The 72,089-nt window shown below is 39.6% G+C and overlaps 1 protein-coding gene across 1 annotated transcript; it reads left to right on the top strand.

Annotated features, from left to right (window-relative positions):
* Window positions 1–36,178: 36,178 nt before the first annotated feature.
* On the top strand, window positions 36,179–56,501 carry LOC135110725 (ionotropic receptor 93a-like). Its single transcript, XM_064023352.1, has 10 exons — window positions 36,179–36,300; window positions 38,440–38,730; window positions 47,044–47,202; window positions 47,563–47,722; window positions 48,606–48,820; window positions 48,995–49,115; window positions 50,048–50,166; window positions 52,989–53,052; window positions 55,817–55,928; window positions 56,471–56,501. Exons 2-10 carry the CDS (start codon window positions 38,563–38,565, stop codon window positions 56,499–56,501), a joined length of 1,149 nt encoding a protein of 382 aa, XP_063879422.1. The 5' UTR covers window positions 36,179–36,300; window positions 38,440–38,562.
* Window positions 56,502–72,089: the final 15,588 nt, after the last annotated feature.

The following is a 72,089-nucleotide window of genomic DNA, read 5'->3' on the forward strand; positions in this document are numbered from 1 at the left end:
TAGTGACTGTGCTGAAAATTATCCAGTTGGAGATGCCAAAGAGAAAGTTGTGGAGGAACTGCAGCTCAGAGCAAAGTGGAATCAGAATGTATTCGTGAAATGGGTAAAGTCCTCCAACGATACATCTACTGCCACTTTTGTGATAAGTCATGAGATAGGAAAATGTGGAAAACCTTTTACAGATTTTGAATATATAAAAGACTGTTTCATCAGTGCAGCAATGCATCTGTTTAGAGAATTAAAAAAACAAGGATGAAATAATTAAGAAAATTAAGAATATGCCATTGTCTGCTAAAATGATGACGGAGAGATCATTGAAACTTGCACAAGACATCACCAATCTGCAAATTGTGGACATCAATTCAGCCTGTGGCTTTTCAATTGCTTGTGATGAGTCATGTGATGTTGACGACATTGCGCAAGTTGCTCTTCTTGGCAGGTATGTCAACTCTGAAGGCACACAAAAAGAACTCATTGACTTGTTGCCTCTCACTGATCAAACTAGAAGTGAGAATATATTTTCAACAATTATAACCTGCTTTAAGGAAAAGGAATTCAGACCAACCACATTATTCATGTTGCAACTGATGGTGCACCGAGTATGGCAGGTATACGTAAGGGGTTTGTTTCTCTCTTAAAACGAGAGCTGAATCGTGTAATAATATAATTTCACTGCATCGTTCACCAAGAGGCATTGTATGCACTATCTTGCCCATCAGAGTTCACTGAAGTAATGGTCTTAGTCGTGAACATTATTAGGAAAATAATGGCAAAAGGCTGAAACCACCGACAGTTTCATGATTTTGGAAGAAATCGATTCCCAGTATTCAGACCTCCCCTTACATAAAATCCATTGCCTTTCAAGGGGTCGGGTGCTTGCACGTTTTGCAGCATTCCTTGATGAAGTGAATAAATTTCTGGAGGAGAAAGGCCACCATGACTATGTATACTTACAAATCCTGAATGGCTACAGAAGTTTCACTTCTTGGTGGATATCACTTCACATTTAAATGAGCTCAATAGGAAACTACAAGGAAAGGGAAACACTGCTCTGATGCTTTTGGAAGAAGTCCTTTCTTTTGAGCGAAAACTATCTTTGTTTGTTAGAGATTTTGAGAGAGGATTTCTAGTTCACTTTCCTTCATTAAAGTAATTTGGAGAAGGAACAGACTTTGAGCTTGATATTGATATCGTAAAAAATGCACTAATGAAAACGAAAAAAAAATCCTTTAAAGGACGTTTTCAAGAATTCAGAAAAGGCCACGTTGTCATTTGTGATCAACCCCTTTGATGCAGATACAGACTCACTCAATTTTGCAGCTTTTACTGGAGTGAATCAAGCAGAACTGGAACTGGAATTAGCTGATTTTGCAAGGAAAAGACTTATAGAGTAAAAAAATTCAGAGGCCTGGTCTCCGATATTAAAAAAAAAACCTGGAGAAACAACATGCTACACTGGCATTTCAACACAAATGGACTGAATTGTCTGGACTACAAATACGAGATCAGATTGTGTATTAAGTGTGGAATTCCTTATCAGACGCATGAAAAGATATATGCCTTTGGCATTCTACCTCTTTTTGGATCTAATTGTGTGAACAAGTGTTTTCTAGCATGAACTTTATATATATAAAAAAAAAAAAAAAAAACTACGCAGCCGATTGAATGATACAAGCCTGCAGTCCTGCCTGAAACTCAAAACGGCAACATATTTGCCAAACATTGAGCATCTCTCCAAAGAAACACAGGACCAGAAATCACATTAATTAAGACTTAATTCTCTCTCTCTCTCTCTCTCTCTCTCTCTCTCTCTCTCTCTCTCTCTCTCTCTCTCTCTCTCTCTCTCTCTCTCTCTCTCTCTCTCTCTCTCTCTCTCTCTCTCCCCGATTTAAAATCATCATGGTGACCAAATACTGATATAGTAATTACACTTATCATGTTTGAAAAGAATATACCTTATTTGTTCATTTGCTGCCATCATAGAATTATAAAGTTAAACGAGTGTCTTCGTACTTAATTATTATAAGTTTATTTTATGACAGCTGCTATTTCTATTGATATAATCATTAATAATAATGATTATAGTAATAGTAATAATGATAATATTAATAATAATAATAATAATAATAATAATAATAATAAATATAATAATAATAATAATAATAATAATAATAATAATAATATTATTATTATTATTATTATTATTATTATTAATATTATTGTTGTTGTTGTTGTTGTTGTTGTTGTTGTTGTTGTTGTTGTTGTTGTTGTTTGTTATTGTTGTTGTTATTGCTGTTGTTGTTGTTGTTGTTGTTGTTGTTGTTGTTGTTGTTGTTGTTATTATTATTATTATTGTTATAATAATAATAATAATAATAATAATTATTATTATTATTATTATTATTATTATTATTATTATCATTATTATTATTATTATTATTATTATTATTATTATTATTATTGTTATTATTATTATTATTATTATTATTATTATTATTATTATTATTATTATCATCATTACTATTGTTAATTTTATTATTATTGTTATTATTATTATTATTATTATTATTATTATTATTATTATTATTATTATTATTATTATTATTACTATTATTATTATTATTATTACTGTTATTATATTAACTACTACTACTACTACTATTTAGTAACTACAACTTCTACTATTACTACTACTACTACTACTACTACTTTTACTACTACTACGGTACAATTTGTATGATTATTTTGTCTATGGTTATATTACTTAACTTTCGTATGGAGGAAATTTATTAGGTTTCGTAATCTACATTCGTAGTAGATTTTACGCTGTGGCTCCAGCAGCACTGGGTTCCTGTCAAGACTGAAGAAAGTGGCTTTTCTCTAATTCTGGGTTGCCGACCTCTGGCCTAGCCGAACACTTGACACGGACTGTAGAACCTTTAACATAACTTACTTGAAGTAGTGGCAGCAACATAGGTGTCCTCAGTGAAGTGCCTGTGACACCCTTATCTGGCTGCTGCTGGACACCTCTTATCTCTCTTAACAGGAGCTATCCACCACTTCCTCAACTCAGCATCACTATGAAATTTTCTGCAAGTACCTCTACTTGAACAAAATTAAAATTCAAAATCAGTATGGCAACTCCTACACCAACCTCGGAGTTTCCCATCTGGGGAGGGGACCACAAATGTCCTAATGTCCTAAGGTCGGACTGTTCTTCTGGTATCAACCCTGAATGACTTGACATCCCTCAACTTTTTCTTCATTAAATTCTGCAACATCCGCGGTCTTAGATCTGATTTTCAATTTACGAAACCTCATCTTCTTTTCCTCACTGAAACACATTGATGGCATGCTGATAGCTACAAATAGAGGAGGCAGACAGTAGACACCTACCGAAATGATAATTACTCCCAGTGAGGTTTTAAGCACTGGATCAGGGGGTACAGTGAACTTATCATTAAACCCAGCTGTGATCTTACAGGAAGTTTTCCTTTTCTACAAAAGGAGGTAGTCACAGCCTGTCTTTACAGACAACTCTCTCCCTTCACACAAAAATACATGCATGTAATTACACACACACCCTTCACTTAAAATTCAAAATCAGTATGGCAACTCCTACACCAACCTCGGAGTTCCCCATCTGGAGAGGGGACCACAAATGTCCTAAGGTCGTACTGCTCTTCTGGTATCGACCCTGAATGACTTGACACCCCTCAACTTTTTTTTCATTAAATTCTGCAACATTCGTGGTCTTAGATCTGATTTTCAATTTACGAAACCTCATCTTCGTTTCCTCACTGAAACACAGGTGTCTGAGGCAACTGACATTAATCCCTTTTCTGTTCCTTCCTACTTTATTATCATTTTCGATCCAAATGTTGCGTCTATGTGCGCAACGACTTAACCTGTTCTCGTGCCCACGCTCTAGAATCTTCCGAGTTTTCTACCATCTGGCTACGACTGCAGTCACTCTCCAACTAAATTTATACGTGTTGTATACCTCTCACTTAGCTCCTCAGACGATAAGAAACTCTTTGCCTACTTAACTTCCAATGTGGAACACATTCTGACCCTCTTCCCTTTTGAAGAGATCTCCATTCTTGGAGACTTTAATGTTCACCACGAGCTTTGGCTTTCCTCTCCCTTCACTGACCATCTTGGTGAATTAGCCATTAACTTTCCTATTCTCCACGACCTAGAGCAACTGGTGCAACACCCTACTCGTATTCCTGACTGTCCCAACATTTTTAGCCTTTTCTTAACCTCTAATTCTTCTGCTTATGCTGTTACTTTATCTTCTCCCAATCTCATATCTGTATCTTGTCCTATCACTCCAATCCCTCCTGAGGATCTCCCTCAGCGGAGGTGCCTCTGCTAATTGAGGGGACTTGAGAAGGCATTAGATTGGAATTACTACTGCTTCCGTGTCAGAGGCATGTTTCTGTGTGTTTATCGCATAACAAAGGAGATAATGTCTGGCATGGAGACGTACATTCCTCACTCTTTCTCTTTTTCTTATTCCAACTCTTAACTTCGTCTGTCAGTATCTACTTTTCCTTCTTGCTGGAAGTTTGTTTACATTCAATTTGTTCCTAAAAGGGGTGACCGTTTTAGTTCCTCAAATTACCGTTCTATTGCGTTAATTTCCTGTCCATCTAAAGTTTCTGAATCTATCCCAAACAGGAAGATTCTTAAACATCTACCACTTCACAACATTCTATCTGATCGCCAGTATGTTTTCCATCAATGCCGCTCTACTGGTGATCTGGCTTTCCTAACTGAGTCTTGGTCATCATCTTTTAGAGATTTTAGTGAAACTTATGGTGTTGCTTTAGACATATGAAAAGCTTTTGATAGAGTCTGGCACAAAGCTTTGATTTCCAAACTACCCTCCTACAACTTCTATCCTTCTCTCTGTAATTTCATCTTGAGAGAAGTTCTTTTCTGACCATTCTACTCCTGCTGTGATAGATGGTCACTGTTCTCCTAAATTTATTAACAGTGATGTTGCTCAGGGTTCTGTCTTGTCCCCCACTCTCTTCCTATCATTCATCAATAATCTCCTAAACCAAACCTCTTGGCCTATCCACTCCTACGCTGATGATACCACCCTGCGCTTTTCCACGACTTTTCTTCGATGTCCAACCCTTCCGGAAGTAAACAGTTCACGCAGGGAAGCCCTAAAACACCTGATTTTTTTTATCTATATAAAATTTCTGATTGGGGCAGAGCAAACTTAGCATTGTTCAGTGCCTTAAAAACTTGATTCCTCCATTTAATAACTTGACACAACGTTCCAGACTACTATCCCCTCTTCTTCAATGACCCTCAACTCTCCCCATCTACAATGAATATCGTCGGTCTGTCCTTTACTTATAATCTAAACTGGAAACTTCACGTCTCATCTCTAGCTAAAACAGCTTCTTTGAAGATAGCCGTTCTGATTTATATCTCCAGTTTTTTTCTCCTCCCCTCCCCTAATTCTGTACAGGGGTCTTATCTGCCCATCTATGGGGTATGCTTCACATGTATGGAGAGGAAAGGGTTTCGCTCATACCACTATTTTAGACAGGGTGGAATCAGAAGCTTTTCATCTTATCAACTCTTTTGATTTACTGTCTTCAGCCTCTTTTTCATCGCCGCAGTGTTACATCTCTTACTATCTTGTACCGCTATTTTTCATGCTAACTTGTCTTCTAATCCTGCTAACTGCATGTCTCCCCACTTCTCACGGCCTCACTGCACAAAACTTTTTTCCTTCTCTCACTCCCATTATGTCCACCTCTCTAATGCAAGAATTAACCAGTATTCTCAATCATTCATCCCTTTATCTGGTAAACTCTGAAACTCCTTACCTGCTTCTATATTTCCTCCTACCTATGACCTGAACTCTGAAATTTCAAGAGGGAGGATTCAAGACACTTATCCTTTAATTTTCCATTATTCTTTTGACATCTTTTTTTTTTTTATGTAGGAAGGACACTGGACAAGGGCAACAAAAATCTAATAAAAAAAATGCCCACTGAAATGCCAGTTCCATAAAAGGGTCAAAGCAGTGGTCAAAAATTGATGGATAAGTGTCTTGAAACCTCCCTCTTGAAGGAATTCAAGTCATAGGAAGGTGGAAATACATAAGCAGGCAGGGAGTTCCAGAGTTTACCAGAGAGAGGGATGAATGATTGAGAATACTGGTTAACTCTTGCGTTAGAGAGGTGGACAGAATAGGGGGGAGAGAAAGAAGAATGTCTTCTGCAGCGAGGCCGCGGAAGGAGGGGATGCATGCAGTAAGCAAGATCAGAAGAGCAGTTAGCATGAAAATAGCGGTAGAAGACAGCTAGATATGCAACATTGCGATGGTGAGAGAGAGGCTGAAGATAGTCAGTTAGAGGAGAGGAGTTGATGAGACGAAAAGCTTTTGATTCCACCCTGTCTAGAAGAGCAGTATGAGTGGAAACCCCCCAGACATGTGAAGCATACTCCATACATGGACGGATAAGGCCCTTCTACAGAGTTAGCAGCTGGGGGGGTGAGAAAAACTGGCGGAGACGTCTCAGAACACCTAACTTCATAAAAGCTGTTTTAGCTAGAGATGAGATGTAAAGTTTCCAGTTCAGATTATAAGTAAAGGACAGACCGAGGATGTTCAGTGTAGAAGAGGGGGACAGTTGAGTGTCATTGAAGAAGAGGAGATAGTTGTCTGGAAGGTTGTGTCGAGTTGATAGATGGAGGAATTGAGTTTTTGAGACATTGAACAATACCAAGTTAGCTCTGCCCCAATCAGATATTTTGGAAAGATCAGAAGTCAGGCGTTCTGTGGCTTCCCTGCGTGATATGTTTACCTCCTGAAGGGCTGGACGTCTATGAAAAGACGTGGAAAAGTGCAGGGTGGTATCATCACCGTAGGAGTGGATATCATTAATGAATCATTAATGGATTAATGGATTAATAGATTAATGGATCATTAATGAATAATAAAAAGAGAGTGGGTGACAGGACAGAACCCTGAGGAACACCACTGTTAATAGATTTAGGAGAAGAACATTGACCGTCTACCACAGCAGCAATAGAACGGTCAGAAAGGAAACTTGAGATGAAGTTACAGAGAGAAGGATAGAAACCGTAGGACGGTAGTTTGGAAATCAAAGCTTTGTGCCAGACTCTATCAAAAGCTTTTGATATGTCCAAGGCAACAGCAAAAGTTTCACCAAAATCTCTAAAAGAGGATGACCAAGATTCAGTAAGGAAAGCCAGATCACCAGTAGAGCGGCCTTGACGGAAACCATACTGGCGATCATATAGAAGGTTGTGAAGTGATAGATGTTTAAGAATCTTCCTGATGAGGATAGATTCAAAAACTTTAGATAGGCAGGAAATTAAAGCAATAGGACGGTAGTTTGAGGGATTAGAACGGTCACCCTTTTTAGGAACAGGTTGAAGTTAGGCAAACTTCCAGCAAGAAGGAAAGGTAGATGTTGACAGACAGAGCTGTAAGAGTTTGACTAGGCAAGGTGCAAGCACGGAGGCACAGTTTCGGAGAACAATAGGAGGGACCCCATCATGTCCATAAGCCTTCCGAGGGTCTAGGCCAGCGAGGGCATGGAAAACATCATTGCAAAGAATTTTAATAGGTGGCATGAAGTAGTCAGGAGAGGGAGGAACAGGCCCAGAATCGTCCAAGGTAGCGTTTTTAGCAAAAATTTGAGCAAAAAGTTCAGCTTTAGAAATAGATGTGATAGCAGTGGTGTCATCTGGTTGAAATAGAGAAGGGAAAGAAGAAGAAGCAAAGTTATTGGAGATATTTTTGGCTAGATGCCAGAAATCACGAGGGGAGTTAGATCTTGAAAGGTTTTGACATTTTCTGTTAATGAAGGAGTTTTTGGCTAGTTGGAGAACAGACTTGGCATGGTTCCGGGCAGAAATATAAAGTGCATGAGCTTCTGGTGATGGAAGGCTTAAGTACCTTTTGTGGGCCACCTCTCTATCATGTATAGCACGAGAACAAGCTGTGTTAAACCAAGGTTTAGAAGGTTTAGGACGAGAAAAAGAGTGAGGAATGTATGCCTCCATGCCAGACACTATCACCCCTGTTATGCGCTCAGCACACAAAGACGGGTCCCTGACACGGAAGCAATAGTCATTCCAAGGAAAATCAGCAAAATACCTCCTCAGATCCCCCCAACTAGCAGAGACAAAACGCCAGAGGCACCTTCGCTTAGGGGGATCCTGCGGAGGGATTGGAGTGATAGGACAAGATAAAGATATGAGATTCTGATCGGAGGAGCCCAACGGAGAAGAAAGGGTGACAGCATAAGCAGAAGGATTAGAGGTCAGGAAAAGGTCAAGAATGTTGGGCGTATCTCCAAGACGGTCAGGAATACGAGTAGGGTGTTGCACCAATTGCTCTAGGTCATGGAGGATAGCAAAATTGTAGGCTAGTTCACCAGGATGGTCTGTGAAGGGAGAGGAAAGCCAAGGCTGGTGGTGAACATTGAAGTCTCCAAGAATGGAGATCTCTTAAAAAGGGCAGAAGGTCAGAATGTGCTCCACTTTGGAAGTTAAGTAGTCAAAGAATTTCTTATAGTCAGAGGAGTTAGGTGAGAGGTATACAGCACAGATAAATTTAGTATAAGAGTGATTCTGTAGTCGTAGCCAGATGGTGGAAAACTCGGAAGATTCAAGAGCGTGGGCACGAGAGCAGGTTAAGTCATTGCGCACATAAACGCAGCATCCAGCTTTGGATCGAAAATGACGATAGAGAAAGTAGGAGGGAACAGAAAAGGGGCTACTGTGAGTTGCCTCAGACACCTGAGTTTCAGTGAGGAAAAGAAGATGAGGTTTAGAAGAGGAGAGGTGGTGTTCTACAGATTGAAAATTAGATCTTAGACCGCGAATGTTGCAGAAGTTAATGAAGAAAAAGTTGAGGGGGGGCGGTATCAAGACACTTAGGGTCGTCGACAGAAAGGCAGTCCGACCTGAGGACATTTATGGTCCCCTCCCCAGATGGGGACTCCGAGGCTGGTGTAGGAGTCGCCATGATGATTTTTAAATTTTTGAGTGAAGGGTGTGTGTGTTATTAGGTGCTTGTAGTTTTGTGTGTAGGAAGAGAGTTGTCTTTAGAGGGCAGGCTGTGACTGTCCCCTTGTGTTGTGAGACACAAAGGGAAACGTTCAGTGAGGTCACAGCTTGGTTGAATGATAAGTTCACAGCACCCCCTGAACAGTGCTTTAGACATCACTGGGAGTAATTATCGTTTCGGCAGGTGTCTACTGCCTCCTCCCACATTTTGGGAATGGCACCTCAGTGAGATTTATTTATTTATTTTTTTCCGTATTTCTTTTTTTTTTTGTTTCGTTTGGTCAATGACCCTCTCACATACAAAAAAAAAAAAATCCTAGTGGTCTGAGAGAAGTTTGTTTTAGTATGAACGGCCGTGATCACTTTCGTTTTCAGTGTGAGTTGAGAGAATCGCTGCATAAAATTAATAAATCGATTTATCTCGATATCACTGACTATGGTAGTCCCATCGTATTACTTGTATTTTTGAGTCTGCAAATTAAATAATTTATAGGCTTATACTTTGTTTATTTTATACAAGTCGATGTCGACTATGTACTTTACTATTTTCACTCCAAATTATCAATGCAAAATAAGGACATATTTATGTAGAAATTCTCGAAAGTGTATTGATGAGTGCTAAATGCATTTGGATGCAAATGGAAATCACAGTAACAAGAATTTAGAATGCATGACTGTAGGGAGAGGCTCAGCTGAGACATCTCATGGCTTACCTTACCGAATTCCCTATTTTTGATTCTCTTCCCTCCCGGCAATCGGCGGACAGCAAGTGACGCACTTCTCCACGCTTTGTTTATTTCCTACCCTTCCGTTACATTCATGGAAACACGCGTTACTGTGGCCATCATGCCTAGAGAATTTTTGCCATGGAAGACGATGAACAAAAGCATGGAGGAAGGCTGGTCTCCCTCGATTCGTGAAGACAGCGATGAGATACTGACTACTCCCCACTGCCGCTAAAATGGTGACACAGAGTGATGGAAAACGAGCAATCACTAGTGAAGGAAAGGTGACCGGAATGCGGGGATGCAAAAATGAAGGATGACAGTTGGGCATCAAATGAATTTTATATTCCAATGTGTCTCTTCCCTGCCGAAAGACAAAGTATTATACCGAGTCTATAGCAGCAATATAAATAAACGTGGCACAGTGGACACGACAGGTTAACGTTTCCAATTACCTAATTTTCTATAACTTTGTAACAAATGTATTTGTCTTGTTTTTAAATAGATGTGTACACTCAGTCCATGAAGTCCTGTTAACAATTTTCTCATAATAAAATATTATCATTATAATTATAGTGTACTGTAATTTTTCATTATTGATGAAGTGCAAACACACACACACACACACACACACACACACATACACACACACACACACACACACACACACACACACACATTGGACTCTGGGCATCCCACTCCCCTCTGTCGCTCCATCCGCATCACCTTTCCTCCTATAAAATTTTGAACTAACTGATAAGTAAATCCGTGTGAAGGGAGCAAAGGACACGCACCGACAAAATTGGCAGCAGAACTTCTACCACCATCACAAGTGCCATCACCACTACCACTAACACCACTACAAACACCACCACATAAATTATAACTCGTGCTATGTTTAAAATAATAATAATAATAATAATAATGATAATAATAATAATAATAATAATAATAATTGTACAGTGCCAGTATGCTCCATCTTCCCCTAGTTTTCCCCTAGTTTTCATCACTGCACACTTTTCTGTCCAAAGGCCAGCTGTGCCTTCATCTGTAAATCACGCAGACCCTCCTCTTGTTCGGATACATTTTCTGCAACACCACAAGCCTCTCCCAACTCCACCCCTCTCGCTGTAAATCAGCCAGATTCTGTCAAGTCTCATGTCAACTTTCATGAGCGTGTGGACATGAGTAACTGTGCCCGCGTGCATCACTTCCTTAGGCGCTCTGACCCTGAGTATTCTAGTGAAGAAGCTGATGATGCTGTATCCAGAATTCCAATAATGATTAGTCATAATATAAAACCAAAGTAAAAATATAGGAATTAAAAAAGTAAAAGATAGAATAATATATAAAACATAAAATACATAAAAAAAAACTTCGGCGAAAGTTATAAAATATTTAGTAGCGGGGTGGCAGACTGCATGTTATTTAACAATGTTTTTTTTGTTTCTAATATGAATGCACTCAATGTACGCAAATCTATGTTATTACAGGAATCTATATTCTTAAAATGTTTTATACAACAACTCAAAAAATATATCGTCAAATCAATGTTCTTAAAAAAAAAAAAAACATTCAAAATTATTTTATTTTATTTTATTATCTTATTTTATTTTATATATTAATTTATTTTTTCTTTTCAAATGCAAAGAACAAGTCCGAACACCCTTACGCTCGTCGATCGTGTGTGTATGTGTGTGTGTGTGTATATATATATATATATATATATATATATAAATATATATATATATATATATATATATATATATATATATATATATATATATATATATATATATATATATATATATATATATATATATATATATATATATATATATATATATATATATATATATATATATATATATATTGGAGGTGGTTATAGGCTGAAAAGGATCACAGAAAATGATGATGATAATCAAATTTCGTCTTAATCTAATATAAGTAGTATTTAAGATTTGAGAGAGAGAGAGAGAGAGAGAGAGAGAGAGAGAGAGAGAGAGAGAGAGAGAGAGAGAGAGAGAGAGAGAGAGAGAGAGAGATAATATATATATATATATATATATATATATATATATATATATATATATATATATATATATATATATATATATATATATATATATATATATATATATATATATATATATATATATATATATATATATATATATATATATATATATATATATATATATATATATATATATATATATATATATATATATATCTCTCTCTCTCTATCTCTCTCTCTCTCTCTCTCTCTCTCTCTCTCTCTCTCTCTCTCTCTCTCTCTCTCTCAAATCTTAAATACTACTTATATTAGATTAAGACGAAATTTGATTATCATCATCATTTTCTGTGATCCTTTTCAGCCTATAACCACCTCCAATATATATATATATATATATATATATATATATATATATATATATATATATATATATATATATATATATATATATATATATATATATATATATATATATATATATATATATATATATATATATATATATATATATATATATATATATATATATATATATATATATATATATATATATATATATATATATATATATATATATATATATATATATATATATATATATATATATATATATATATATATATATATATATATATATATATATATATATATATATATATATATATATATATATATATATATATATATATATATATATATATATATATATATATATATATATATATATATATATATATATATATATATATATATATATATATATATATATATATATATATATATATATATATATATATATATATATATATATATATATATATATATATATATATATATATATATATATATATATATATATATATATTATCTCTCTCTCTCTCTCTCTCTCTCTCTCTCTCTCTCTCTCTCTCTCTCTCTCTCTCTCTCTCTCCCTCTCAAATCTTAAATACTACTTATATTAGATTAAGACGAAATTTGATTATCATCATCATTTTCTGTGATCCTTTTCAACCTATAACCATCTCCAATTTTTCTTCTTGTATGTTCGAATGTCCAACCAGGTGGCTTTTACTTATTTACGCATTCTTATAGGTCATTCCCCATGTTATTGCAAATTATCTATTTATCTTATTTATTTATTTTATTTATTTATTTTTTTTTTTTTCAGAATGACGGCCATAGCAATACTTGATGGATTTGCATGTAAGGACCTTTTGACCACTGATCGACTACGGACAACAGTAGAATGAAGTCAATGGATTTATTAGCCTAGGATATCTTGAAGCTGTAGTTATAATTTTTTATGCCCCGTCCATTTGGCTGCTACCTCCTTTGATTGTTATAATAAATAGCTAATTCTAATTATTTCTATATACCAGTGAAACAAAGAGATTATTAATGAAGCTTCTCTGAAATAACTGGAGCCTTATGGGATGTTCTATAATTCAACCCATCTGGTCCATCCCAATCTCCCACAAAGACCGTGACGCTGAAATTATATATAATCCAGCTAACTGCGCACTATAATACCCTGTCATTCGTCTAGTGATGCCTCTTGCCTCAGCCTTTATATTAGTTCACGGCTTCCGACAAGACCTTTCCGATGTTCTCATTCCCATTTTTTCTCTATTTGACGATGGACGTTATAAGAGCAACTGAGGATAAAAGATCGAGGGTTACTTTCTTACTGTTCTTCTTGTCCACATCGTTTATTGGTAAGACTTCGGTAATTATGACTATTGATCGAGGATATAACGTATATAGCAGGAGATAATGGCATCTGACGAAAGCTAATATTTCATCTCATGTTGTCTTTGGCAGGAGGCGCGATGTCTCTGGAGGAGGATATGTCTCATTTTGTGCTTGACGTTGCCTCTAAGCTAGAACTGAGACACCTGATATACTTTCTCCCGAGTAATCAAGGTATAGTGGACTATATATTTCTCGCCATTATCGTGATTCTGTAAAATGTACATAGATGAATTTGCAGTCTTAACCAAATTATATGCTGGTATGATTCTTTGATTATATATATATATATATATATATATATATATATATATATATATATATATATATATATATATATATATATATATATATATATATATATATATATATATATATATATATATATATATATATATATATATATATATATATATATATATATATATATATATATATATATATATATATATATATATATATATATATATATAGTTGGCTAGTGTAGACATGGCGCATTGTGTTGCTGAGTCGTCTGGCACTTGTGCCAGAAATAGGAAGCGTAGGTCGAGGGTGTGTTTGCCGGGGGCTGGGATAGGGAATGTAGCAGATAGGCTAGACACGTGCTTGGAAAGTGATGGGACCAAGCCCATTTTTTTTCTCACCGCGGGAGGGAATGACCTTGCTAAGGCCAGGAGTGAGGAGCTGTTCAGGAAACTTAGGCAGTCTTTGGATAAGATTAGGGACACGGGAGAGATCCCTGTGGTATGTAGTGGCTGTCCAGAGCTACTAGAGTGAATTACAGGCTCGCAAATCATTGTAAGAATAATGGATGGATGGACATTCATGGACAACTGGGACCTCTTTTATGGTAAGCATATCTTGTATGCCAGGGATGGAGCACACTTATCACGCCAGGGTGTTAGTGTTTTGGTTGGAACACTCGAGCGGGAGGTAACTGCACTCCAGCGCTTTTTTCGTTAGTTTTGAGGGAGGAAGGGCTTGTGAGGACGAAATGAAGGACAAAATAGTTAAATCTAGAAAGCTAACTAGCTCAGCGAAGGCGAGAAATAGATTAAGTGTTTACTACACGAATTGTAGGAGTATTTTGAATAAAATAGACTTGCTTATAATAATAATAATAATAATAATAATATCAGATTTATTTATCAAGAGGCAGCAGACAATACAGTGATAGTCGCTGAAGAGGTCTTGATTTACATGGTATACGATAAACATCATTGGCAGCAGCTTCACCGCTTTTACAGTGTGGATATGATTGAACTGCATACGATATACTTTTTTTTTTTTTCTTTTTTTGGCAGAAGCTGCACCATTTACATAGCTTCACTACTTTTATAGTGTGGACATGAATGAACTGCATACGATATACATTTTTGGCAAGAGCATCGCCACAGAATAACAAACACCTACTGGGGGATCGAACATGGGACCCACCGCCTCCCAGTCAGGAGCGCTACCCGTTTCTTTAACAGAAATTTGTTTAGATATGTTAGGAAAAATATTTAAACCAGAGGTTAAGATAGTTGCTTATACTCTATTCTATAAAGACAAAGAAAACAGGTTGAGAAGGAGGCGTCGCACTGTACGTTAGGGACACAATACAATGTTGTATTAACAGTAGAATTAAAATAAACAGCAAAACAGAGTCGATATGGGTAGATATTAAAGAAGGATCACAGTAAGTAGTACTGGGATTAGTGTACAGACCACATAACAGTACAAAGGAAATTAACACCTCACTATGGCAGGAAATAAATAGAGTAGGCAGGTACAGTCAGGTATGTGTGGTAGGTGGGCCTGATGGTGAGTAACAGTGAAGCAGAGGAATATTTTAAGACAACTCAGGATATATATTTTTTTTTCAAATAGGTAATTTTAGAACCCACAATGGGAGGAACAATATTCTAGATTTAATTCTAACTAACAGGGAAGAAGCGGTCACGCAGGTAGAGGATGGAGGACAGCTAGGTAACAGTGACAAATGTGAAATTAGGTACAAATTAAAATGTGAGGAAACTTTTAGAAAACACTAGTAAAATACCTGACTTTAGGAAAGCAGATTTTGAGGGACTGAAAAGGTACCTCCAATGAGTTGACTGGTAACGGAAGGAGGGGGAGGTAAGGTCCAGGACGGAGTTGAGAGAGATAAGGCAAGGTGAAGGAGGTGTGAAGGTGAAGGCCAAGAGGAGGGGAGAAATGTCCGGAGGGGTCGGAGGAGTAAGAGAGGGGGAGATATGTATATGTTGGAGGGTCAGCTCATGCGAAGTGAGGTCGAGGTGAGTAGAAGATGGAGTGGAGAGGATGGAGGGGGCCGAAATGGGAAGATTAGGGAAAGTAAATGTAGATGAGTTGTATAAATATTTCGTTGATAAATTACATACAGGACAGTTAGCAAACATCCCTTATAGAGCAATAAGATCACAGAAGAATGACGCTAAATGGATGACTTGTTAGGTTAAAGCACTACATAGGACTGAAGAGAAGTATATATAAGAAATTAAAGACAGGGGAAGAGGTTTTAAGGCAACAATATAATTAATTAGTTAGAACAGTCAGGAGATTAACAAGAAGAGCTAAAAGCAATTAAGAAGTAAGGGTAGCCAGTCAGGCGATAACGGACCCCAAGGGATTTTATCAAGTATATAAGACAAAGAATAGAGAAACAATAGGTGCATTGAAGGCAACAGATGGAGAGCTGGTTAGAACTTCTGAACAAGTTTTGGTTCTGAACAAGTATTCTTTAACTGTCTTCACCCAGGAAAGCATGCAGAAAATGCCGAATACTGAGCAGATGTTTAGAGCAGAAGAGAATGAAAAACTGATAGATATTACGATAACGAGAGATGGTGGAACAAGAGATAGATAGGCCGAAAAAGTTCATGACACTAGGACCAGATGCAATATATCCCAGAGTACTTAAGCAATATAAAGAGGTTATTAATGAACCGTTTGTTTCTGTCTTTAGGAAATCATTTGAGCCAGGTGAGGTACCGGTGATGTGGAGGCAGGCGAATGTAGTACTCATCTTTAAGGAAGGAGATAAAACTTGAACTTCTGATTATAGACCTATCAGCTTAACTTATGTTGTACGTAAAATAATGGAGTGTGTAATAACGAAGAACATTAGGAAGCATTTAGACAAACATAACATGATAAATCAGTCACAACATGGCTTCAAGGAGGGGAAGTCTTGCCTGACGAACTTGTTTACGTAATACGAGGCGGCAGATAATGGTGATAGTTATGACATCTTATATTTAGACTTAAGTAAAACGTTTGAGAAGGTACCATCAGAAGCTCCTGAGAAAGGTTAGGGCACACAGGATAGATGAGAAGGTGTTTAACTGGATAAGGTAATGGCTGAGCGACAGGCTACAGAAAGCTATAATAAACGTCTTTAAATCCGAGTGAGGATCAAGTAATTAGTGGGGTGTTGTTTTTAAAATATATCAATGACCTGGATAGTGTAATTAGTGGTGATGTTAGTAAATTTGCGGATGACAAGAAAATAGGTCGATTAATTAGGTCAGAATCTGATGCCATCGCCTTTCAGGTAGATTTGGATAGGATGAACGAATGGACAAAACAAATGGCAAATGCAGTTTAATATCAACAAAGGCAAAATACTTAGCGTAGGTAAAAGAAACCTACACAGTAGGTACACATTAAACAACGAAACTCTGGTAGGTTCAGGGTACGAAAAAGATTTAGGAATTATAGTTAGCTCTGAACTCCGTCTAGGAAAGCAATGCATAGAGGCCAGAAATAGGGCAAATGGGATATTATGATAAATTTTTAGGAGAGGTAAAAGTAGAAGTCCCGGAGTAATATTAAAGTTATATTTGGCGCTGGTCAGATCTCATCTAGACTACGCTGTGTAGTTTTGGTTATCATATTACAGGAAGGATATAGGTCCATTAGGATCAGGACAAAGGAAAATGAATAAAAGGATAAAGGGGATGAGGTGTATTCCTTGCGAAGCGAGAATGAAACTGTTATATTTGCATTCTTTAGAGAGAGACGTAGGTTTAGAGCGGACATGATAAAAGTCTTTAAGTGGTATAAGGTTTATAACAAGGGGGACGTAAGCAAAATTCTTAGGATCAGTAGTAACAAGGTTAAAACAAGAAATAACGGGTTCAAGCTTAAAAAAAAAAAAAAAAGGTTTAAAAAGAGATAGGAAGGAACTGATTCTCAAATAGAGTGGTAGGTGAATGGAACGAACTCAGTAATCTTGTTATTAGTGCTGAGTCATTAGGGAGATTTAAGAGTAGATTAGACATATTCATGGGTAGGAATGGATGATAGGTGGAAATAGGTAGGTATAGTTCATACAGGGATTGCCACGTGTAGGCCTGATGGCTTCTTGCAGCTTCCCTTATATATATCTATATATATATATATATATATATATATATATATATATATATATATATATATATATATATATATATATATATATATATATATATATATATATATATATATATATATATATATATATATATATATTCTCACCTTTCTCACCAGACGCAAGGTAGGCAATGCCTGTCAGTGTCCGGCCTCTACGAATCTTCTCCAAAGGTCTCTATCCATGAAATCCTCATCTCTGGTTATTTCTTGTAGATTTCTTCCTCTTCGTTCAGTAGCTTCTTCAACTCCCTGCATCCATCGCTTCCTAGGTCGTCCCACCGGCCTCCTGCCTAGAGGAACCCATTCCAGAAACTTCCTTGCGTATCTTGTATCTTCCATTCTTCGGACATGTCCATACCATCTCAATTTGTTCTTTTCAATTATCTTCAGTACAGATGTTATCCCTAATCTCTCTCTGGTTTCTTCATTTCTAATTCTATCAAGTCTGGTCACACCTCGGATCATTCTCAGAACTCTCATTTCTGCTGCTTGTATTTGTGAAGATGTTCTTGTTGTCAGTGTCCAAGTTTCTGACCCATATAGAAGTACTGGTCTTAGTATTGTTGTAAATATTATGGTTTTAGCTTTTGTTGGAATATTCTTATCTTTATATATATATATATATATATATATATATATATATATATATATATATATATATATATATATATATATATATATATATATATATATATATATATATATATATATAAACAGGAGGCTCCGTCCCAGCACGAATACTGTCAATAGTACTAGTATGCATATGGCTCATAAACCTCGTAGGGTGAAAGGATATCAGGAATAATACACAGTTTATATACTCACGAAAATGCAAGATGTCTCCAAATTCAGTATACTGTATTATGCAATATTAGTTGTTCTTAATTTTTCTGTCTATACAATATTGTTTGACTCCCTATAAAATTAATAATGTTTCCCTCATTCAAACCACCACACATATAATGTAACTTTAGGTTTCTTTAAAAAAAAAAAAAAAAGTTTGCGTAATACATAGAATTTTTATCTTAGCTTTTACATTTTCTCTGTTTGGCGGATTAAATCGTATCACTTGATTCTACAAAAAAGGCGTAGCAGAATCTTTGGCACTCATTATACACACATAATCCTCCAGGTTCAATAAAGGAGCATATAAGAACTGTTTGTGGCCGTGCCATATTAATATCTTTTCATTCCTATAGTGTGTAAAGTGTAAGTATTATTGATAAACTAACAGGAATCATTCATGATTGATGAGTGAAGTTGTGAAAATCAATATCGAGTCACATTTGTCAATTTTTTTTTTTTTTACTACAGATACTAAAAAAAAATGTGAATAGACGATCTAGAACAGTAGTCCTCACACTTTCTTGCCTAATGGCACACGGAAAGTACATAATGAACTTTGACGGAGCATCAACCCTGTAGTCTGTGTAGTGCAGGCCTAAAAATAAAATAAGAAGAACAAATTTAACAATAGACTGATTCATTTATTTTTTGGCGCTGCAACATTGTGGTCATATGGCACCGCTGCAAACTAAAAAAAAAATAATAATAATAATGATTAAGATATTGATACTAAAAACAGAAGTGTTGAAAACAAAGATATGTTTTTAAAAATTATTTTTAAAATTGAGGATAGGAAAAAAATGGGGTGAAAAAAAAAAAAAAGTTAAATGTGAAAAATGACAGATGGCAGTTCAGATAATGACTTTAAAGGGAGGGGGTACTGAGCCCCACTGACTCAGAACAGTGCATCTGACGTTGTCCGTTTTTATCTCAATGCACTGTCCCCACTGACCCAGATATATGGCGTTGTTCCTGGTGCAAAGATAAAGGTTCCGCTCAATATTACTGGTAAAACAATAATACAAAAAAAAAAAGTTACAAGGGAATCTATAATTTGTTCACAAAACCAGTCTTCTCCACAAACATAAGGATCTCATGTCCCGGGGAGAGTTTCATTCTCATCGCGACAACGGAAAAGGTATCGCTCCCATAATTCCACCATACCAGGACACTCCACTAAGCAGTCATTACAAAACGGTTGTGTTTCCTGTGACATGAGGTAATCATGAGTGAGACGCGTGTGCTCCGTCCGGAGACGGACCAGTGCAGTCTCTGAGCGGCGTTCCTGCACATGAACGTACGTCCACGTATCCCCCATCTTTGGCAAGAACTTCCACCTTTATATTGGAGTATAGCTCATGAAATGGAATGGGGCTGAAAGGAGCAACCAGAGTTTTTGCATCTTTAGCCAGCGTATTGGTCTTTTGATTCTCCGAAACCCCAACATGTGCTAGGATCCAGCAAAACTCAGCGTAGTACCGTCTACCACGTAAAAGGTAAATCCACTCATAAACTGATAAAACAATAGGATAAAAGGAAGAAGGACTAGAATGTTTCACGTCAGAAAGAACACTACGATAGTCGCAAAAAAAAATAAAAATAAAAATAAAAAAAAAACCTAAGAGCTAGGATAATGGCAAAAAGCTTTGCGTAAAAACAGAGGCAACACTGGGGAGGAAGGAGGGAAAGATAACACCAAACCTTACTCACCTTCGGATTTTGAAGAGTCCGTAAATACTGGGATGGAGTTGGAATGTGTAGAATAGAGTTCCAAGAATTAGGAACAGAAAGCCGTATACAGAAGAGTAACGAACTCTTGGAAACCTACTGCGACATACATAAACAGAAGGTACATAGGAAATGCAACCCTGAAACCATAGGAGATGCAACCCTGAAACCGAAAGGTTTAGGAAATTTCGAATGATGCACATACAGTTGAGAACGTTAATGGCGGGAGACGGCCACATGAGAAACTGTCGCGGGAAGATGTTGGATTCGATACCAGTACCTCAACAATAAAGCTGGCAACGCAAGGTATGGAAAGAAACCAGCATCCACCAGTAAGCTAGGGATTGGGATAAGCGGAACGCACCAGTTGCCAGGTGAACACAGGCACGGTGCACATATTCCAATAAATGAAGCTGAACAGATGAATGAACCTCTTAACCATACTCTAACTTAGAAAGAATAAGAGTTCGGTGCTAGAGGAGGGAGGTTCTGTCAGCGCCCCAAGAGGTATGAGCCAAAACTCTAAGGAGTGACATCGCTTTCATACAAGCTTGTGAAGTACACAAGTCAGGCGACTGTGTGGAGGAAATGAGTTTCGTCCACAAAAGAGATTCTTCTAGCATAGACATATAGGTCTGGGTCAGGGTAAACACCACAGAAGCGGCAAAAATTTATAGCCAGTCTTCGAAGCCGAGAAACGAAATCCCCAAGTTCTAGACCACTGAGAAATGCTATTAATTGCCAACTACAACTTCCTTTCAATCAATAGCGTCCGCCCCGCAGAAAAAGAGATTGACAGTCATTGACATACAGACTATCACGGACTCCGTCTTGAAGCATACGACTGACACTGTTTAGAAGCACATGACTGACACTATTTATATCCACAACAGAAAGTGTTGTTATATATATATATATATATATATATATATATATATATATATATATATATATATATATATATATATATATATATATATATATATATATATATATATATATATATATATATATATATATATATATATATATATATATATATATATATATATATATATATATATATATATATATATATATATATATATATATATATATATATATATATATATATATATATATATATATATATATATATATATAACAAGGAGGAGGCAGTAGACACCTGCCGAAACGATAATTACTCCCAGTGAGGTCTAAAGCACTCTTCAGGGGGTGCTGTGAACTTATCATTAAACCCAGCTGTGACCTCACTGAACGTTTCCCTTTGTGTCTCACAACACAAGGTGGCAGTCACAGCCTGCCCTCTAAAGACAACTCTCTTCCTCCACACAAAACTACAAGCACCTAATAACACCCACACCCTTCACTCAAAAATTTTAAAATCATCATGGCGACTCCTACACCAGCCTCGGAGTCCCCATCTGGGGAGGGGACCATAAATCTCCCCAGGTCGGACTACCTTTCCGTCGACGACCCTAAGTGTCTTGACACCCCCCTTAACTTTTTCTTCATTAACTTCTGCAACATTCGCGGTCTAAGATCTAATTTTCAATCTGTAGAACACCACCTCTCATCTTCTAAACCTCATCTTCTTTTCCTCACTGAAACTCAGGTGTCTGAGGCAACTGACAGTAGTTCCTTTTCTGTTTCCTCCTACTTTCTCTATCGTCATTTTCGATCCAAAGCTGGATGCTGCGTTTATGTGCGCAATGACTTAACCTACTCTCGTGCCCACGCTCTTGAATCTTCCAAGTTTTCCACCATCTGGCTACGACTACAGAGTCACTCTCATACTAAATTTATCTGTGCTGTATACCTCTCTCCTAACTCCTCTGACTATAAGAAATTCTTTGACTACTTAACTTCCAAAGTGGAGCACATTCTGACCCTCTTCCCTTCTGCTGACATCTCCATTCTTGCATATTTCAATGTTCACCACCAGCTTTGGCTTTCCTCTCACTTCACTGACCATCCTGGTGAACTAGCCTACAACTTTGCTATCCTCCATGACCTAGAGCAATTGGTGCAACACCCTACTCGCATTCCTGACCGTCTTGGAGATACGCCCAACATTCTTGACCTTTTCCTGACCTCTAATCCTTCTGCTTATGCTGTCACCCTTTCTTCTCCGTTGGGCTCCTCCGATCACAATCTCATATCTTTATCTTGTCCTATCACTCCAATCCCTCCTCAGGATCCCCCTAAGCGAAGGTGCCTCTGGCGTTTTGCCTCTGCCAGTTGGGGGGACCTGAGGAGGTATTTTGCTGATTTTCCTTGGAATGACTACTGCTTCCGTGTGAGAGACCCGTCTTTGTGTGCTGAGCGCATAACAGAGGTGATAGTGTCTGGCATGGAGGCGTACATTCCTCACTCTTTTTCTCGTCCTAAACCTCCTAAACCTTGGTTTAATACAGCTTGTTCTCGTGCTATACATGATAGAGAGGTGGCCCACAAAAGGTACTTAAGCCTTCCATCACCAGAATCTCATGCACTTTATATTTCTGCCCGGAACCATGCCAAGTCTGTTCTCCAACTAGCCAAAAACTCCTTCATTAACAGAAAATGTCAAAACCTTTCAAGATCTAACTCCCCTCGTGATTTCTGGCATCTAGCCAAAAATATCTCCTATAACTTTGCTTCTTCTTCTTTCCCTCCTCTACTTCAACCAGATGGCACCACTGCTATCACATATATTTCTAAAGCTGAACTCTTTGCTCAAACCTTTGCTAAAAAATCTACCTTGGACGATTCTGGGCTTGTTCCTCCCTCTCCTCCACCCTCTGACTACTTCATGCCACGTATTAAAATTCTTCGCAATGATGTTTTCCATGCCCTCGGTGGCCTAAACCCTTGGAAGGCTTATGGACCTGATGGGGTCCCTCCTATTGTTCTCCGAACCTGTGCCTCCGTGCTTGCACCTTGCCTAGTCAAATTCTTTCAGCTCTGTCTGTCAACATCTACCTTTCCTTCTTGCTTGAAGTTTGCCTACATTCAACCTGTTCCTAATAAGGGTGACCGTTCTAATCCCTCAAACTACCGTCCTATTGCTTTAATTTCCTGCCTATCTAAAGTTTTTGAGTCTATCCTCAACAGGAAGATTCTTAAACATCTATCACTTCACAACCTTCTATCTGATCGCCAGTATGGGTTCCGTCAAGGCCACTCTACTGGTGATCTTCTGGCTGTCCTTACTGAGTCTTGGTCATCCTCTTTTAGAGATTTTGGTGAAACTTTTGCTGTTGCCTTGGACATATCAAAAGCTTTTGATAGAGTCTGGCACAAAGCTTTGATTTCCAAACTACCCTCCTACGGTTTCTATCCTTCTCTCTGTAACTTCATCTCAAGTTTCCTTTCTGACCGTTCTATTGCTGCTGTGGTAGACGGTCACTGTTCTTCTAAATCTATTAACAGTGGTGTTCCTCAGGGTTCTGTCCTGTCACCTACTCTCTTCTTATTATTCATTAATGATCTTCTAAACCAAACTTCTTGTCCTATCCACTCCTACGGTGATGATACCACCCTGCACTTTTCCACGTCTTTTCATAGACGTCCAACCCTTCAGGAGGTAAACATATCACGCAGGGAAGCCACAGAACGCCTGACTTCTGATCTTTCTAAAATTTCTGATTGGGGCAGGGCAAACTTGGTATTGTTCAATGCCTCAAAAACTCAATTCCTCCATCTATCAACTCGACACAACCTTCCAGACAACTATCCCCTCTTCTTCAATGACACTCAACTGTCCCCCTCTTCTACACTGAACATCCTCGGTCTGTCCTTTACTTATAATCTGAACTGGAAACTTCACATCTCATTTCTAGCTAAAACAGCTTCTATGAAATTAGGTGTTCTGAGACGTCTCCGCCAGTTTTTCTCACCCCCCCAGCTGCTAACTCTGTACAAGGGCCTTATCCGTCCATGTATGGAGTATGCTTCACATGTCTGGGGGGGTTCCACTCATACTGCTCTTCTAGACAGGGTGGAATCAAAAGCTTTTCGTCTCATCAACTCCTCTCCTCTAACTGACTGTCTTCAGCCTCTCTCTCACCGCCGCAATGTTGCATATCTAGCTGTCTTCTACCGCTATTTTCATGCTAACTGCTCTTCTGATCTTGCTAACTGTATGCCTTCCCTCCTTCCGCGGCCTCGCTGCACAAGACTTTCTTCTTTCTCTCACCCCTATTCTGTCCACCTCTCTAACGCAAGAGTTAACCAGTATTCTCAATCATTCATCCCTTTCTCTGGTAAACTCTGGAACTCCCTGCCTGCTTCTGTATTTCCACCTTCCTATGACTTGAATTCCTTCAAGAGGGAGGTTTCAAGACGCTTACCCACAAATTTTTGACCACTGCCTTGACCATTTTACGGGACTGGCATTTCAGTGGGCTTTTTTTTTTTTTTTTTTTTGCCCTTGGCCAGTGTCCTTACATAAAAAAAAAATATATATATATATATATATATATATATATATATATATATATATATATATATATATATATATATATATATATATATATATATATATATATATATATAAATTAGCAATTAAGATGTTATCCCCGAGACGAAGAAAATTTATTGCCTTAAGAGTAGCTTTGGGAGGAATGTCAGATGTAAATGTCACATAGCACTAATTAGAGAGACAATCGCCGTCGTATTTCAGATATATACGGAGAACCGTTCCAAAAAAGACTTGAAAACCGAGTGAATAGCACGATAACACGGTATGACATGGAGGCATATACATCAATGATCATAAGAGTATCAAGACAAGACTCAGTAACTGACCCAAAGGGTTTTTCACCATGAGAAGGAACAGCAGGGAGGGCACGTGCACATCACCATCACGACCACAGGGTTATGTCTCGAGGGCTTGGACGACTGCCCCTCGAGGACCAGATGATTTTTTTATGCTTACCCACAATGGATGTAATAAAAATGAAATGGCTCCAGGGGCCAAGAGAAACCGCCTAACAGGACTACAAGGGGAGCGAGACCTAGCCGCCGGGAATGGGTTACCTCTGTAGCGAAGGTGAGGTGCTACTTGGCCGCCCAGAAGTTGCTCAAGCGAGAAGTGTAGGCTCCCAACTATGACTCTTGGTCATAGCAGTGTTTAGTCCTTGAAGGGTAACAATTTCCAGTGTCATAGCAGTGTAGCTCTGGCAAAGGAAACTTAGCCTGGGTATTCTCTGTTTATTCAGCAAAAATATGAACTATATATACAATAATTACTTAACATAACAAACGACACACACAAAATTATAGAAAAAGAGAGTGTATGTGTGTGTGTATGTCTGTGTGAAGAAAGGAGTAATAAGATGTATTGAGAAGATGTGTAACACATGTGTCAAAGAGCGTGCACAGAATGTGACAAGTAAGAGAAATGTATAAAGTGATGAAAGAAGAGATGAAAGACAAAAGCCTGTGCAGTAGAGAGAGTGAAAACGGAAGGGTGATAAAACAACAGAAAATGGAGTGCTAGGAGCGGTGACTTGTGTCCCGCTACAGTATTCCCCCCCCTAGTGACGAGGGAGGAGGAACGTAACCGTCTTCTGGTGCCGAGTGGTGTTGGTGGCGACGTTCTGGCCGATGGTGTTGATGACGGCCGGGTCACTGTGAAGGAGGTAGGCAGGCTTGACTCGGTCGATGGAGATGGTGTCAGCCTTACCATCCTTGTCCACAGTGACCGTCTTTCTTCTCCTGCTCAGGACTTTGAAGGGGCCTTGGTAGGGCTGCTGCAGGGGCTTCTTCACAGCGTCAACCCTGACGAACACGTGCGTGCAAGTGTCCAGATCCTGGCTGACAAAAGTCTTGGAGGGAGACGTGCGAGGCTGGACAGGCTGCAGACGCTGCATGAAGTCAGAGAGGTTGGCAGCAAAGTCCTGAACGCTGCAAGGAGTAGAGTGAGGTGCAGGAGTTAGGAGTTCGCCAGGTAACCTGAGCTTGGTCCCATAAACGAGCTCGGCGGAGGAGTGGTGTAGGTCTTCCTTTAGTGATGTCCGTATGCCAAGGAGGACGAGAGGAAGTGCCTGGAACCAGTCTGCACGTGTGGCAGAGGCAGGTAAGGAAGACTTCAGCTGACGGTGGAATCTTTCAACGGTGCCGTTTGCCTGCGGGTGGTAACTGGCTGTGCTGAAGCGTTGGATGCCTAGTAGTGACATCACCTTGTTCCACATACTGGACTCGAACTGGCTGCCACGGTCAGAAGTGAGGCTGAGAGGGACACCGAACCTGGAGATCCAAGTAGTGATGAAAGGCACGTGCGACGGAGTCCGTTGTGATGTCAGCCAAAGGTGCAGCTTCCGGCCAGCGTGTGAAGCGGTCGACGCAGGTGAGAAGGTACCGGTAACCGTCAGAGTAGGGTAGTGGTCCAACGAGGTCGACATGCACGTGGTCGAACCGTGAAGAGACTGGAGTGAAGGCGGCCGCAGGAGAGCGTGTGTGTCGCCACACCTTGGAGACTTGGCACTTGACACATGTGCGGGTCCATAGCCTGACGTCTTTGTTGATGCCAGACCAGATGAAGCGTGAGGTCATCATCTGCTGAGATGCTCGAATGCCAGGGTGGGAGAGGTCGTGCAGCTGACGAAAAACACGATACCGGTGGGTCTTCGGCAGGTAGGGCCGACAGGAATCGGTGGAAGTGTCAGCGTAAACGTGCACTGTGGTTCCTGGGAGTTGTATCTTCTTCATCTGTAGCGCAGGGTTGTCTTGGAGTTGCCGCAGCTCTTCATCGTTGGCATCAGCAGCGATGGCAGTGTAGTCGATGGGAGAAGATGACACAGCAGAGATGTTGCGCGAGAGAGCATCAGCTGGGGCGTTGTGTTCACCTTTGACGTAGCGCAAATCCGTGGTGAACTGCGAGATGAAGTCGATGTGACGCAGTTGTCGCGGTGAACAGGAGGTCTTGATGTGCAGGGACTTCGAAGTGAGTGGCTTGTGGTCGGTGTATACATGGAAGTTGCGACCTTCCACGAAGTACCGGAAACGCTTGATGGCCTTGTAGACGGCGAGAAGTTCCCTGTCGTAAGTACTGTACTTGGATTCCGCCTTGTTAAATTTCTTTGAGAAGAAAGAGAGCGGTTTCCAACCTCCGTCGACATACTGCTGTAGAACTGCTCCGATGCCGATGTCAGAAGCGTCTGTGGCGATAGAGATGATGCCATCTGGGGCAGGGAAGCTGAGAGGTGAGACGGAGCTGAGAGCTTGTTTTGCTGCTGTGAAAGCTTCCTCAGTGGCTGGAGTCCAGACTAAGGAGATGGACTGTCCTCTCTTGCAAGGCTTGATCATCGCGTAGAGCGGCTGAAGAAGTAGTGAGCAGCTGGGGATGAAGCAGTTGTAGTAGTTCAGCATCCCCAGGAATTGCTTGAGTTGGCGCTGTGTTGTACAGTGTAGGCTTGGGGAAGTTCTGGATGGACTTGCACTTTTCTTGCAGTGGAGTGATGCCTTCCAAGGAGACAGTGTGGCCAAGGAAGGTGATGGAGGGGACCCCAAACACAGACTTTTCGACGTTGACTTGCACCCCGTAGTCTTGCAAACGGGTGAGTACTTGCTGGAGGTGCTGTTGGTGCGTCTCTGCGTCAGGACTGGCGATGAGGAGGTCGTCGATGTACGCGAAGCAGAAGGGGAGACCTCGAAGGACTTCGTCAATGAAGCGTTGGAAGGTTTGAGCGGCATTCCTCAAACCAAAGGGCATCTTGACGTACTCGAACAATCCGAAGGGTGTGATGAGAGCAGTCTTCGGAATGTCCGCTGGATGGACGGGGATGTGGTGAAAAGCTTTCACAAGGTCGATCCTCGAGAAGTAGGTGCATCCGGAGAGCTGAGAAGAGAACTCCTGGATGTTAGGCACTGGGTACTTGTCCTCGACGGTGCGCGAGTTGAGAGCGCGGTAGTCTCCACATAGTCGTAGTTCGCCATTTTTCTTAGGCACGATGTGGAGAGCGGAAGACCAGTTGCTGGAGCTGGGCCGTATGATGCCTTGCTGAATGAGGGACTCGAACTCTGCCTTGGCTTGTCTGGCGCGCTCTGGAGCTAGGCGGCGTGCCTTGGCGTGGGTAGGAGGTCCCTTGGTCTCGATGTGGTGCGAGACGTGGTGTGTGACCGGCTTGCTGGCTGAGTACGGCTGCGTCAGCGTAGGGAAGGACTTCAGCAGGGAGGAGAACTGGTGGTCTGCCTTGACGAGGGAGATCTGTGTGCTATCACCATGAGTGACCTGTCCCTTTGTTGTGACTGAGGTGAGAGGATCGAGCAGCTTCCGATCCTTGATGTCCACTAGGAGACCGAAGTGTCGGAGGAAGTCAGCACCTAGAATTGGTTGCGTGACAGCTGCTACGTAGAACGTCCACTCGAAGGTACGGCGGAGGTTCAGGTGAAGTTGCAAGGTGCGTCGCTTGTACACAGGAATCTCCGTACCATTGGCGGCGTGAAGGTGAAGGAGGGGAGGCAACGTCCGGAGTACACCAGGGGCAGGGAGAATACTGACGTCTGCACCAGAGTCGATGAGGAACTTGGTCCCGGAGAGAGGGTCATACAACTTCAGTAGCGCAGACGAGGTGTCGCGAACACTATGCGCCGCTAGTGCTCGCTGTTGGGGTTTAAAGACTTGGCGAAGGTACAGGGAGCCTTACAATTTCTTGCGTCTTTCCCGAACTCTTCATGGTAGTAGCAGAAACTAGAAGTCTCCGGCGTCTTACTCGTTGAACGCTGGCGGCGCCGGAAGTGGTGTCTGGAGGAAGAACGCGAACGTGAGCATGAGCGTTCTCTGACCTCTCTCCGAAGATCTCTCACTTCAAGTCTAAGCTGTGAGACGAGCTCAACAAGTTGCTTGGTACTGTCTTCTGCTGAGATGGAGGCTACTGCAGCTGGTTGACCTTGTGGAAGGGTAGCCATGAATTCATCGGCGAGAGTGGCAAGCTCGTCTACTGAAAGCTTGTTCTTGACAGTGAAGAGGCAGCGTTGAGTGTCAGGAGGCAGGCGTTGGTAGAACAGCTGTAAGAAGAGTTCCTTGTCGAAGGAGGTGTACTTGTCGCCAAGCAGCTTCTTCATGCGGCGAAGAAGGTCTGTGGGCTTTTCACCACCAAGTTCTTCTTTTGACAGAAGCTCCTGGAGGCGCCTCGACACTGTAGATTGTAGGTGTTGCAGAACAGCAGCTTTGAGGTCTTCATAGGGCGAAGCAGAAGTGCTGGCAGCACTGACGACATCAGCAACTTGTGAAAGAACGTCAGCTGGTAGTACTGTAGAGGCCTTCACGAACTTGGTTAGACTTACTGTTATCTTGGAAGCCTTGAAGTTACATTCCAGGATGGAGAACCACGTGGAAGGGTCCTGGCTGATGAACGGAGGAGCACTGAAGGCTACGGAGTCGACGTCATCAGGCATTGTGCTGTGTGGACCACCACGTGACTGTGTAAAGTACACTACAGGCGCCGGAAAGTCCGGGAGCCACAGCGGTGAGGAGTGAAGGCGTGAGGCGCCGGTGTGACCGGGTGCCACAGCGGTGAGAGATGCCGAATTGGGGCAATATCACTTCACTCACCACTGAACGAACTGTACGTTATCCTTGGCACCGCACTGTAAGTAATCCACGGATGACAGTGTTAATCCTGGGCGATGGACCGTAGGTAATCCCCAATGAGGAGCTGTAGCTGGAGGCGGGACGAGGCCAGTGGGAGGGCTCCAGGTAACAGCAGGAAACTGGAGGGGCCGGCAGAAGTTACGTGGAGGAGCGTCCACGACTGGGAGAGACTGCTGGCCAGTGGCGAGGGCCAGCTGGAGAGTGCCGCGGGGGGGGGGGCGCCGTGAGGGGGGCCAGGCGGCGGGGGGCGGCATACGGGCGGCTGAGGGCGGCGGCCGGCGGGGTGGCGGCCGGGGTCTGCTGCTGGAGGCGGCGACACCGGCGAAGCGGCAGCTGCCGGAAGATTCACCCGTAGCCGACCGCGTCGCCTTGGCCAGGTGGTTGGAGGATAGCAGCAGGGTGGACTTGGCTGCTCACTCCGGAAAAAAAAAAAAAAAACAACGGGGTCACCAATTGTAGCGAAGGTGAGGCGCTACTTGGCCGCCCAGAAGTTGCTCAAGCGAGAAGTGTAGGCTCCCAACTATGACTCTTGGTCATAGCAGTGTTTAGTCCTTGAAGGGTAACAATTTCCAGTGTCATAGCAGTGTAGCTCTGGCAAAGGAAACGTAGCCTGGGTATTCTCTGTTTATTCAGCAAAAACATGAACAATATATACAATAATTACTTAACATAACAAACGACACACACAAAATTGTAGAAAAAGAGAGTGTATGTGTGTGTGTATGTCTGTGTGAAGAAAGGAGTAATAAGATGTATTGAGAAGATGTGTAACACATGTGTCAAAGAGCGTGCACAGAATGTGACAAGTAAGAGAAATGTATAAAGTGATGAAAGAAGAGATGAAAGACAAAAGCCTGTGCAGAAGAGAGAGTGAAAACGGAAGGGTGATAAAACAACAGAAAACGGAGTGCTAGGAGCGGTGACTTGTGTCCCGCTACACCTCGTCCCCATGGGAGCCACTCATTATAAAAAGCGGCCCCTCATGATTTGAAAGTTTGTCCACGACGGAGCTAAGACCTCAACCCCCCAATGCATCCTAGCTCAGACGCCCAACCATCGAATACAGGATGACCTCAAAAGATGGCCCCTCTGGTGAGAGTCACTTTTGATCCGTGCTGGCAGCCTAACTCCAGCAACCATTTAGTTTGGTCCCTCACTGGCGACCGTGCTAGCATGGAGGGTAGCCCTCTCCCTCTAAGTAGGTCGGAGCAGGGACCGGAATCTCCTTTAGCCTCGCTTGCCAGCTGGTAGGGACACCACGACAAGGAGGTTCCCACTTGGAGGGAAATTTAACAATCCATACTTATCTTGGAAAATTAGGTGGAACATTTTGTTATTATGGCAAATTACTGCTCTAGAGGACTGCATAATAGTATGGTTTTCCATTACTTTTATTTGATCACTTATTTATTCAAACAAACTGGTAAGCTAAAGGGTGAACTGTACTTATTCAATTGCATGCTAATAAAATGGTGGCACACTCAGGAAGAACATTATCACTACAACTGGATATTTCACCGTTAACTTCTTCAATGTTTTTAATTTTTATTTATTTATTTTTTTTCACTGGAGAGACCTATCATTTAGTGTCTCAAAAGGTCTTTTACTCGTTCTTTCTTATTTATCCCATTAAACAGTAGTATACGTATATTACTGCATCATGCAAATGCTCACCTTTTGTTAATTAAGTTTTCTCTAAAAGTTTTATTCGAAAATAATAATAATAATAAAAAAAACAAACATTACTACTACTTTCCTATTTTGCTTTTGTTCAAGACGTTTTTTATCTGTTCATATGTTGTGTCACTTTTTTTTCTGTTTTCATTAATATTGCATTGAGATGCAAAATAGTATGTTGGAAGAAATAAATTTTTTTTTTCTTTTTATTAAAGGTGAATGTAACAATACATACATGAAACGCATATACATATCCCTATAAATATGCAGTACCTACTAACCGAACTTAATTTTATAAATTACTGCAAGAGTAATATTCCATTTTACCTTCAGATTATGAAGTTGTATCAAAAATGGCGTGGACGGTTGGGCTCACTTCAGAGTTACATACAGAAGATAGTCCGCGGATAATGATGCAGAAAGAAGAGACAGGGCAGTCTGCTCTAGGAGGAAAGCGAAATTTTTTAGCAAGGATCGACTGGAAATTTCTTCAATCGCGCGATCCAGTGCATCGCCGTCACATGGCTGTCGTGGTGGCTGGACCCTCCAGATGGGTATTGACTGTCGTCTCCCAGGTGATTTAAAGCTTTCGATGCGTCTTTCCTTTATGTTCATGCAAGTAAACCGAATGTGTCACTTTCACGAAATCATTGCAGTGAAACTGATCTTCTCAGTTCAAAAGAATGTACATGTAACATTATGAATTATGTAATATATAAAATACTTAACTAATACAGCCACTACATTTCTTAATTGTAAAGATGGTATTTAACTGTTTTTTTCCTTTTTTTTTTTTTTTTTTTTTTGCTTTCCATGCAGTTAATGTCAAAAGGTGTTTTTGGAAATGTAAGTCGAAGAAACAAGAGTAACATAAATCACCGTTTGCCGTGTGTGTGTAATAATGATGATAATAATAATAATAATAATAATAATAATAATAATAATAATAATAATAATAATAATAATAATAGTAATGATAATAGTAATAATATTAATAATAATAATAATAATAATGATAATAATAATAATAGTGATGATAACAATAATAATAATAATAGTAATCGGTTTATTAATCTTGCAACCTTACAGCTGAAAATTCACATTAACATACTAACATACATACTACATCTTAAGTAAACTTTAATCGTAAGGAAACATCTTATACTTTGATACTGTGGCTTCCAGAGAGCGCTTGCCAGTTTAGTAGATTAGGCTTTGTTTTGATTCATTCAAGGTCCATCCAGCACTTGGGGCCCCACGCATGCGTGAACAGATTGCCAGACGTACGATTCATTGGCTCATTTGTGCTCTACCATCACGGAATGAGCAAGTCCTTGCTGATGAACTTCTGATGATGAATTCGGTAGACGATATATTCGGCTCATGGTTTCTCGGGATGGTTTGACTACTCAGATATATTATTTTCATAAGGAATGCTATTATTCTTACTTTTATTCTTATTTCTAGTGGATAACACGCGATAAAGGACGAATTCGCTTGTAAACATCACCCATTTGACTGGCTGGTGCAGTAAATACGTATATATGGCAGGATCAGAAATCTTACTTAAAATTAAGAAGGAGAAGGTAGAATTATTTATTGTTGAAGTACAAGATGGTCAAGAGCGAATGTAGTGTGTACGGGAAGGAGAAGAATGGGCGCAGCTATGTGATGGGGCATTGGTTGTGAGAGATGAGGTGATGCTTATAATTGCTTATTGTTTATTAGTTTTTCAGGCTTCATTCCACCAAGGAGAGACGCTCTACAAAGCGTCTATGAGTATAAATACTTAACATATTGTAAGAATAATGGTATTGCACACGAAAATAATATATCTAAGTAGCCAAACTGTCCCAAGAAACTATAACCCGAATATATCATCTACCAAAATCATCATCAGGGCAGCGAGATGCTCACTCCGTTACGGCAGGAGGCAAATAGGGTATCGAATCGTACGGGCACTTCCAATTGTGGATCGGGCGCGCTAAGCACTGCACCGCCAGGCCGAGTGTGTGTGTGTGTGTGTGTGTGTGTTGTGTGTGTGTGTGTGTGTGTGTGTGTGTTATTATACTCATTTTATTTTATTTATTTATTTATTTGTTTATTCATTTATTTATTATTTAGCTTTGGTCAAACTAAGAATATCCCCACAGCAGATGCTCTGCAGTCACTAATGGATGTGAGCTAGGTGCACGCTTTGCGCATAACACTGTAACGCTATAGTAGAGTGCATAGTAGTTACTACTGCTAGCAAGCTCTAAAACATACCTTAACAATTAGTTTGCATTTATAGTATATCTGTGGGTGTAGTACACTAAATCAGGACACAAGGTAATGCCATCGAAAGTAGATACATCAAGGCCATCAATGCAACAGCTCGGTAGTTTATCATATTAGAGTGGTCACTTTTTACGAACAGGCTGAATGTTTGCCAGAAGGATTTCATTCTGATGAGGTGATAGTAATGATAAAATCAACAAGAGCAATAACAAGAGAAGTATTATTATTATTATTATTAATATTATTATTATTATTATTATTAGTAGTAGTAGTAGTAGTAGTAGTAGTAGTAGTAGTAGTAATAGCAGATGTTGTTGAGATACTACTATTACTACTATTACTACTACTAGTAATGATGATGGATATGGTGATAATAATAATAACAGTAATTGCAACAAGAAGAAGAACAACAAAAACAACAACAACCACAACAACAACAATAATAATAATAATGATAATAATAATAATAATAATAATAATAATAATAATAATAATAATAATGATAATAATAATAATAATAATAATAACAACAATAATAACAATAATAATAGTAATAGTCGTAAAAATACTAATGATTGGAAGAACAATAATAATAGCGATAACAAAAAAAAAAAAGAAAGAAAGAAGAATACTAGTACTGTATTCGTTCGTTGCCCGGGCAGTGGGACTCTCTTCTCATCGCTCCTGACGGCAAGCTTGAAAAAAAAGTCCTGTCTGCGATCCTACCTCTAGCGGTCAAAGTGGTGGTGCTTGAGCTGACTAACTTCAGGAAGGTGAGTCGAATAAGAAATGACCTATAATCTACTACAACGTCTCTTGACCTTTTCCTAATTAAAACACTCCCTGTAGTTTGGTGTGGGCAGTCCGTCACCACTAACTCTGGATAACACCTGGTTACAGGCTACGGTTGTAACACTACTACTACTACTACTACATGATGTGGAGCAGTGTTTGACCATTTTATCTTATTCATTGTCCAGAAATGAAACATCGACGATCCCAGTAATAGAGGCTATGCAATAAATTTAGTGCTCTTCGTCACTGTACTAAAATAAATTGACACAGTTGGATATTGGTTAAAGTTTATCAAATAAAAAAAATCACTACAACCAAGTTATCATTCAATACTAATGTATCCCTTTTGAGCAACACGGACATTGTACCGCCATACATGCAACACTTCCTAATACCAACTTGAATTGATATCATCACAGCTTAAGAAACAATGAACTACAGTATTTGTTTCTGCAATTAAAATTACAAATATGTCTAAATAGTTTCAATCCATAGTTATATTTGCTAACAATACTAGTCTTAAAAAAATAAATCAGAGTACAACCTCACTCACGTTGCAGAGAAACCGGTGCGACGGCGTGATCAGTGTGGCGAAGCTGCAACATCGTGGATGGTGAGTTAAAAAGTTGCTGCAGCTTCTATTGTTATCGAATCAAATTCAGAGCACTAAGTGTATAGGCTATATGGTATGATTATGTTACGAAAGGCAGCTGACAAAATGCTACATCTATCACGAGGTCAATAATCAAAAAGGAAAGACTAATAATTCTTTCATGTTAATTACAACACTGAAAAAAAAAAATCGGACACTGAAAATTATTCCCAGCTCACATATATCCAGACAGAACCTTTCCTCACAAGTCAGCATGACAATACATTTTAAACATTACAACTTACATTAAACTACTGGGTCTCATTGTTCTGTAGAGATAAAAAGATATTTCCCTAACAGTAATACCTTAAACATCTCATTATGTTTCGCTTCTATGCCGACCTACGAAAACATACATATGATTTCCTGTCTTTATAATGCTTATGAGTCTATTCTTAACACGATGATTCTGAAGCATCTCTCTCTCTCTCTCTCTCTCTCTCTCTCTCTCTCTCTCTCTCTCTCTCTCTCTCTCTCTCTCTCTCTCTCTCTCTCTCTATCCGAGCCCCCCTCCACACGCACACACACACACACACACACACACACACACACACACACACACACACACATACACACAGATTGATCAACTAATACCCAGGATTGACATATCAACATTTTCTACAGGTATAATTTTGAGCTTACAGGGTGCTGGCGGAAAGGAGAGAGGGGCAGAAGCAGAACACTTCAAGTACAAGAGGCACTCTTTACTCCGTTAACCTCACTGAAGGGCGCTGTTCTTCGTGCTGCTGTCGTAGAGGTTGGTTATTTGAAACACCTGTTTGTGTGTGTGTGTGTGTGTGTGTGTGTGTGTGTGTGTGTTTATATGTGTGGCATGTCTAACCCTCATTGACATGTATGTTAACTATGATAAATACTGAAATTAAATTGGGGCGTTCGCTATATGCCGAGTTGCCGATGACCGTCGGCTGTTTTAATGTAGGGGTCGGTCAGCGTTCCCACAGTTCTCTGGAGAGTTGATCAGTTGATTGGTTTAGGTTTTTGCGGCGCAACATCGCTATCATATGGCGCCGCTTTAAAACTTTAAAAGCAACAAAGAGTTAAAATACTGACATTAAAATAAAATTATAGGCATGGTAAAAGTGTAAAAAAATCGCTAAAAAGGTAAATATATAAAACAGGAAATGGGATGAGCCATCAAAACCTTAAGCGCTAAAAATGAGAAAGTTGATATTTTCATGTATTCATTAATTTGTTTTAAAGTGAGGGGGATATTGACCCCACTGACCCAGACCACTGTATCTTACGTTGTTCTTCTCCAGAGAAGGACATTCTAAAAATCCCTCTCGTGATACATCTTGATGTACTTTACCTACAAAACATTGATCATAAGTATCCATGCTAACAGCATTCACATGAGCTGATGATGTACACTGTACAGAACAATTATTATAAGCTAAATAGTCGCAACTAGGTTCTCAGAGTTTTCACATTTATTTGTAGTATCCTACTATATATGAGTAGCTGCGTGCGACAAGGACCCAAGCGCCAACCACCGTGAAATAAAGTTAATGTATTCTGTTCTATAATTTCCTTTACAACTTAGAGATGATATTGATGTGGTCGTATCAGCGTCGTCCATCCCTCCTCCTAGAGAGAGTGGGGCCGGGACAGCGAAGCTGAGCTAGCAGGAAGCACTACAATTATTATCATGGAGTGTTTTATTTAGGAGTTTGAGTCTGTTCTCAATGATTTATTAAGGGATGCTGCATGTCAATAGATTTTTTTTTGTTCAAAGGTTTACTGGGCCATGTGAAAGTTTCAAAATCTGAAAACGTTTCCTGCTTCACACACCGTATCATTCCTCATTTTATAACTTTTTAATTATTCAACGTAACGAAGTCAGAAATATGTCACGTAAAAGCCAAGAAAATGTATTCTATAACGAAACATAAAACACAATTGCATATACTCTGTATAGAACACACTAGACAGGTAAAGTAAAGCGATTGTGAACGACCGATGCACGCAGTGTGGTTACCTTTAAATGCAATTTACTCGTTCGTTTACTTTTGTCGCTTGGTCCCTTGTTCCAGCCAGCTACTCAAATTTAGTTTGAAACGCTTTTCCACTGGTTTCTACAGGGACCAATGATTTATCTGGCAAATGCCCAAAAGAATCGAGCGAGTATTATTTGTGCTACCAGAATATTGTGACGGCCGAAATCTTGCCGAGACGAAAGGCCCGGCCGATATCAGACACACCGACTTTTCCAAAACACTTATAAACCCGAGGCGGGAGATATGAGTTTTCAATGATGTGGTTGATTGTACGAACACGTCACGACCGAAGAACCAAGTTATGAAAGGATGGGTTGTATTTTCAAAGAAGAAAGGGGCAACTCAGGCAAGAATTGGGAGACACGATGTAAACAGACAAGTGGCAAATCAGGGAAGACACTGGGAGACACGATGTAACCAGGTAATCTTCACCAGTGTCCTGCTAAGACTTAGTATCAAAACATGTTTTTTTTTTCTTTCATATGTGCCAGGATTTATAGTTTTATGTTAATCGTATAGCTTTAATGGATAAAGGAAACTTATATATAGAAAAAAAAATAGCATTCATCCCAAGGTGACGGTACATCCAAGATCCGAGATAATGTGCGTAGTATTTTAGCAGGTCTTGCTTCATTTCTTACTCTATGCTAGATGATGGTGGCTAAAAATGTTCCTAATATTTTATTAGTTGGTTTGATAACATACAAAAATTACATAACTATTTATTTATTTATTTTTTTTTTTTCTAGCTGACCGCGTAGTATGTGTAAAATTAAGTCGGATGGTGAATCCGGCAGTTTTTCCAGACCATAGCGAACGCTCCAGTTGCACTTGTGATTTTTAAATAGCTGTCTTTAATTTATTTTTTCTTATCACAGGGTTTTAACGAAGTGGTTCCTGTATATGAAACAAAGCCAGAACTGGACGGAAATAATAAAAACCATAGATATGATGAAAATACGAATCCTGGCATTGAATACAGTAAAACTGAAAACTACACGATGATAGGGAGAAGAAAGTTGATTCGACTTGATGGTCTCCTTGGAACATTAATTGATAAAATAAGAAGAAACCTCAATTTTGACATCGAGTTCATGTCCGTCCAAGGCTTCGGTGTGAAGACAGACAACGGAAGCTACAACGGTGTGCTCGGCATGGTGCAACGGCGGGTGAGTCTTGTTTTACATCACGAGAAAATTAAATAAATAAATAAATAAATAAGGGCGCTGCAAGAAGCCGTCAGGCATACACGTGACATACCCTTTATGCAAATCACCTACTTATTTCTACTTATGTCCCTTTCTACGGCAAAAATAAATCATCAACATGGTATCATGAACATATAAAAAAACACAGGGTGACCCAAAGTCTGGACACAAAGGGAAAATGTTTTTTTTTTTTTTTTATTATTTTTGTTTAGTAACATCCGTTGTGCCCATTCGCCACATTCATTCAAGAATAGCAAATCTATTTGTTCTTTTGACAAACTCATATTCAGTCTACAGAAAAAAAAAAAGTAATACTTCGTATTTTAGGCATCTCTTCCAAAAGACACTACCTTGTCCTGGTGAAGAAACTTTATTACTGGAACTAAACTATGGCAAATGTAAAAACGTATTACATTAGTAGTGAATGGATAAGTCTGTGCCAGGAAGGATGAGTATTTTATAGCGTCTTTTCACAGACGTCCAACCCTTCAGGAAGTAAGCAGTTCAAGCAGGGGAGCCACAGAACGCCAGACTTCTGATCTCCCTAAATTTTCTGATTGGGGGAGAGGAAATTTGGTATTGTCCAATGGCTCAAAAACTCAATTCCTTCATTTATCAACTCGTCACAACCTTCCAGACAACTGTCCCCTCTTCTTCAATGGCACTCAACTGGCCCCCTCTTTTACACTGAACATCCTCGATCTGTCCTTTTACTATTATTTTTATCTGGAAACTTCGCATCTTATCTCCAGCCAAAACAGCTTCTATGAAGTTAGGTTTTCTCACCGCCACCCTCTTAACTCTGTACAAGGGCCTTATTCGTCCATGCATGGAATATGCTTCATATGTCTGGGAAGTTCCACTCATACCCCTCTTCTAGACAGGGTGGAATCAAAAGCTTCTCGTGTCATCAACTCCTCTCCTCTGACTGTCTTCAGCCTCTTTTTCATCGCCGCAATGTTGCATCTCCAGCTATCTTCTACAGTTATTTTCATTCTAACTGCTCTTCTCATCTTGCTAACTGCATCCCTCCCCTCCTCCAGCGGCCTCGCTGCACAAGACTTTCTTCTTTCTCTCAATCCTATTCTGTCCACCTCTCTAATGCAAGGGTTAACTATTATTTTCAATCATTCTTCCCTCTCTCTGGTAAACTCTGGAACTCCATGCCTGTTTTTGTATTTCCACTTCCTGTTACTTGAACACCTTCAAGATGGAGGTTTCAAGACACTTATCTTTCAATTTTTTATTACTGCCTTGGACCCTGTTAGGGGACCGGCATCTCAGTGAGCTTTTCTTTTTCTTAATTAGATTTTTGTTACCCTTTGCCGGTGTCCCTCCTACATAAAAAAAATAAATAAAAATAGTATATATATATATATATATATATATATATATATATATATATATATATATATATATATATATATATATATATATATATATATATATATATATATATATATATATATGACCGCGATGTTGGTGGTCCTTTCTCCATTTAAATTTAAATTTAACTTCCGATCATGGCCATGGTCCGAGTATTTATAAAAAGAATGAGTCATATGAAGTTCCCGTAATTCTACTCATAGCTATGAAAATTTCATAACTTTCTTTCATAAGAACTGTTAGTTTTTTTACAACATCTGTCATACATATGACATTATGGCTGACTTCGCTGACCGCTACAAATAACAGACATGTGTATAAATTATAAATAAATTGATAAAGAAAGGGATTACAAAGAATATATATATATATATATATATATATATATATATATATATATATATATATATATATATATATATATATATATATATATATATATATATATATATATATATATATATATATATATATATATATATATATATATATATATATATATATATATATATATATATATATATATATATATATATATATATATATATATATATATATATATATATATATATATATATATATATTCATTTATTTATTCATTGTCATTATGTAACAATTACGCTGTATCTCTTTTAAATAAGGAAAATTAGTATCTAAAACAAGATCAGTTGCCAGAGGACAGCCTCAGATATAAGCAATAACAATCAATCACCATTTGAGTGCCACGTTTGTATCACTGGAACACCACCAACAACAAGATGAACACGCCGGCCCTGCTGAATTCCCCAAGGGGACAAGAAGTCCTAATTGACCTCTAGAAGAGTTTTCTCATTTATTGAGGCTTTATAGAGAGCATATCTGAAGAGAATGCTTTGTTGGTCAATGTTTGTCTCAAAAGCACTGGTCGCACCAAGTCTGTGACAAGAACAATACCAGAATGGTCTAATCTATATCTTTTAGTGAATTCAGGATCGGTCAGCTCAACGAGAACGTCTATCTTCTTACGATTTTTTTTTTTGGTTGGCGTACACGGGCTTGTTTTTGCTCGGCAATGTTGATTTATGGGCTATTCATAAGCCTTATGACACCCCAGGACCAGTTATAGCGGCGCAGCGAACATATGAAAATTTCATAGCGCTTATGACAGATGTATACGATTTATGAATAATTTATGAAAAAAAATGCTTATGACAAATTCATAGCCTTATGATTTTTTAGGAGTACCGCCCCTGATATCTGGCATTGCTCGTTATGTGCCGAAGACACTGGTCTCACTGATCATATCTGACATTGTTCGTTATGTGCTCAATACGCTGACCCCGCTGACCCATGCCCCAGGACTCAGAGTTGTTCCTTATATGTTTTCCTCACTTGCCTCCGGGTTCTCTTGATTGATTAATTGTAACCATGTGCCACAACATTCCGGTCATATGATGCCGTTGGCAGATGTTAAAAGCAACTTTGACGTTAGGTAAAAATGTTTATATTAAAGCAAACTTTTAGTAGGAAAAAAAAGTCTATATATATATATATATATATATATATATATATATATATATATATATATATATATATATATATATATATATATATATATATATATATATATATATTTTTTTTTTATGTAGGAAGGATACTGGCCAAGGGCAACAAAAATCTAATAAAAAAAAAAGCCCACTTAAATGCCAGTCCCATAAAAGGGTCAAAGCAGAGGTCAAAAATTGGTGGATAAGTGTCTTGAAACCTCCCTCTTGAAGGAATTCAAGTCATAGGAAGGTGGAAATACATAAGCAGGCAGGGAGTTCCAGAGTTTACCAGAGAAAGGGATGAATGATTGAGAATACTGGTTAACTCTTGTGTTAGAGTGGTGGACAGAATAGGGGTGAGAGAAAGAAAAAGTCTTGTGCAGCGAGGCCGTGGAAGGAGGGAGGCATGCAGTTAGCAAGATCAGAAGAGCAGTTAGCATGAAAATAGCGGTAGAAGACAGCTAGATATGCAACACTGCGGCGGTGAGAGAGAGGCTGAAGACAGTCAGTTAGAGGAGAGGAGTTGATGAGACGAAAAGCTTTTGATTCCACCCTGTCTAGAAGAGCAGTATGAGTGGAACCCCCCCCAGACATGTGAAGCATACTCCATACATAGACGGATAAGGCCCTTGCACAGAGTTAGCAACTGGGGGGGGGGGGTGAGAAAAACAGGCGGAGACGTCTCAGAACACCTAACTTCATAGAAGCTGTTTTAGCTATAGAAGAGATGTGAAGTTTCCAGTTCAGATTATAAGTAAAGGACAGACCGAGGATGTTCAGTGTAGAAGAGGGGGACAGTTGAGTGTCATTGAAGAAGAGGGGATAGTTGTCTGCAAGGTTGTGTCGAGTTGATACATGGAGGAATTGAGTTTTTGAGGCATTGAACAATACCAAGTTTGCTCTGCCCCAATCAGAAATTTAAGAAAGATCAGAAGTCAGGCGTTCTGTGGCTTCCCTGCATGATATGTTTACCTCCTGAAGGGATGGACGTCTATGAAAAGACGTGGAAAAGTGCAGGGTGGTATCATCAGCATAGGAGTGGATAGGACAAGAAGTTTTTTTTAGAGGATCATTAATGAATAATAAGAAGAGAGTGGGTGACAGGACAGAACCCTGAGGATCACCACTGTTAATAGATTTAGGACAAGAACAGTGACCGTCTACCACAGCAGCAATAGAACGGTCAGAAAGGAAACTTGAGACGAAGCTACAGAGAGAAGGATAGAAACCGTAGGAGGGTAGTTTGGAAATCAAAGCTTTGTGCCAGACTCTATCAAATGCTTTTGATATGTCCAAGGCAACAGCAAAAGTTTCACCAAAATCTCTAAAAGAGGATGACCAAGACTCAGTAAGGAAAGTCAGAGGATCACCAGTAGAGCAGCCTTGACGGAAACCATACTGGCGATCAGATAGAAGGTTGTGAAGTGATAGATGTTTAAGAATCTTCCTGTTGAGGATAGATTAAAAAACTTTAGATAAGCAGGAAATTAAAGCAATAGGACGGCAGTTTGAGGGATTAGAGCGGTCACCCATTTTAGGAACAGGTTGAATGTAGGCAAACTTCCAGCAAAAAGGAAAGGTAGATGTTGACAGACAGAGCTGAAAGAGTTTGACTAGGCAAGGTGCAAGCACGGAGGCACAGGTTCGGAAAACAATAGGAGGGACCCCATCAGGTCCATAAGCCTTCCGAGGGTTTAGGCCAGCGAGGGTGTGGAAAACATCAGTGCGAAGAATTTTAATAGGTGGCATGAAGAAGTCAGAGGGTGGAGGAGAGGGAGGAACAAGCCCAGAATCGTCCAAGGTAGCGTTTTTAGCAAAGGTTTGAGCAAAGAGTTCAGCTTTAGAAATAGATGTGATAACAGTGGTGCCATCTGGTTGAAGAAGAGGAGGGAAAGAAGAAGAAGCAAAGTTATTGGAGATATTTTTGGCTAGTTGCCAGAAATCACGAGGGGAGTTAGATCTTGAAAGGTTTTGACATTTTCTGTTAATGAAGGAGTTTTTGGCTAGTTGGAGAACAGACTTGGCATGGTTCTGGGCAGAAATATAAAGTGCATGAGATTCTGGTGATGGAAGGCTTAAGTACCTTTTGTGGGCCACCTCTCTATCATGTATAGCACGAGAACAAGCTGTGCTAAACCAAGGTTTAGAAGGTTTAGGACGAGAAAAAGAGTAAGGAATGTACGCCTCCATGCCAGACACTATCACCTCTGTTATGCGCTCAGCACACAAAGACGGGTCTCTGACGCGGAAGCAGTAGTCATTCCAAGGAAAATCAGCAAAATACCTCCTCATGTCCCCCCAACTAGCAGAGGCAAAACGCCAGAGGCACCTTCGCTTAGGGGGATCCTGAGGAGGGATTGGAGTGATAGGACAAGATAAAGATATGAGATTGTGATCGGAGGAGCCCAACGGAGAAGAAAGGGTGACAGCATAAGCAGAAGGATTAGAGGTCAGGAAAATGTCAAGAATGTTGGGCGTATCTCCAAGACGGTCAGGAATACGAGTAGGGTGTTGCACCAATTGCTCTAGGTCATGGAGAATAGCGAAGTTGTAGACTAGTTCACCAGGATGGTCAGTGAAGGGAGAGGAAAGCCAAAGCTGGTGGTGAACACTGAAGTCTCCAAGAATGGAGATCTTTGCAAAAGGGAAGAGGGTCAGAATGTGCTCCACTTTGAAAGTTAAGTAGTCAAAGAATTTCTTATAGTCAGAGGAGTTAGGAGAGAGGTATACAGCACAGATAAATTTAGTATGAGAGTGACTCTGTAGTCGTAGCCAGATGGTGGAAAACTCGGAAGATTCAAGAGCGTGGGCACGAGAGCAGGTTAAGTCATTGCGCACATAAACGCAGCATCCAGCTTTGGATCGAAAATGAGGATAGAGAAAGTAGGAGGGAACAGAAAAGGGGCTACTGTCAGTTGCCTCAGACACCTGAGTTTCAGTGAGGAAAAGAAGATGAGGTTTAGAAGAGGAGAGGTGGTGTTCTACAGATTGAAAATTATATCTTAGACCGCGAATGTTGCAGAAGTTAATGAAGAAAAAGTTGAGGGGGGGTGTCAAGACACTTAGGGTCGTCGACAGAAAGGCAGTCCGACCTGAGGACATTTATGGTCCCCTCCCCAGATGGGGACTCCGAGGCTGGTGTAGGAGTCGCTATGATGATTTTAAAATTTTTGGGTGAAGGGTGTGTGTGTTATTAGGTGCTTGTAGTTTTGTGTGGAGGAAGAGAGTTGTCTTTAGAGGGCAGGCTGTGACTGCCCCCTTGTGTTGTGAGACACAAAAGGGAAACGTTCAGTGAGGTCACAGCTGGGTTTAATGATAAGTTCACAGCACCCTTTGAACAGTGCTTTAGACCTCACTGGGAGTAATTATCGTTTCGGCAGGTGTCTACTGCCTCCTCCTGTATATATATATATATATATATATATATATATATATATATATATATATATATATATATATATATATATATATATATATATATATATATATATATATATATATATATATATATATATATATATATATATATATATATATATATATATATATATTATATATATATATATATATATATATATATATATATATATATATATATATATATATAAACACTATAAAATACAAATATATAAAAGGAAATGGGATTAAGAAGCAAAACGTAGACTGCTACAAGGTAAAAGGCTTGGAAATTGAATACATTAAATCAGGTGAGGGGAGAATGACCCCACTGGCCCAGAACAGCACATCTGGTGTTGTTAGTTTCATATGGAAAGCATTTACCTCACTGATTCAGATATCAGTCATTGTTCATTATTTGCCCAAGAAACTGACCCGACTGACTGATCCAAACCCCAAGACCCAGCGTTGTTCTTTGTGTGTCTACCTGATTTGCCTCCAAACTCTACTGGTGCGATGTCAAAGTTCTGCCTAATAATATATTACTAGTAAAATAACTTAGAATAGATCATTTTTAATAGCAAAACTCTAATTTTGAAAAAGAAATAAATTAACAAAAAGCCTTCTCTACAAACATGAGGTCCTCAAATCCCGGAAAAAGAGCCCTCTCTCTAAGTATCAGCGAAATCAGGAATATACTACCAGAAAGTGTCACACTGTAAGAGGGACCAAGCAGTTATCGAAGCATGATTGTGTTTCCTGGGACATGAAGTAACCGTGTGTGTGAGATGTATGTGACCTGTCTGGAGATGGGCCAATGCAGGCTCTGGATGGCATAATTGCCATGTGCATCCAAGGACGGATAGAAAAAAAGATGTTATCTCCACCATCTTAGTGGCGGCAATTGAAGCCTCCCACTTGCTCTGTTAATTGACAAGAACTGTCACCCTAATAGAGAAATACAAGTCATAAAATGGAACTGGGCTTGAAGGAGAAATTCGAGTTTCTGCTTCTTTAGCCAGCCTATCGGCCCTCTCATCTCCTGTAACTCTTATGTGGCAGGACCCAGTAAAACACAACATGGTTGGAAAAAGATAGAGCCACTCAAGAATTGACAAAACAAGAGTATGAAAGGGAATAAAGACTAAAGACTTCAAAGCAATTAAAATGGTAGGTTGAAATAGTAATAGTAATAACAAAATATGGTAGGGTAAAAATAAAATAACTAGAAATGACAAGATATTGGATTAATCAGCGAAAAGTGAAGTGCTACAAATTAAGAAGGCTAGTATTTCAATGTATCAATTTCAAATGAAGGGGTACCAATCCCAATGACGCAGAACACTACATCTGGCGTTGGTAGTTTGGTACCACTGGGAAGGGCTTTGACTCGTGGTAAGTGATCCCAAATGCCAAAACCAAATTTTTTTTCTTAAGAATACGTTTAGTAACTGCCAAATAATCGTAACTTGTTCTGAACAAGTGACGATTCTCTCTTTCTCTCTCTCTCTCTCTCTCTCTCTCTCTCTCTCTCTCTCTCTCTCTCTCTCTCTCTCTCTCTCTCTCTCTCTCTCTCTCTCTCTTTCAAGATCTGAAGAAAAAAAGCTTCCAGCAGAAAAAGAGAGTTAATGAACAAGTTGTTCATTAACTGAACAACTGCTCAAAGATCTTAAAAAAAAAGGCTTCCAGCAGATAAAGAGAGTTAATGAACAACCTGTTCATTAACTCTCTTTATCTGCTGGAAGCCTTTTTTTTCATATCTTGAAAGAGAGAGAGAGAGAGAGAGAGAGAGAGAGAGAGAGAGAGAGAGAGAGAGAGAGAGAGAGAGAGAGAGAGAGAGAGAGAGAAAGCTTGCTTGGGTATGTATGTGTGCTATATTTCTCATGGTTGGTCAATCTTGCCTCTTCCCTCCACCCATTTATATTTCTGGCTGCGGTTCATTGAATCGTTATCTCTTACATTGCAGGAGGCAGACTTCACAGCGGCCTCCCTTTCTCTACTAGCGGAACGAGCCAAGGCAGTGGATTTTGGGGAGTGGTTTGGTTTTCATAATACTCGCTTCCTGACCAGAGTTTCAAAGTTGTTGGAGGGAAATTTTCTGCTCTTTCAAATATTTACATGGCAGGTAATAACATTTTCTTTGTCTTTTAGTGCCATAAATTGTGAAAAGAACGGGGTAATTCTTAGTATTTATGGTTTGGCGTTTACAATTCAAAGAAAGTAAGAAAATTAGGGAAGTTGCAAGAGGCTGTTGGGCCTACAAATGACTATCCCTGCACGAAACATACATACCTAATCCCACCTATTACCATTATCCATGAATTTGTTTACACTTACCTCTAAAGCTTCCTAATGGTTCAGCATTAACAACCTGGTTATTACATTAATCTACTATTTGATTTCAGAACAGTTCCTTTCTATTTTCTAAATCTAAATTTATCAACCTTGCATTATGCAAGACTATTTTCATTTTAACATGACGCAGGCGTGGGCAAGCATCATGACCTTTCTGATCGTGTCGGCTGCATCACTGTCTGCCATGTGGATGAGGGAAGAAAACACCACCACTACCAGTAACACAGGACAAATATTTCCAGCTGTTTTTATTTCTGTCACTACAATTCTCAAGACAGCAGTAAACATGTGTAAGTAGCGTACATTCACATTTATGTATTCTTTCTCAAAAAAAAAAAAAAAAAAAAAAAAACGGACATATTCCTATGCCTATCTTTCACAAAATATAATTTTGTCTTTAGTTAGTTTTAGTATGTAAGTAACAGGAAATATGTTAGGTTTTATGTTGTAATGGTTTCTTACATCTCGGACTGTACATGACACAATTTACACTATTGCTATAAATATTTTCAAGTCTCTTAAAACTCAGCAGACGTTACTGTGCCTGAGAGTTAGTTGAGTCAGCCAAAAAGAACTTTTCCTGTTGACATTACCATAGCCTTGGCTTTCCTCCTATTTCTTCCTATTCATAAGGTGACTCAGTTTACATTTTTTTTTTAATACGAATTCTGTTTAACAAACACACACACACACATACACACACACACACACACACACACACACACACACACACACACACACACACACACACACACACACACACACACTTCAGTTGTTAATTAAACACGATCCTGTTCAGCCGCTCATTCGCGCTGTATATAAGTAAATGTTCAGGGATTTTTTTTTTTTTTTCACATTTGTTCCCTCTGTATTTCTATTGTCTTAGATTTTGTATTCAAAGGTAGGATTACTAAAGTATTAACAGTAGAGATTAGTATTATTTATTCCAGCATATACGTAAACATTTTCAAGATCAAAACTATGCAATTTAACAAGTGAAATCTCCTATCACCCATTTTCACATTACTTATATATTTATTTAGTTATTATTTATTGTTTATTGTTATTTATTATTTATTTATATTTACGGTTTGTTTATAGGATGCCTGCATATTGTGTACAACGAATGACACTTATATTTTCAAATTAATATATCATCCTCTCTTATTACAGCCTCGTCGCACCTCCCCCGCCACTCCGCTGGAAGGCTGGTGTTGATCTCTTCCTGGGTGGTGGTGGTGGTCCTTGTTGCGGTGTACCGGGGTAACCTGACCGCTTTCCTCTCTATTCCCATGGTGGCCAGTCCCCCGACAACCATACAGGAACTCCTGGACATGGGCTATACGCTTTCCGTTAGCCGCGGGTATTCTCAGTATCATAAAATGAAGGTCAGTTAAATTTTTCTTCTCAGTGTATGAATATTTATTCTCTCTCTCTCTCTCTCTCTCTCTCTCTCTCTCTCTCTCTCTCTCTCTCTCTCTCTCTCTCTCTCTCTCTCTCTCTCTCTCTCTCTCTCTCTCTCTCTCTCTCTCCCGTGTGATTACCCTCGCATATGTGTCCAGACGTCGCCCATAATGCACCACTTGGAGGCTTTCAAAAGAGCGGAACTCCGTCAAGATCAGGGTATCCTTCCCAAAGAAGAATACATTACACGACTGCAAACTCAGCCGTTAGCCCTGTTGGGTAAGTATACAGACTAAAAACCGGAACATTAACTAGTATTTACATATAATAGAATATAGTATATATATCCACATTTTCCTTTTTTCTTTTATTCTTTTCTTCTTGTTTTAGTAAATGGGATAACGTCTATAGGCGTCCCGTCTCCAGTCTGCTGTTTTAGGCAACTTCATAATGGTGGTAGGAAGGGTAATGCCGAAACAATAATTACTCCCAGTGCGGTCTAAAGCACTGTTCAGGGGGTGCTGTGAACTTATCATTAAACCCAGCTGTGACCTCACTGAACGTTTCCCTTTGTGTCTCACAACACAAGGGGGCAGTCACAGCCTGCCCTGTAAAGACAACTCTCTTCCTCCACACAAAACTACAAGCACCTAATAACACACACACCCTTCACTCAAAAATTTCAAAATTATCATGGCGACTCCTACACCAGCCTCGGAGACCCCATCTGGGGAGGGGACCATAAATATCCGCAGGTCGGACTGCCTTTCTGTCGACGAACCTAAGTGTCTTGACACCCCCCCTCAACTTTTTCTTCATTAACTTCTGCAACATTCGCGATCTAATATCTAATTTTCAATCTGTAGAACACCACCTCTCCTCTTCTAAACCTCATCTTCTTTTCCTCACTGAAACTCAGGTGTCTGAGGCAACTGACAGTAGCCCCTTTTCTGTTCCCTCCTACTTTCTCTATCCTCATTTTCGATCCAAAGCTGGATGTTGCGTTTATGTGCGCAACGAATTAACCTGCTCTCGTGCCCACGCTCTTGAATCTTCCGAGTTTTCCACAATCTGGCTACGACTACAGAGTCACTCTCAAACTAAATTTATCTGTGCTGTATACCTCTCACATAACTCCTCTGACTAAAAGAAATTCCTTTATTACTTAACTTCCAAAGTGGAGCACATTCTGACCCTCTTCCCTTTTGCAGACATCTCCATTCTTGGAGACTTCAGTGTTCACCACCAGCTTTGGTTTTCCTCTCCCTTCACTGACCATCCTGGGGAACTAAGTATCAACTTTGCTATCCTCCATGACCTAGAGCAATTGGTGCAACAACCTACGCCCAACATTCTTGACCTTTTCCTGACCTCTAATCTTTCTGCTTATGCCTTTCTTCTCCATTGGGCTCGTCCGATCACAATCTCATATGTGTATCTTGTCCTATCACTCCAACCCCTTCTCAGGATCCCCCTAAGCGAAGGTGCCTCTGGCGTTTTGTCTCTGCTAGTTGGGGGGACCTGAGGAGATATTTTGCTGAGTTTCTTTGGAATGACTACTGCTTCCGTGTCAGAGACCCGTCTTTGTGTGCTGAGCGTATAACAGATGTGATAGTGTCTGGCACGGAGGCGTACATTCTTCACTCTTTTTCTCGACCTAAAGCTTCCTAACATTGGTTTAACAGAGCTTGTTCTCGTGCTATACATGATAGAGATGTGGCCCACAAAAGGTATTTAAGCCTTCCATCACCCGAATTTCATGCAATTTATGTGTCTACCCGGAAGCATGACAAGTCTGTTCTCCAACTAGCCAAGATATAACTCACCTCGTGACTTCTGGCATCAAGCCAAAAATATATCCATTAACTTTGCTTCTTTCTCTTTCCCTCCTTTATTTCAACCAGATGACACCACTGCTATCACATCTACTTCTAAAGCTGAACTCTTCTCTCAAACCTTTGCTAAAAACTCTACATTGGACGATTCTGGGCTTGTTCCTTCCTCTCCTTCACCCTCTGACTACTTCATGCTACCTATTAAAATTCTTTGCAATGATGTTTTCCATGCCCTAGCTGGCCAAAACCCTCGGAAGGCTTATGGACCTGATGGGGTCCCTCCTATTGTTCTCCGAAACTGTGCCTCCATGCTTGCACCTTGCCTAGTCAAACTCTTTCAGCTCTCTCTGTCAACATCTACCTTTCCTTCTTGCTGGAAGTTTGCCTACATTCAGCCTGTTCCTAAAAAAGGGTGACCGTTCTAATCCCTCAAACTACCGTCCTATTGCTTTAATTTCCTGCCTATCTAAAGTTTTTTTAATCTATCCTCAACAGGAAGATTCTTAAACATCTATCACTTCACAACCTTCTATCTGATCGCCAGTATGGGTTCCGTCAAGGCCGCTCTTCTGGTGTTCTGGCTTTCCTTACTGAGTCTTGGTCATCCTCTTTTAGATATTTTGGTGAAACTTTTGCTGTTGCCTTGGACATTTTGATAGAGTCTGGCGCAAAGCTTTGATTTCCAAACTACCCTACTATGGCTTCTGTCCGTCTACTACGACTTCTCTGTAACTTCATCTCAAGTTTCCTTTCTGACCGTTCTATTGCTGCTGTGGTAGACGGTCACTGTCCTTCTCCTAAATCTATTAACAATGGTGTTCCTCAGGGTTTTGTTCTGTCGCCCATTCTCTTCTTATTATTCATTAATGATCTTCTAAACAAAACTTCTTGTCCTATCCATTCCTACGCTGATGATACCACCCTGCACTTTTCCACGTTTTTTCATAGACGTCCAACCCTTCAGGAAGTAAACATTATACGTAGGGAAGCCACAGAACACTTGACTTCTGATCTTTCTAAAATTTCTCATTAGGGCAGGGCAAATTTGGTATTGTTTAATGCCTCAAAAACTCAAGTCTTCCATCTATCAACTCGAAACAACCTTCCAGACAACTATCCTTTCTTCTTCAGTGACAGTCAACTTTCCCCCTCTTCTACACTGAACATCCTCGGTCTGTCCTTTACTTATAATCTGAACTGGAAACTTCGCATCTCATCTCTAGCTGAAACAGCTTCTATGAAGTTAGGTGTTTTGGGACGTCTCCACCAATTTTTCTCACCCCACTCCCCCTAGCTGCTAACTCTGTACAAGGGCCTTATCCGTACAGGTATGGAGTATGCTTCACATGTCTGGGGGAGGATTCCACTCATACTTCTCTCTTCGTCTCATCATCTCCTCTCCTCTAACTGACTGTCTTCAACCTCTCTCTCATCGCCGCAACGTTGCATCTCTAGCTGTCTTCTACCGCTATTTGCATGCTAACTGCTCTTCTGATCTTGCTAACTGCATGCCTCCCCTCCTCCCGCGGCCTCGCTGCACCAGACTTTCTTCTTTCCCTCATCCCTATTCTGTCCACCTCTCTAACGCAAAAGTTAACCAGTATTCTCAATCATTCATCCCTTTCTCTGATAAACTCTGGAACTCCCTGCCTGCTTCTTTATTTCCACCTTCTTATGACTTGAATTCATTCAAGAGGGAGGTTTCAAGACACTCATTCTTCAATTTTTGACTACCGCTTTGGACCCTTTTATTGGACTGGCGTTTCAGTGGGCATTTTTTTCTTTATTGGATTTTTGTTGCCCTTGGTCATTGTCCCTCCTACATAAAAAAAGAAAAAAAATCTATCCCTCAAAGTTGTAGCCAATTAGTACAAATATGCCTTTTAGCGGAACTTCTGACTTGACTAACATTTGCTGTCAGTATTTCACACAAACATCTCTTATGAAAAGAGGAAAGACTCAGTAGAGCTCAAAGACTTCTGGCGGTATGTTATGTCAAATACTAGGTCTATATCTCAGGCATTAAAGACAGATTATATTTGGAAAACAACTAATCCCTTAAAGTTAATTCATAACCACGAGACAGTAGTAATAGGAGAGGAATGATGGGTGTTGTTTAAATCTTCCATGCAGACAAGGTGTGTGTGTGTGTGTGTGTGTGTGTGTGTGTGTGTGTGTGTGTGTGTGTGTGTGTGTGTGTGTGTGTGTGTGTGTGTGTGTGTGTGTGTGCGTGCGTGTGTGTGTGTGTGTGTGTATGTGTGTGTGTGTGTGTGTGTGTGCACGCGCGCGGTTTAGGTATATGCTGAAACTACAACAGCGTCAACCCTCCACAGTCACTGTGATGGCCGTGCCGCTGGTGATGGACAAGTACGCCGAGACTCGTAAGTGGCGTGTGGGGCTACTGGATGTACTAATGCTTTCTTTTGACATTGAATCTCTCTCTCTCTCTCTCTCTCTCTCTCTCTCTCTCTCTCTCTCTCTCTCTCTCTCTCTCTCTCTCTCTCTACTTAATAGTAATCGTAACAATAGTGATATTGTTCAGACATTTAAACAAGTTGGAGGGGGGAGGTTGGAGGAAATCACAGGTGTATGGAGTTGAGATTATTCACGACCAGTTTCGCCTATAGCTTCTTCAGGGGAACAGTTCCCATGAAGAAGCTGTAGGTCGGGAGTAAACTCAACTCCATACACCTGTGTTTTCCTCCCACCTCCCCCTCCAATAGTGATATTACTATTATTATGCATTATTATCAATATTATTTTTATTATTATTATTATTGTTATTACTAGTAGTAGTAGTAGTAGTAGTAGTAGTAGTAGTAGTAGTAGTAGTAGTAGTAGTAGTAGTATTGCTATTATTATTACACTTTTTTTATTTTGCTGATGTAATTGAAGATGATGAAATGATATAATTAATGAGTAATAATAATAACGATAATAATAATGATAATAATAATAATAATAATAATAATAATAATAATAATTATTATTATTATTATTATTATTATTATTATTATAATAATAATAATGATAATGATAATAATAATAATAATAATAATAATAATAATAATAATAATAATAATAATAATAATAATAACAATAATAATAATAATAATAATAATTATTATTATTATTATTATTATTATTATTATTATTATTATGAATCGTCATTTTATTATTTTTATTAGTATCATTATTATCCGTTTAATACAATTACCATCATTGTTATCTTTCCTCGGTGTTAAATTGGATGCCGTGATTTTTCTTTCCGAGTCTCTATCTTTTTACTACTAAAACTCTGGATGCCGTCAAACCTTTCATTTTATCATTGGGAAGCATCCTGATTCTTGCCCATGATGGTGGATATCTATACTTTACTTCCTGGGTGGTGATGCGCCTGTCTGTCACCAGTAATTTCTCGAAGTCTTCAGGCGACTTACATAGCAGTGTCACGTAGCATGGCAATTGAAAAACGAACTAACGGAGACACATGAAGCCCTTCAAACAGAAGTCGCGTGACACATCGTAGTTACCACATGCAACTTTCTAGACCAATCTCTCTCTAATTTATCTCTAATTTAATCTCAAATTAAATTCTAGTCACTAAGGACACAAAAGTATAGTCCTAAAACCTTTACACAGATATTCTCTAACCACGGTCGCCTGACCGGGATGTGATGTATTATGACAGGAGACAAAATTCGATGAAAACATATTGTACGCAAGAACACAGGAAAAGGAGGTAAAGAAAACACGACCTAGCAAAAGGGTTTGGATGGTACTGACGGTTAAGAGATTGCTAGAATGGGTAGCCCTCTCCCCATAAGAAAGATGGAACAGGGGTTTAAGCTCCCTCTAGCCAGCTCATTGGGGCATGCAAGCCCCACCAACACGACAAGGCGGTTCCCACAAGAGGGGTTGGTAGGTGGATGGTTTGGATGGTGTGGATAAGATGATAAATGGATTCATATGGATGGGTAGGTTAGTGGGAAAAAGACGGGTGGATGGACGAGCGGGTGGGCGTGTTGGTAGTGTGCGGAGGTGGATGGGTGGATGTGGTTGAGTGGGTGGTTGAAAGGGTGGACTACTGGATGTGGGTGGGTGTGTGAGTGCAATAATAATAAATAATAATAATAATAATAATAATAAAATAATCGTAGTTTTGTGTAATTTTAATTTGTAACAAGAAATAGTAAAATAATCAATCAATCATTAAATAAATAAATAAATGAACATAACTGAATGGCTACTATGAATTTAGTTATAGAAAATTATAATAATAATGATAATAATATTAATAATAGTAATAATAATAATAATAATAATAATAATAATAATAATAATAATAATAATAATAATAATAATAATAATAATACCTATTACTAGTACTACTAAGAAAACAATAACAATAATGAAATATTAGTAATATTTAATCAAACAACAACAAAAACAACACCGTTACAGTGACGTCCCGCTCACACACACACACACACACACACACACACACACACACACACACACACACACACACACACACACACACACACAACTACCTTATGTCTTCAACAAAGTATAAAAAATTAGCTTGTGTTTATTGAGAAGTCACAACTGTTGTTTTTGCTATCGTTTGTCTATCTCGATGGAGCACAGAAACAACCTGGTGGTGCAGCTTTGTGAGGTGCCTACAGCCGGGCAGCAGGAAGAGAAGTGAATTATGTGTGAGTCACATAACATCCTGGCCGGACAAACTACTTCTTACCAGATTCTACCATACGTGCCCTATAATATCATAATTCAAGGAGGAATAACATCGTAGTCCTTAATACAATATTTAGGCGAAAACAAGCCGTTAATAGGGTCTTTTCTGATGTCACACCCACTTTTGCCTTAAGCCACAAAACATTTAAGTGAATTTAAAACCAGTCACCTGTTCGCGAGGAAACAAATACCCTGGCGATGATTCAAGTAAGATAACGGACACATTACTGCACATTTTGAAACATGCCATTTTTTGACTCACTTTAGGAGATCTCCCTCTAAAGAGGCGTCACGAGGATATCATTACTGTATTAGCAGAATATTTAAACCATCCACAAAATTCCTTTTCATAAATTCTTATTATGGTTTTATTTAACTGTTTGGCAGGCGGAGCAGAGCGGGTGTGCACATTGCAGATGAGCTCAGAAAAACTCTTCCTGGAAATTGGAGGCCTGGCGTTCCCCAAAAATTCACCAATAAAATACTTGTTCGATCAACAGTAAGTATTTCCTCGGTATTATATATATATATATATATATATATATATATATATATATATATATATATATATATATATATATATATATATATATATATATATATATATATATATATATATATATATATATATATATATATACAACAATTTTGTTATTATTATCACTATTCTATCTTACTAATTTAATTGTTTTGAACATTTTGTAAAGATACCATATGACCGCGATGTTGCAGTGCATTTTTTTTTCTTAAATTTAATCAACTAATTAACTAGTCAACCGCTGACGTACCCGGAGCTGCTATGCACTACGCAGCAGGGATACAAGCTGCTTCCTGTTATACACTCAGGGTGTGAGACTGGACGACTCTGGGGACATCCCAGTATTCTTGAGGAGTAGGCGATATGGGTGGACGTGTATCAGTCTCAACAATTACTTTTATTATATATATGTATATTTCACTATTTCATATATTAATCTCACGTGTATCATTCCTAGCCAGTCCTTTCTCCACCTCTCAAGAGAATTTCACACCCATTTCCAGTCTTAGGGATAACACCTCTCTTCGTCCCTAGACGGAGATATATGAGAGAAAACGTTGGGGTCTTGAACGAATCGGACCCTTCCTCCCATCCTACATTCCCGTTAATGGGAAGCGGCAGTTAGTAAAGTATATCATAATAGGCATATCATAATCAATAAACAGCATGTTGGGGTATAGGTATTCTGAGTCGTGGAGAGGTAGAGAGGAGAGACGAAGGTTCTGCCTATAAGGGAACATACATGGTTCTGCCCTTTCGGGGCTTCAAGTCGCTATGGGTGGTGTGATAGGTCAGCAGAAAGGATGCCCTGTGTTTACAAGGTGCGATATGAGGTGACCTGTGTCAGCATTAAGCCTTTCCCTCTCTCTACTACTCTTACTACCTTCCTTAATGTCTTCTCTCTCTCTCTCTCTCTCTCTCTCTCTCTCTCTCTCTCTCTCTTAATATCATAATTAATACTACCTATGACGTATCATCTCCCTAAACGGTTCATGTGTGTATGTATATGTGGATACGCGTGTAAATGTAACTTCGGCAATAACAACGACTATTTCCAAAGGCCACAGGGATGAATAGCCGGCTGCTCAAGACTGTTTCTCCTGATAATTATAGAAAGTTTGTTAATCTGTCACTAGAACCATAAAAACACACACACACACACACACACACACACACACACACACACTTGAATACCGCGTAACTTCAACTAGAGCCTTTTGAATGTAGAATGGGTGAGACACAGATGAGTTTCTAAATATAGTTCTATATCAGTCAGTTGACGGTAGAGGAGAACCTCGGTCTGGAATTATTTTACCTTCTTAAAGAACGTTGGTACGTTTTAAAAAATTGATTTTTCTCTAACTGAACTAGCATGATCATTTTCATATGTAAGTTGTTTGCCTCGTGCTGATAATGTATATACATTTTCATTGAATTTTACTAAAAAAGAAAAACAAATGTAGTCTGGACACCAAGTTTCGTTTAAAAATGGTCAGCTCGATTGACTACGTGAGAGCGAAAGGCACGTCAGCACTCATACATTCACAGCTGTTCTGTGGACCATATTTTGAAACACATGAGGTGTATCTCCATAATATTCAAAAGGCTCCGGTTGAGAGCGATAGGGTTTTTAAGGTGTTCTTATAATTCTAGTGACAAATCAACGAGAGTTTTGCATTAACACACCTGAGAACACGGCCAATGATCTCAATAGACGCTCTTCTACATTGTCCATCCATGCTAGTCTTTGCTTTCCTTGTAAACGGATTTGTATCACCATTCGCTCTCGCTCTTATTCCCTATCCTCGAAATTCATAAACTATTGCATCCCTCCTCTATATGATCAGCTACCTAATATGTGTTTTCAGGATTAACTGGATACGTGCCACCAAGAAAGGACACATCCCTGATGCAGCGTGTGTGACACCGCGTCTTGGAAACGACGAACTAAAACCCCTCGGACTTCCTAAGGTCGGGGGTTTGTTGGCAGCCTGGGTAACAGGTGTCTTAATTGCAGTGGTTACATTCCTACTGGAGGTGTTCACCAGCGTTTGTGGCACAACAAAGAGTCATATGATGAACTCTGATAATGGGACATACTAGAGGAGGTTAGAACAATTTTTTTTTTGTCACTATTTATAATTGAAAAGGTAACTATAGTAGTAGTAGTAGCAGTAGTAGTAGTAGCAGTAGTACTGCTAGTAGTAGTAGTAGTAGTAGTAGTAGTAGTAGTAGTGGTATTAGTAGTAGTAGTGATGGTAGTGGTGGTGGTGGTAGTAGTAGTTGTAGTAGTAGCAGTAGTAGTAACAGTAGTATTAATAGTATAGTAATATTAGTAGCAGCAACAGTAGTAGTAGTAGTAGTAGTAGTAGTAGTAGTAATGTACCATTGTTCATTACCATTACTCCTAGTTTTGTCTAACATGTACTACTATCATTAAAACAGTGTGCCACAATTAAAACTACTACAACCACTACTACCACCACCACCACCACCACCATCACTACTACTACTACTACTGATGTTACTGTTACTATCACTACTACTGTGTCCACCTTACAGGTATGTTCATCTGACCCCTGTCCCCTCAGGAGAACACCTGTGAACTTAACTCCTCTTTCTGGCTTCAACTGGACTCATGGCATTAGTGTACAAGGCCCTCCGCTTACACCTTCTCATCGCCTGGTCTCTTCTTTACTTTTCATTTTTCCTCTCCCACGTACTTATCTCTTCTCTCACAGCACTGAAAATTACAGACACTAACACAATGAAAATCACTAACAAAATAAAACCATAAACTAATAACTAACACCAGTAAAATATATGAACAGTTTTGTAAATGATTGCACTATGTAACACGATTGTTTTCTTTGACAAGCAAGTATTATTTTTCAACTCTTTTAATTGCAAAACAATGGAAAAGGTCAATTATCCTTGTCAGACTTTGCTTTTGTGGCTTTTAGAATGATTTTTGCCCCAAAAAAGCAAACTTTCACCATTTTTTTTTTCAAATGCTGTCACAGAGAGCTTCTTTGCTCTTGTCTTGATGAATTGACCACATATGTAGTAGAATACATCTAAAGAATGACTGCAGCCTCTTGCTGCCATTTCACCTCTTGTGATGTGTCTTCTCAGGCAGCCAAAGCAGAACTGATTGGTGGTCTGCAAGCCCCTTCTTTTATATTGTCAAACAATATTCTAGAATATTTTTGGGGGTGATGGTAGTGGTGGTGGTGGTGGTGGTGGTGGTGGTGGTGGTGGTGGTGGTGGTGGTGGTGGTGGTGGTGGTAGTAGTAGTAGTAGTAGTAGTAGTAGTAGTAGTAGTAGTAGTAGTAGTAGTAGTAGCCTCCTGCCGCTAGACGGGGAGCACCTGCGCTACAGAACAGCCAACACCACCAACGAGGCTCGAGTCGACGTCAGTGCACGAGGGTTCTGGACAAGGGGACAGAAAGCATTCGTGGACATACGGATCTTTGACCCGATGGTCGCCTGTCACCACGAACTCTCCCTGGAGGCCGCCCACCGCAAGAATGAGCAGGAGAAGATCCGAGCGTATGGGGAGAGAATCCAACACGTTGACCAGGGCAGCTTCACACCTCTGGTCTTCACCACATCTGGCGGGATGGGCTCCAAGGCTCAGTGCTTCTACTCAAGACTAGCCGACCTAATGGCAGAAAAGAAGCACCAGCCAAGGAGCCATGTCGTCGCATGGATGAGGTGCCGTCTCTCATTCTCCCTCCTCAGATCTGCCCTCCTGTGTCTCAGGGGGACAAGGCATTCCACTCCCATACCTGCAGACTTAGGAGGCCTCGACTGCGAGGCTACAGTGGTGGAGAGTGACATAAGAGTAGATAGAGTAGAGGTAGAGTGAATTTATAGTTAACAACTAATGTTTATATTACAGAGTATTAGATATGGTTGGATGCTACAGTCATTAGCGAGAGCTGGGGCTAATGACCTCCAAGTAATGGAGCCCCTAATTGACACATCAATAAACATGGGGTGGAGGTATTATTTTAATGTAGTAGTAGTGGTAGAAAAAAAAAAGTAGTAGTAGTAGTAGTAGTAGTAGCAGTAGTAGTAGTAGTAGTAGTAGTAGTAGTAGTAGTAGTAGTAGTAGTAGTAGTAGTAGTAGTATAGTAGTAGTAGTAGTAAAGTAGTCCTAGTAGTAGTAGTAGTAGTAGTAGTAGTAGTAGTTGTTGTTGTAATAGTAGTAATAGTAGTAATGTACCATTGTGCATTACCATTACTCCTATTTTTGCAAAACATGTACGACCATTACTGAAACAGTGTGCCACAATTAAAACTACCACTACCACTACTACTGTTACTACTGGAATGTGTTCCAGAATGTTGTCAATCTTTCTAGAATATTTTTTTTAATCTACTTTAGAATATTCTGAATCATTCTAGAAAATTCTTGTAGATTCATATTTCTACTGTATTGTAGAAATTTCGAGAATATTCTGGATATGTTTACATTGAAAATGGAATGTTCTAAAATTTTCTAGAAACTTCTAAAAGTGTCTGGTAGAACATTGTGGAAGATTTGAGAAGATATCTGAAATTTCTTGCTAGATCTGGTCAATTCAAGAATGATCTTGTTATAATAAAAAATCTTTAGAACATTTTATATTCTTTCTTTCATTGTTTTAGTTTACTTGCAACATTTCAGAAGCAATTAGATAAGCAACTGAGATTTTGCAAAGGTCTTTTCCTGACATGAAAACCAATAGTATCCATACTATAATGAAATAAGGTAAACATGTAAATTCTTTGTTCTAACCACAAAAGCAGTTTTAGGATGAAAACTTTTTTCTATTTTGTTTAGATGGAAATAACTGGAAAATTATGGTTTAGGGCCAAGCGCATAACAAAAAAGGAAATTATGTTACCCAGTGAATTATGAATAAATGACAGTAAATAATAATTAAAATTTTCATAGCTTGGTAATGTACAGCAACTTACTCCAATAAATAACTAAAATTCCCACACCTGCTCTGTTTTCTTATTTCTTATGATACCCACCGCCTCTCCGCTCCTTTCCGACAATGTAGTCTCTTTTCTTCCTCTGTGAAGAGCCAACTCACGTCACTCCACCAGCTGGTCCTCCTTTTAATTCAATGAGTAGTAAGAGGCAGTCAGTACATAAGGCACGGTCTATGATCAATCAAAAGTTCATCGTCGGTTGTCTGTTCTGCTCTGTGCAGCGAGATACATCTGTAACCTAGCTAGATATACTTACGAGAGAAATCGAGGATTGTTTTTTTTTTTTTTTCAACATCACTATTAACCACAACACAACACCAGGAAATGTCGGCAGACAACCTATGGGGACAACAGGGACAGACACCACAGCGCTGCCAGTTCCACAGGAGATGAATGTAGTTTGTATCACGCGGTTTAGGGCATCATCATCACTACTAAGATCACCATCAGTTGTTCTATTATAGTAGTTTTGATGGTTGCAGTATTATTATTAGTATCAGTACTTTTTGTAGCCGTAATTCTTGTTGTCTACTAGTAGAACATTAGTAGTGTAGTAGTAGTAGTAGTAGTATTAGTAGTAGTAGTAGTAGTAGTAGTAGAAGTAGAAGTAGTAGTATTAGTATTAGTATTAGTAGTAGTAGTAGTAGTAGTAGAGTAACAGTGTAATAGTAGTAGTAGTAGTAGTAGTAGCAGTAGTAGTAGTAGTAATAGTAGTAGTAGTAGTAGTAGTAGTAGTAGTAGTAGTAGTAGTAGTAGTAGTAGTAGTAGTAGTAGTAGTAGTAGTAATAGTAGTAATAGTAGTAGTAGCAGCAATAGTTCTTATACAAGTTGTAGCTCTTTTAGTAATAATACTGTAGTAATAGCAGTAGTAGTTCTTTTAATAGTAGCAAAATTGTAACTGCCCGAAGGCAGCTAAAGAATTTTAGACCCACACGGTGACGCGAATCGTTTATTACATTCGGTCAAACCTGAAGACATACATAATAAACATAAGACATGCGTAGCACTACTAACCATTACATACTGTATCAATGCATCACTAATCATGGATTATGCTATTTAGGGCAATCGACCCCTCGTAATACAGATGTGGAACTCACGTGCTTGGGGTCTTAAGGAGTCCTGTCACCAAGCAACACCTGCGTCTGTATTGTAGTGGTCCGATCTTTCCTGGATTAGTTACACCCTAACTCGGCAGTCGGGTACAAAGGGATCTGTCCCTCCAGGCTTCGTCCCTGCTGGCCCTCGGCGCCTCACGCCTGCGATAGTTCCCTGGTAACCCATTCATCTACAGAGATCCTTCTGTGTCTTATCTACCCTTCGCGCCAAGTCATCAACTTTATCACGTAAACACGACCGTCACTACCTCTCTACAGTTAAGCTCTCCACAGCTAGTTCCTCTCACACAACTTCACTACTGCAATTAGCTACTATAATGAATTCAGTTTCCTTAATCTCTAATCTAATTAACTCAGTTTCCTTAGTGTTACCCATGCTTCATATTAGTTTCTCACCACCAGCCTCACAGGATCTTGAGAGGCGACACAGCTGGCGATTATACTCCCCTCATTTAGTAAACTTTTATAGCACCAGAACTTAACATATTCACTTTAACTCTCATAACACAGAACGTTATTTAGCATACGCCTATCCAACAACAACTTCTTTCACCCGCTCGGCGGTAACAAATATAATTGATAGTAATGGTAGTAGTTCCTGTAGTAGTAGTAGTTCTTGTATTAATAGTAGTAGTAGTAGTAGTAGTAGTTTTTAGTAGTCATACGACAAGTTATTGGGAAGTGCATCGTGTCCGTGGTCAAGAAAGACGTGAGGAAAGCGGCAACGAATCCATGTTTGTGCGGGACAGCAGGCAGGTACGTGAAGCGGCCATAGACGCTATGAGAGAGATCTATGGCGAAGGATAAATGTGAAGCGGTGCTAGCAGTGTACGTCAAAAGTGCGTTTAATACGATAAACAGGAAAACAATGCTTTATAATATTCGAATAAAATGTCCCTCACTAGCGAAGTATGTGCAAATTACGTGCAGTGAACCATGGAACATGTATATAAGTATTAGTAGTATTAGTAGTAATGGTAGTGTTACAGTGCTAAAATCAGCGGAGGGAACAACACAAGATCACCCATGGCTATGTACGCTCTTGGGTTATCAGTCCTCTAGGATGTTATTTCATATGATAAAACACATTTGCAACAAGTGGTGTATGCGAATGACCTATCAGGGGCCGGTAAAATCACAGACCTAAAGGAATGATGGGACCTATTGAGTGACAATGGTCCCACTATAGGATACACACCCAATGCCACCAGATCCGTCCTTATTGTCAAACCCGAACTTTATGACTGCAGTGGAGTCACTGTAACGAAGGACTGATTGATTAATTTAAATTATCGCGCCGCAACATCGCGGTCATATCGCACCACTGAAAACCTTGAAAAGCGAAAAAAATTGTAGTTCTTAAAATATCGGTATTAAAAACAAAATTATAAGTATAGTAAAAAAGTTAAAAGACCTCCATAAAAAAAAAAAAAAAAAAAGGAAATGGAAAGCGCCATAAAAAAAAAAAAGAGGGTTCGTATAGTGATGTTTTAGTTACTTAATTTAATCTAATTCAATTGAATTTAGAGTGAGGGGGAACTGATCTCACTGTGTCTGGCGCTGTTCGTTCCGTACCCAAGACACTGATCCCACTGACACAGATATCTGACGTTGTTCGTTACGTGCCCAAGATGTCCCACTGACCCAAATATCTGGCGTTATTCATTACATCCCTAAGACACTGACCCCACTGACGTATGACCCAAGACCCAGCGTTGTTCTTTAGGCGTCTTTCTCATTTGCCTCCATGTTCTCCCAGAGCAAAAAATAAGGTTCTGCCTAATTTCATATTAATTATAAAATAAATAGAAAAAATCAGTTAAAAGGTAATCTATAATTTCCTTAAAAGACCAGCCTTCTCCACAAACATAAGAATCACATGTTCCGGGGAGAGAGCCATGTCTCTAAGTATCAGCGACATCTGGAAGGTTCCATCCTCATCGCGATAGTGGAAAAGATACTGCTCAATCAGCTACACCAGACTGGGACACTCCACTAGAAAGTGTCGCACTGTAAGGGGAACTAAGCAGTCATCACAGAATGGTTGGGTTGCCCGGGGCACGAGGTAACTATGAATGAGACGTGTGTGACCCGTCCGGAGACGGGCCAGTGCAGTCTCCAAGCGGCGGCCTTGCACATGGGCGGAAAGTTACAGAAGTTATCTCACCCATCTTAATGGTGGCAACCACATCTTCCCACTTGCCCTGCCAACTGGCAAGAACTGCTATCCTTATACTGGAGTATAATTCATGAAAGGGAATGAGGATGGAAGGAGCAACCCGAGTTGCCTTCTCTTTAGACAGCCTTTCCCATTCCCATGAACTCCCACATGTGCGGGTACCCGGCAAAATGTTGTGATATCCTCTGCACTTAAGCAGGTGAATTCACTCTAAAATATATAAAATTAAAGAAGGGAAAGAGGAATCAAGATGTTCCAAAGAAGACAATTCATTACGGGAGTCACTAAAAAATAGTAAATCTTGAAACCGGTGAGGTAAAAATGATTTTTAGGGAAAGACTAAAGACGTAATTCTGCCGTAAAAAACAGAGGCAACTCTCGGAAGGCTACTGCGTCGACAGAAGAAGGGAATATAACACTATATCCCACCTCTGCATCAGACTTTGAACCATTTGTGTAGACAGGGACGGAGCCAGTGTGTATCAAAGAGTGTTAAAAAAATAAAGCATGAGAATCGTACTGTAATAATAAGTTTTTATTATTAACAACAGGAGGGCAGATCGATACCCGCGAAAACTGCCAGTACCCGGCCCTTGGAAGACGATGGAGGCCAGTGGAGATGGAGTGTGTCAAACTCGGTGATGGCAGGCCTGACCCGATATCTAAAAGGCTTAGAAAAACTAGGGCAAACATTATATAAGGGAGATCGTGCATCATGATAAACTGTTGTACAAGTGACAGGCTCAGGAAGGCGGTGGATTCGATACCAACATCTCATTTCTAGAGACTGACGGTGTAGGTCCAATGGCAGGACACCAGCATCCATTAGTAAGCTAGGGATTGGGGATGAGCGGAACACAGCAGCTGCCAGGCGAACACCAGCGTGGTGCACTGAATCCAACACACGGAGCCGAGCCTCAGTAGCAGACGAACAGATTTCACAACCGTACTATAATTTAGAAAAAAAAAAAACAGTTTGGTGTAAGGCTAGGAGGGTCTTTCTGTCAGCTCCCCAAGAAGTATGAGCAAAAACACTTTGAAGTCACAGCGCCTTCATTCATGCTGCTTTAATATAACGATCGGGTACCCAAGTCAGGTGACTGTCAAATATAAGTCCCAGGAAACGATTTCCTTTCACATAGGAGATTCTTCTATCATGCAGATACAAGTCTGCGTCAGGGTGAACACCACGAAGATGGCAAAAATGCTTGGCCACAGTCTTTGAAGCCGAGACGATAAGATTTTGATTCCACTCTGTCTAAAACAGCGGTATGAATGGAACCCCCCAGACATGTGAAGCATACTCCATAAATGGACGGATAAGGCCCTTGTACAGAGTTAACAGCTGGGGAAGGTGAAATAAGCTAGCGGAGACGTCTCAGAACACCTACCTTGATAGAAGCTGTTTTAGCTAGAGATTAGATGTGAAATTTCAAGTTTAGATTATAAGAAAAGGACAGACCGGGGATGTTCAGTGTAGAAGAGGGGGCCAGTTGAATATCATTGAAGAAGAAAGGATAATTGTCTGGAAGGTTGTGTCGTGTTGATAGATGGAAGAACTGAATTTCTAAGGCATTGAACATTGAACATTGAACGAAGTTTGCTCTGCCTCAATCAGAAATTTTAGAGAGAATAGAAGTCACGCGTTCTGAGGCTTCCTTGGATGAACTGTATACTTCCTGAAGGGATGGACGTCTGTGAAAAGACGTGGAAAAGTGCAGGGTGGTATCGACAGCATAGGAGTGGATAGGACAAGAAGTTTGGTTTAAAAGATCATTGGTAAATAATAGGAAGAGAGTGGGTGACTGGACAGAATCCTGAGGAACACCATTGTTAATAGATTTAGGAGAACAGTGTCTATCTACTACAGCAGCAATAGAACGGTCAAAAAAGGAAACTTGAGATAAAGTTACAGTGAAAGGGATAGAAGCCGTAGGAGGGTATTTTGGAAACCTAAACTTTGTGCCAGACATATCAAAAGCTTTTGATATGTCTCAGGCAACTGCAAAAGTTTCACCAAAATCTCCAAAAGGGGATGACAAAGACTCAGTAAGGAAAGCCACATCACCAGTAGAACGGCTTTGACGGAACCCATACTGGTGATCAGATATATAGTTTTGAAGTGATAGATGTTTAGGAATCTTCCTTTTGAGGATGGATTGAAAAACTTTAGATAGGCAGAAAATTAAAGGAATAGGACGGTAGTTTGAGGGATTAGAACGGTCATTCTTTATATATATATATATATATATATATATATATATATATATATATATATATATATATATATATATATATATATATATATATATATATATATATATATATATATATATATATATATATATATATATATATATATATATATATATATATATATATATATATCGTGCTCACTAGCGACAATAGATCATTGATGTTAACATACAATAAGACTTTACCAGTAACACTAACGGGTAGTTGCATTTGCCCGGTCAGAACAACCTACCCATTAATGTAAATGGACAGCCAGTAACATTAATGATAAATTTTCAAATATGAGTGGTAGTTAATTGGAGGGGTTGGAGATTGCCGGTCTGTGCGAGGTATTGAAAGAGGTGAGGTCAGAGAAAGTGGTCATTATCACAGAGGAGCTCTTGTCACTAGGATTCTTGAAAACATGCGGGGAGGATGGGATGTCGGGTAGGGGAGGAGGGTGCCCGTTCGTGCGAGGTATTAAACCATCTTGGTGAATTTGACCAGTGTCGCATTGAAACTCCATTCGTTTGTGTCTCCAAGTTCTTTCACAACATACTATTCGTGAAAAACAAAGCAGTGCCGTTCTTCATTACATATTGTTGAAAATGGACAAAAGAGAAAGTCAGTGTAAGAAGTTTTGCGGTGCCCTTTCCTCGGAGGGAAGATATGTCTTTGGTGAGAGAAAATTGGACATGTATATCAAATGCGTCATATCAGCAAAGAAGGAAGGCAGAAAAAAAAAAAAAGTAATTGAATACGCTTTATTGAAGAGGTATGATGTTGCAAAATGCGACAGGAAACTTATTCCTACTAAGAAATATTCGTTGGATCTAATGTACATCTGTACATTAGATGTACATTACAATGTACATGTACAGTAATGTACATCTGTACATTACTGTTGATGAATGTTCGATTTTATTTACGTCACCGTTTCTCACACGTGACAGAAACGGACCCGACGCGAAGTTAAAAAAAACCGTCGCCAATATCACACGTGAACAAGTGAGCCTGTTTATTTCTTTTTGTGTAATTTGCGAAGAGACATTCAATAAAATAAAAAAAAAAAAAGTAGAGCGGCCGAGCTCTACTTTTTTTTATTTTATAGCTCTACCGGCCGCTCTACCGAGCGGCCGGTAGAGCTATAAAATGTTTGTCGTGTTTGTCATGTTTGTCATGTTTGTCATGTTTGGCGAAAGCGGACAAGTGAATTTAATTAGACATGCGATCTTGCAAGACTTCCGACGGTTATTGCTACATACTTCAATATCAAGGTCATCTGCGTTCTAAAGGGAGCGAGGAGGTAACCAAACACCTTTACGAAATATTTACCCTGACTGGAGCCCCCAAGATTCTTTAAAGCGATAATGGCACAGAGTTCGTTGGTGTTCTTATCAAAGACATGATGGCAAAATACTGGCCGAGGACGGAACTTGTACACGGATCGCCTCGGTATCCTCAGAGCCAGGGATCTGTGAAAAAGGCCAACGGAGACGTGGAAAAAATGCTGTGCGGTATTATGCGACAGATGGATATATGTAACTGGGCAAGTGTACTGATGCAAGTGCAATGGACTAAGAATAATGTCAAACACCGCGTTGCGTTATTGGAAGAACGGCTTATGAGACCTTATTCGGCCAGGATCCTACATCACCGATGAAAATCGCAGCACAGGTAAGAAATAATTGCCTCTTTTACTATGAAGATGATAAAACTAAATTCTACAAGTAAAGATTTTGTAAAGTAAAGTTTTGCCCACAGATTGAGATTAATGACGGTGCCTAGGACAACAATGAAGATCAGCAGCAGTTATGGGAAGATAGAGTGAGTTTTTTCGTTTTATTTGCGTTGCGGGAAGGGCTGGGGAAAAAAAAAATATGAGGAAGGATAGATATGCTTGCTTGCGTAAAGGTTGTCAAGGAAATGTTAAGATGATTTGGGTGACCTGTAAGGGTGTTAGATGGTACAGATACTATCCGAGGGCGTGACGAGTTATTTAAGAGGTGTTCGGTGGTTCATGCAAACCATTCTGTAAAGTGAAGCGAGAACGATGGTAGAACAGCTTTGGTGGATAGTAGGTGAAGTGGTTGCAGTATGGTTTTTGTGCGTGTAAGACAAGACAGGGATACCATCGAGGCAAAGTGAATGAGAATAGGACTGACTGCTCTCCTCGTTTATCGTAAATGTTGCTGCTCAGTGTTTTTAAGAAATGTTCCCTGGATATAGTTCACGTCTAATGTGGTTGATTGTTACTGGTGGTGCATGCTTTATCTTCTGATATTGACAGGTGAATACTGAAGGAGTTAAGTGCGTACAATCTATGACAAGGGCACGGTTAGGAAACACGTATCGTTGTCTCATATGCAGAGCATTGTTTTATTCTCTGCTGCAGATCGGCTCCTCTGGGAAAGTGTGTTCTTATCTAATGGAAATGTTTTTGTTAGGAAATTAATATTATATTTCTCTCTCACTATAGAACAGTGCCTCAGAAGACAACGATGACAATGAAGTCCAGCGGGGGGAAAGGCAACAGAAGAAGCAACAATTGTCATTACATGACAGAACGAGTGTCATCCACTCCAGCGTCTCCTTAGAAAACGATAATGATAAAAAGCCAGCAGCAACAGCACAAGTGAAAGAGTGTAACTTCTTGCAACAATTACTCAAGTGCCTCATCGGAAGACAATGATGACCAGCAGAATCAATAGCAATGTGACGGGGAGATGAGTGTCTTATCGTCTCAACTTCCACGGACATTGCTGTTTTAATTACTCGAGACATTATTATTTCATGTCATGTCCCAGTTTTCACTCTCATCAGGGAAGAAATAATGTTTTTTCTTGCCTAACCTGCCTAAAAAGGAAGATGGATTTTCACCTGGTTTGTATACATTTTACCAGACTTTTTTTCTTTTTATTAAGATCAGCAAACAGCAAGTGACATATGGTATCATGCAGCAACCCTGCCTGTCATTTGGAGAAGGAAAATCACGTGCCATCCTCTCCGCTGCCTCGGGTAAACAGCGGAGACAGCGACGACCAACAGAATCGGCAACAATGTAACGAGGAGGTGAGTGTCTGTTATCGTCTCACCCTCTGCAGGCACCGCTGTTTTGGTTACTCGAAATATTATTCTTTCATGTCATAACCCAAATTTATCTCTTTTCAGGAACGGCAGACTGGCGTCTCTGTAGAGGAGGAGGAGGAGGTCACTGAAACTATAATGCAAAACCGAATATTTAGCTATATTACGATGGTATGTAAGTTTCTACCTGATTAATGTAAATTTACCCAACTCCCTTTTCTGCTTTAGATCAGACAACAAGTGAAAGATGGAATTGTGCTGCAGGCAAGCACTATGGTTCAAGCGTCCTCCTCCCACCTCCTTTATCCTCAGATAAACAACTGTGTCAACGTCACAATTCTTCGGGAGGATCGACTGGGGGCATTGAGCATACGAAATGTTCTTGTCAAAATTATAGAAGTAAGAGAAAACAAAGATAAAGCATGCAATATAGCAACGAGACATGGACGCATACGTCCCTTGCTTTCCCGAAATAATTTCGAAATATGCCGCCAGAGAAATATACTCGACACGGAGACGGTGGACAGGAATCGAGTAACCACCATCAGAAAGTTATATATTGCATCATCGACTGAGAGCAGCGGTAGGGACACTTCCTCGGTATTTTGTTGTTGTGTGACAGATTCTTGCAGAATTCGCCGCTGTATTTGCAGGAGGAAGGGTCATCCATGTACTAAACAATGTAAGGATGGTCGTGATGCCAGAACCGATCAAATAGATAATGTAATTGCTTCAAAGTTTAGGTGTAATAATAATAAAAAAATTGCACTTTCCCGTTTTTATTTATTTATTATGACCTTGAGAGGTGTTTGTACAATATGATTTTTCTAGTGTTTTCTACCTAACACTACATTATTCAAAACACTTCGTTGTGTCTACTTAGATATTACGCATATGATTTTTTTCGGTTTCATAGATGCACTGGTACTAAATTATATTTGAGAGAGATTCCTTCCTCGATGCGTTGAGTAGACGTTTGGAACTCATGATTATTTTTTTATTTTTTATTTCTGGTTATTCTTCTTCTAGCGCTTCTCTGCATGTAACGAGTTCAGAAGTAAGGGGTATATCGTCCTCAGAAATTATAATGTTATCGTCAGGTTTATATTTCAGTCCACGTGTTTGCATAGTTCCACCAGAGAGGGAAAACCTCGAAACTGTATCGATAAAACAGTTTGTATCAAACGGCGAACATAGGGGCGGTTTGAACTGATTGGCCTCATCCTCTCTTAGCTCATTAAACTCGGAGTACTGACCGAGGTTGGGAAGAAGTCTTCAATTCGTTTCCACTGTTTTCTTGTTGGTTCTATTTCTCGAAATCCATTCCTCGTTATCGCAGACGAGCTGGAAGTTGACCGCTTCGGGTTTGAGCACGGTGTGTGTCACGTCGACGAAGCTGCCGAGCGTGAGAGACGCTTTGCTCTCGCCATTCTTCTGTAATCTCGGACATGTCGTTGATAGCTGGGAATTGACGAGCGATTCGGTGCTGAGAATGAAGCTATAGAGCGCCAAGGAAGACAGTATGTGGGCAAGGAGATCTTTGTCGAACTCTTCCTCGGATGATGAAGTCTTCCCACAAAATTTGCATGCCCCATCTTAGATATTAAGACCATAGTCCGAACAACGGTCTGGTATAAAATCCTGTTCGACTTTTAGACATTCCATCATGGACGAATAGAAAGAGTTTATTTCTCTGCAGACTGAGTCGGCCACGGTAAAATTACTTTCGTTCGTTTGTTTGTTGGTTTCCATTTTCCCGATCTTTTAGCGACCGACTTGATTTGTTATGGCGGCTGTCGGTTCTGCTGATAGCGCCGCGGTAGAGTACATCGCCAAGCTATGTAACTTCGACTCTGTCCAGTATAATGAAGCGGCTAATGCCAACGTATTCACAAACAACAGGGAGATCGTGACGACCGTCGTAGACAACAACATGATAGGCGAATTACGGTCCGTGGCCGAACACTTGATTTCGGAAAACATACTTTCCGACTGTCTGGGTCAGCAGAGGATATCGAGTTTACACTCTATCACCCTTCAGACAAAGGGCTGTAAACTTAGGACCCCTTTCTTTGATACGTTGGTGGACACAGAAGGCAACGAGGACGTGCAGCTGTCTGGGTTATGTAAATCACTAGGCGCTACGCTGTCCACCGATTCTATGGTATTTCCGCGTCGTCGATGACGACATTTTGATGGCCTAGAGACCATCAAAAGACAGGTCGTCTTTGGAACTGATGTGGCGGCGGAGGTGATGAAAAATTGCATAGACTGTCACAACGTGATATACTCGTTCCTTTACTTGCTGTTGCATTTCTTAAGAGCAAAGGTGGTAGAGAACGAACATTTCGATGACGACGCAAAAGAAAAAAAAAAATGCTGGTGTGTAGGATTATATAGGTGTGCACGGAGACTGTCGCTCTCATTCGAGAGTCAAAGAAGGCTACCTCTTTGAGTCTAGACATGCCAAAGGGCGGTGGCGTAAATAAGGTGGACGCTGTTCAAATGGAGGCA

Source organism: Scylla paramamosain, chromosome 20 (assembly GCF_035594125.1).
Source record: "Scylla paramamosain isolate STU-SP2022 chromosome 20, ASM3559412v1, whole genome shotgun sequence".
Taxonomy (NCBI): domain Eukaryota; kingdom Metazoa; phylum Arthropoda; class Malacostraca; order Decapoda; family Portunidae; genus Scylla; species Scylla paramamosain.

Excerpts from the sequence above, each read along its gene's own strand:
- LOC135110725 (XM_064023352.1), top strand. The coding sequence starts at position 38,563 with ATGATAGGGAGAAGAAAGTTGATTCGACTTGATGGTCTCCTTGGAACA. Across the intron at positions 47,723-48,605 it reads CAAGACAGCAGTAAACATGT|CCTCGTCGCACCTCCCCCGC; the intron begins GTAAGTAGCGTA and ends CTCTTATTACAG. Across the intron at positions 50,167-52,988 it reads TCCATGACCTAGAGCAATTG|CGTCAACCCTCCACAGTCAC; the intron begins GTGCAACAACCT and ends AAACTACAACAG.